The 72,089-nt window shown below is 43.9% G+C and overlaps 1 protein-coding gene across 3 annotated transcripts; it reads right to left on the reverse strand.

Annotated features, from left to right (window-relative positions):
* Positions 1–14,821: 14,821 nt before the first annotated feature.
* Positions 14,822–53,977, reverse strand: LOC136498369 (transcription factor bHLH129-like). 3 transcript variants are annotated; one of them, XM_066494311.1, is made up of 6 exons: positions 53,318–53,977; positions 16,671–17,014; positions 16,261–16,374; positions 15,915–15,980; positions 15,659–15,727; positions 14,822–15,187 (listed from the first exon to the last, which is right to left on the reverse strand). In XM_066494311.1, the coding sequence occupies exons 1-6, from the start codon at positions 53,739–53,741 to the stop codon at positions 15,128–15,130; spliced, it is 1,077 nt and encodes a 358-aa protein (XP_066350408.1). In that variant the 5' UTR covers positions 53,742–53,977; the 3' UTR covers positions 14,822–15,127. The 3 variants fall into 3 exon arrangements, with proteins under 3 accessions (XP_066350408.1, XP_066350407.1, XP_066350409.1); XM_066494310.1 differs by having other exon boundaries at positions 15,653–15,727; XM_066494312.1 differs by lacking the exon at positions 53,318–53,977 and adding an exon at positions 47,480–48,091 and having other exon boundaries at positions 15,653–15,727.
* Positions 53,978–72,089: the final 18,112 nt, after the last annotated feature.

Here is a 72,089-nt window from a genome sequence, read left to right on the forward strand (position 1 = left end):
ATCGGAGCCTCATGCTCACGTATTTAGGCTTAACCGTCTATAGAAAGATGTCTCACGGGGATGGACCTCCTCCTATCTTTGAGGGGGTGATTTTCCATATTGTAAAATTCACATGGAGGCGTACTTAGAAGCTCTAGATGTTGGAATACTTAGAGTCGCCCTTCCCAAAACCTCGGGATGCTACTAACCTACAAGGCGATGAGTTGAATTATGAAAAATGGAATGTAAAGGCTAGAAACACTATATTTAGAGGCCTTTGTATAGATGTGTTCAACTAGATGAGGAACCACAAAGATGCCCATGCACTATGGTCGGACATTTGTGCGCTCCATGAGGGAACAAAAAGTAAGTGTGAGGAACGCTATCATCTTATCATGAAAAAGCTTATGAGTGCCAAAGAAGTGTTTTGAGTGTGGACAAGAAGGCCACGTTGCTTATGAGTGCCAAACTCCACCACCACAACCCTTGCCGAAGCATGCTAGACCATTTGCCTTCAATGCTCACTACATGCTTAGAAAGGATTCTAGTGGAAAGATGAAAATCATGTTCTTAGGACCTCCCAACAAGAATATGCCTAAGAAAATTTAGGGTTGCTAAGTCACTTATTGAGAAGGTGAAGGGCACTCAACAAGTTTGAGTTCCTAAAGCTTGATCTCTTGTGTGTAGGTGAACTACAAGACCGATGGAAGTCATTGGGTTATTGATAGTGGTTGCACACAACATATGACTGGTGATCCTCGTATGTTCACCTCACTAGATGAAGAAGTAGATGGATAAGAAAGAATCACATTTTGAGATAACTCAAAGGGCAAGGTTAAAGGATTGGGCAAAGTGGCAATATTAAATGAATCATTCTATCTCAAATGTGCTATATGTTGCTTCATTGAGCTTCAACTTGCTATTCGTTGGACAATTGTGTGCTCTTGGCTTTCAATGCTTGTTCACCGAGAAGGAAGTTGTTGTATCTAAGAAGGATGATGATCAAGTGATATTCAAAGGATTTAGATACAACAACCTATATCTAGTGGACTTCACCTCCGAAGATGCAAATTTGAAGACTTGTCTATTCACCAAAACAACACTTGGGTGGCTATGGCATAGAAGACTTGCTTATGTTGGGATGAAGCTCACTCAAGAAACTAATGAAGAATGATTTGGTGAGAGGGTTGAAGGATGTGATGTTTGAGAAGGACAAGCTTTGTAGTGCATGTCAAGCCAGCAAGCAAGTTGTAAATACTCATCTAACCAAAGCTTTCATGTCAACCACAAGAGTGCTAGAACTTCTTTACATGGACTTATTTGGGCCAACAACATACAAGAGTTTGAGAGGAAATCTTTATTGTCTTATGATTGTTGATGACTATTCAAGATATACTATGGGTATTCTTCCTTCATGACAAATCTGAAGTTGCATCATGCTTCAAGAAGTTCGCCAAGAGAGCACAAAATGAATTTGAAGTGAAGCTCAAGAAGATAAGAAATGACAATAGGAAGGAATTTGACAACACAAACATAGAAGCCTATTGTGATGAAGTTAGAATCAAACATGAGGTCTCCACAACATATACTCCTCAACAAAATGGTGTGGTTAAGAGGAAGAACCGGACTATTAATCACTCTTACAAGAACAATGCTTGATGAGTATAACACCCCCAAAGCTCTATGGGCGGAAAGCTATCAACACCACATGCTATGCATCCAACCGTCTATTCTTCTAAAAGTTCCTTGACAAGACATCATATGAGTTGCTCAATGGAAAGAAGCCAGACGTCTCATTCTTTAGGGTGTTTGGATGCAAATGCTACATCTATAAGAAGCAGCAACACCTAGGGAAGTTTCAAAGATGTTGTAATATTAGTTTTCTTGTTGGTTACTCATCAAAGTCCAAAGCATATAGAGTATTTAATCATGCCACCTGGCTTGATTGAAGAAACATATGATGTGGAATTTGATGAATCTAACGGCTCCCAAGGAGCACATGAGAATCTTGATGATGTAGTTGATGAACCATTGAGGGAGGCTATGAAGAACATTCCGGTTGGAAACATCAAGCCTAAAGATGATGAAGATGATGTACAAGTGATTGATCTACCTTCTTCATCAAGTGTGCCACAAGATGATGATAAAGATAGGAGAGTAGAAAATGAAGACACCCATGTCTCCCATAATCAAATGGTGGTATAAGCACAAGATGTTGATGCTCCACAATCTCCTCCTCAAGTGGTCAATAGAAGAAATATACCTCTACTACAAGATCATCCATAAGATCTCATCATAGGGAGTCCATCAAAGAGTGTAATGACTCGCTCACAAAAACTTGCTTCATTTATTGCTCATCACTCTTTTGTCTCTTGCTATGAGTCTATCAAGGTAGAAGAAGCTCTTCAAGATCTGGATTGGATAAATACCATGCATGAAGAGTTGAACAACTTCAGCCACAATGAAGTTTGGACTCTTGAAGAGCGGCCAAAAGGTGCAAGAGTCATTGAAACAAAGTGTGTGTTCCACAACAAGCAAGATGATCAAGGCATAGTTGTGAGGAACAAGGCAAGACTAGTTGCAAAGGGGTTCTCTCAAGTTGAATGATTGGATTTTGGAGAGACCTTTGCACCGATTGCAAGATTAGAAGCCATCTGTATCCTCCTTGCATATACATCACATCATGAAATGAAACTATATCAAATGGATGTGAAAAATGTATTTTTTAAATGGCTTTATTAATGAACTAGTCTATGTTTATCAACCTCTCGGGTTTGAAGACCCTAGATATCCTAATCATGTTTATAGGTTGTTCAAGGCATATATGATCTTAAGCAAGCCCCAAGAGCTTGGTATGAGCGCCTTCGAGACTTCCTCATTGAGAAGGGCTTCACCATCAGGAAGGTCAACACGACACTATTCACCAAGAAACTTGATGGGCACATCTTCATTTGTCAAGTGTATGTTGATGATATCATCTTTTGATCATTAAATGAAGATTCTTGCAAAGAGTTTGGTGAATTGATGTCAAAGGAGTTCGAGATGTCAATGATTGGAGAGCTTACATTCTTTCTTGGTTTTCAAGTCAAACAAGTGAGAGAAGGGATTTTCATCTCTCAAGAGAAATATACAAATGATCTCCTTAAGAGATTCAAGATGGATGAATGTAAGGCAATCAAGACACCAATACCAACTAATGGACATCGAGACCTAGATGAGGGAGGTAATATGGTTGATCAAACTCTTTACCACTCTATGATTGGTAGCTTGCTATATTTAATCGCATCTAGGCCTGACATTATGTTTAGTGTGTGTATGTGTGCAAGATTTCAAGTTAATCCTAAGGAAACTCATTTAATTGCCGTAAAAAGAATCCTTAGGTATCTTAAGCACACACCAAGTATTGGCCTTTGTTATCCTAAAGGAGCTAGATTTGAGTTAGTTGGCTATTCCGATTCGGATTATGCCAGATGCAAAGTTGATAGAAAAAGCACATCCGGAGGGTGCCATTTGCTTGGTAGATCACTTGTGTCTTAGGTTCTCCAAGAAGCAAAATAGTGTGGCTTTGTCCATCGCTAAAGCAGAATACATTGCCGCGGATGCTTGTTGTGCACAAATACTTTACATAAAACAAACTTTGCTAGACTATGGTGTAGTTCTAGATAAAGTACCTCTTTTGTGCGACAATAAAAGTGTGGTAAAACTTATAAATAATCCAGGTTCAACACTCTCGCACCAAGCACATAGATATCCGTCACCACTTTCTTAGAGATCATGTTGCTAAAAATGATATATCATTAGAAGGTGTAAGAACCGAAGATCAATTGGTGGATATCTTCACTAAACCGCTAGATGAGGCAACTTTTTGTCAATTGTGGAATGAGCTCAATGTTCTTGATTTTAGTAACTTCACTAAAAAATGAGCTTGTGTTGTCCCTTGCATTACATTGTAATATACAACATGTTCAATTTTTTGAAATGCATATAGGGCTTGTCTAACATGGTTAAGATAACCGTCATAAAGCGTGTGAAGAAGCTTAAGCTTGGATCAAACTTGACAAGCAACTAGATTTATCTTCAAGTAATGCATTGCATATGCATGAATGTTGTTTTATCGTTTATCTTCAATTGCCCTCTTATTGCCTATTTTCATAAAAAGAATAATAGCCTAAGGAAAAATATTTTTAAAAAACATGAGGGTTTGAGAGAGGTCACTCATATCAATCCCAATTAGGTGTTTATTTGGATCTTATTGGAGTTGGGACTTGATTGGAAACAGGAAGCACGAAGGACTTTGAAGATTCGCTGGAAAAGGAGTGACCGGACGCTGCACCAGACTCTGATGTCCAGCAGTCCGGTCAGTTCACAGGTGGTGAACTGCTGCTATGAAGGAGTGACCAGGACGCTGAAACAGTGTTCTCCCAGCGTCCGGTCAGATGGTGATCCTGCTGTTCAGGTCGATCGAAGACGATGATGGCGGCTTGCACTGGACTCTGGCTACGTCTGGTCGGTGTCCTACTGGACGCATCCGGTCTCGATTCCAGGGGTTTTGGACCTTACTAGAATTGACCGGTCGCTAGGTGGCAGTGTCTGGTCACTGCCACCGGAGCGTCCGATCAATAGGAATTGTGCGTGATTCAATTTCTTTCCTGTTTCCTTTTCTATCATGGTTGGGGACCTAGATAACCATGCCGCGTAACCTACCTCGCATCCATCGTCGCTTTGCTCCTAGTGCCCTAGCCTTCGTAGCGCCGCCGCGACCTCTAGAGCTCGAGCGCCGTCGCACGCCCCACGTGTCGGACTTCTTTCGTGCCACCACGCTCACGCAGCCATGCCTCCTTGCTCCTTGCTCCAGCACCAGCCCACATCGTGCTCCATGCCCTTGCTTCGAGCCACCGCTCTCGCACTACCGCCCTAGCGCCGACGCACTAGCGGGTTTTAGCCACCCCAGCACCACCGTTGTGTCGTGCCAGCGCCGCCACATAGTCAGTAGAGCCGCCCATGCGCCCGCTAGTTCTCTAGCTGCCGCCAAGCAAGCCCATGGCCTAGCACCACCAAGTCCCTACCCTAACACCGTCTGTGCCCTAGCCACTACTCACCATGCCTCTTCATCGTAGTGCATCGCCAATCCATGCCACTGCAAAATCCTAGCCATCCCAGTGGTTCCCCGATTTGTTCCTTGTTCATCGGATCGTCGGTTCAGTCAGGTAGCAAGCCCTCGATTCAATTTGTACCTAATTGCTTGCTTTCTTAGGGTTTCGTATCTCTAGATGAATGATTAAGATTATCTGTATATCCTCTATTCTATCGTGCAGCGAGTCAGTGTCGTTGAGGTCCTATTTGATATTGTCAGTCAACTCGGGGCCAAGCTCACGAGTACGGATTGAGGCTAAGCCATGGAAGTGATAGTTGGCAGTTGTTTCTTGTCTACGGCAGTTGTTCTTTTCAGATCCAACCGATGGTTCGCGTCAAGAATGTTGGAGGTGGTCTCAGTGACGAGGATCCGAGACACCCACCTCACTTGCCTACAGATCCAAAAGGCAAGGCGACTGAAGAAACTTGCAACAAAGAAGCAGAAGTATCCAGATGTAGATATAGCTAGAGCAACCATAGTTGTAGAGGCCACAGAGCATGCCGAGAGAGGAGGTGCTCATAGTGGTGTTGTTATTGCAGATTAGCTCTCTCCATCTACGAGGGCCGCACTAGAGCAGGTTGAACGCCTGTCATGGTGGTCCAGCTGGGACCGTCATGGTTGCTGGATGGTGAGTTGTCTTGGATGAGAGTTAGCCGTAGGGGGAGTCACAGCAGGAGCCACTAGGCAGCAGAGCAGACTCAGGAGGGATAGTAGGCCTAGGAGACAAAGTAGGCACCTTAGCCATAGCTTCGCCGCTCTGGTCATACCCGTGCTCTAGTCACACCGAGGGCAGATACAAAGCAGAGGGGTTCTCGTCCACCGCCTAGACCACAGGGTCCGCCTACAGTGACTCATCTAGATCTGAGGGCCATCACAGCTAAGCAGGTGCAGCAACTCAAATTTATGGAGTTTGAGCAGTGGTTTCTACCAAGGCGAGATGAGCGTGCATTAGAGGGCTTCTACACACCACTACAGGAGGACTTCTACAATGCATATCTTAACAGTGGAGCTATTTTTAGATCTCAGAACGTGTGCAACATAGAGTCTATTCTTACAGCAGCTGGAGAGCACATTCACCTCTACCTTTCTTACCTACCAGGGCTAATAGATTTACTTGGATGGATAGGATTGTATGCTCCATCTTGGGTCCATCAGTTCTATGCTTCTCTCTAGATTGACTCGTAGAACAGATTCATACACTTTGCATTCAGTGGCAGAGATTATAGGCCTGACAAGCACTAGGGTCAGAGAGATACTCAGGCTTTAGGAGCAGCTAGTCTGGCTACATGAGGTTTGCTATGGACAGACAACGCCCCCCAGACGTCCTCATGATGGGATGGTGCCCCCTATAGATCTTGTCCGCCACTGCTTCACAGAGCCTTTCGATGAGGGGTCTAGCAGGACTCCTAGTGATCTTACTCCCACTGCTAGAGTGCTTAATGTCATTATGAGGAGGACACTGCTTCTGAGGATGGGGTATCATGAGGGCTTGACTCGCATACAGTTGTGGCTACTGAACTATCTGATGTAATAGATAGTGTTTGATATTTGGGATTTCCTTCTATCAGAGATGGAGGATACTATTGTTGAGGGTTTCAGAGGTCACCGATAGTTGCCCTATGCCCACTGAATCACTGTTTCTTATTCACAGGGCAGTTATAGTGAGGTTAGCCTGAGATGCTAGCTGAGTACAATGGTGCTACGACAGAGTTCTCTGCATATAACCTGACTCAGATGATCTACCATAGTACACCGACTGCACCTAGCCAGCCGCTGCTGTCGTCTAGAGGTGCTAGAGACTATAACCCAGCAGGATGATACTATCAGGGGCATAGTAGCTATAGAGGAGCAGCAGCTTGACACTCAAGCAAGAGGGGATCGTCGAGAGCGACCCCAGCAATAGCTCAGATGAGGACTAGCGTGATATCCCTCAGATGCCTCCTCGACGACATGATCATGAGGCTATAGCTCCAGTTTAGCTCCATCTGCACCGCAGACTAACTCCGCTATACTTACCATACTTGAGCAGATGAGGCAGGATCAGGCTCGCTAGGCTTAGGAGACCACTGCTACCTTTACACAGTTCCAGGCTTGACAGAATGGGTTTAAGTAGCAGCAGCAGCAGGCCATACAACAGCAGCAGTAGGCCATGCATCAGTAGCAGCTCCTTGGATTTATGCAGCATGTAGTGACAGCTATTGGGGTTCCACCGCCATAGCCTTCACCTTAGCTCGGTCAGCCTGTCACCACTTCTATGACTCTAGCGTTATAGCCTAGTGGGCTTCAGAGTCAGGGATAGCCACCAGCACAGTTTGCTTCACCTACAGTGTAGGTGTCCCAGTGGTTCGCTTCGCCCGTGTTAGCCCCACAGTTCACACCTCTCCAGACGGGCTTCACACCGCCTTAGACTTCCTCGCTACTAGTGTTAGACTACAGTGTCCAGGAGCCTTGGTGCCTCTTTCAGTGAGTTGATAGGGCAGCCTACTCTGCTATATTTGCATGTCCCAGGTCCTTCTATAGTTGCACCTATTACCAGGACTACTAAGACACTCCCTTCCTCAATGGCATCATTAGAGCCAGCTGCTCCAGTCATACCTGTATAGTCTATAGCAGCTCCAGTTGTTGATCCGACCTAGACCGCTTCAGCGTCGCTTCTAGCTATAGAGGGTCAGACAACTCAGAGCTCTGGTTCAGATGATGATGGCACTCAGTTCCAGCTTGCTTCTCATACCACAGTGCTCGACTCGTCCGCTGCAGCCCCACCGACCGACCCTTAGGTTTTGGTGTTTGACGCTAAAGGGGGAGAGGGATCGAGTATGCTAGACTTAGGGGGAACGACTTAGGGGGAGCTTAGTTTAGTTAGACTATCTATTATATTTGGTTTTATGTGTGATATACTATTATGCATTCGTCGTGTGTTTACTTTTATGCATTAATCTATTTATGTGATAGTGATATCTACATGATCGTGATATATGACATGTGTGCTCTCTACTTTAAATTATTTACATGTCATATCATTTGTGCTATGCTCATTTGCTTTGCTTCCACGTTTTACTCCGATGCAAATGAGCTTTATTACTTGTACTCATGCTTATTTCATATCTTTTGAGTACATCATGTTGGCTTGGGTCATATAAGCTTGCCTAACACTTTTGTTCTTATTACCAAAAGCTTATATGAACCAAGCATGTTAAAAACCTCATCTCTTTCACATACTCGAGGTGGTATTGTCATCAATCACCAAAAAGGGGGAGATTAAAAGCATCTAGGCCCTTAGTTGGGTTTCGGTGATTAATGACAATACGTGATTACTGTGACTAACATGTGTTTTGCAGAGACAACTAAGTTAGGTCATGGTAATGGAGATCAATTGGGCAATCATGGTGGTCATGCCCCTACGATGGAAATTGTTTCGGTTTTCAAAGGATGGATGATAAGGTTAAGGATGGACTAGTTCTAAGTGTCGTTTAGAGTTGAAGAGACACTTAGAGTAGTTTAGGACTTTGTTTTTTCCTTTGGTTATACTATTAAGGGGGGTATGGATAGGTAGCTTGACCTAGGTGAGTCTAGTGAGTTAGGTGTGGTGCACACTTGCTAAATCTAGCACTAGGTAGCTCCAAAATAACCCTTAGATCCAATGGAGCAAACTTCATTCATGTACGTTCAAAAGTTGGAAGTGGGTCAAATACTGACCGGACGTTGGCTCTGGTGTGACCGAACGTTGGCTCAGGATCTGGTCAGTTCATTTAACCAAGGTGTTTTCGCCTGGTGCGACCGGACACTGATAGGTCATGTGACCGGACGCTGAGGGCCAGCGTCCGGTCGACTCCAGTAAGGTTCTAGAGAGGGAAAATCTCGATCGGACGCGTCTGGTCAATGCTGACCGGACGCTGGCCAGCGTCTGGTCGCACTATAAACACTAGAGTTCGGGGTGAACTGACCGACGCATCTGGTCAACATGACCAGAGCGTCCGGTCACCCCGCAGAGGCACATAACAGTTCATTTTTCAGCCCATCTTATAAATATTTCCTCCATTCGTGTGTGGGGGTACTTTTGCTCATTCCAACAGCTGAGAAACACCTTTGAGAGTGCCAAGAAGAGCAAGGTCCTAGTGAGGTAATTGAGATTTGAGAATTCTAAAGAGAGCCCTCATTAGTGAGATCAAGGCGGAGGTTCGGCAGCGTCGACGGCGGGTGCTTGGGCCGGCGACGGTAGCTGGCGACGGCTTCGGCGTGCGGCAGGGTGACGCGCGTGGCAGGTAAAGTCCAGTTCTGCATGTTGCTCGATCGGAGGGGGTGGCGGCCGACACAGCTGTGCGGCTGCTGTGAGCAGCCGCGCGTCGATGCCCCTCTGGAGAAGCTTCTGCGGGATGGCAATGACGACGACGATGGCGACAGGCTACGGTCCAGCATCTTGGCTCGACGTATGTGCTAGGGGCACCTCGGGTGAAAGCCTTGGCGACGGCGACGCCTGTGGGCGCCGTTTTCCTGTTGGGGCGTCATGTTTTTGTGCCCCCAGCCATGTCTTCCACAGGTGAAAACCCGGTCCTTTCTGGACAAGCGACGGCGACGCATCCGGCGTCGTACCCTTCCTGAAGGCGTCGCTGTAGAGAAATTCGTCTCGGCCGTGATGTCTCCTTCGGCGGATGCCCTCCGCCTCTCGGCGCCCGGTTGATGCGAGACGGCGAGTTCTGCAGGCGAAGTCGGAGCTTGCTGCACTCAGGGATGTAGCTCGGCAACGATGACGCGTGTCCAACCCTCCTTCTCCAACGGTTGGGTTTTCAGCTTTAGAGGCTCGGCACCAATCGCCGCGGGCGGGGCGTGGGATCAATGGCAGGAAGTCGGAGCTTGCTCTTCACGGGGCGTTGAGCTCGGCACGATGACCTGCTGCGGCCTACTGCTTCAGGCCGTTGGTCTGACATCTTATGATGGGTTGTCGGTGTGTTTTGCCATGGAAAGTCGGAGCTGCTATGCCTCTGCAAACTATACTCAGCAACGATGACTCATGGTAGTGTGTACTCTGTCGCGTTGCGTGGGTGGTAACCTTTCGTGGTGTTTGGCACCACGCTTGGCTACCTTTTGCTTGTATATAAACTTCATTCGTCTTAATTGAAAGGCAGAGCTCCTGCCATTGTTTCAAAAAAAATTAACTGACAATATAACCAGGAAGTAGAACAAATCAGCAATTATACTCGGCTTGCTTCAAACATTAGCCCCAAGGCTCAAACTAACCGACCACCATCCATTAGGAAGCATTAGCATGAATAGAAGGCCCTGTTCGGCTTGCTGAACTTGGCTGAAACTGACTGAAAAATACTGTTCTAGCTGAATTGTTGTGAGAGAAAAATACTGTTCCGGTTGAAAAAACAAGCCGAACAAACCGAACGGGGCCTTGTATCCATGGCTTGTGAAGACAGGGTAATTGGTGACCACTACTAAAAGAAGCATAACAGAACTGCCAGCTACTAATGATGAACACAAAGTAAATGCACACTTCTCGTCCACCAATTAGCAACTAACGATGTAACAATGGCTACTATACTGTAGAGCAATGGCTTGTGAGGACAAGGTACCTTGGTAACCATCACAAAAGAGCATAAAAATAACCGCAGCTACTCTGCGAAATGACTAAATGCATGTGCAGTCCTACCAAGATCATCTAAACCTAGCAGTTTTTTGTTTATTACAAGCACACATATAGAAGCTGTTTTTTTAATAACTATACCATAACCTCTTTTATATATATATATATATATATATATATATATATATATATATATATATATAATATATATATATATAGAAACAACTACTCTATAGCTGGCTACAAATAACCTATTCTGTAGCCACCTTGAGTTACTATAATTACTATGTTAATTATGAGATTATAGTAACTCCTTACTAAAATGGTTTACTATAACGTATGGTAAATATCCCTATGTGTTATAGTAACCCAACTATAGTAAATATATATTGACATTATCGTAAATTAGTATATAAAATTATGGTAAATGGAGGTGGCTACAGAATAACTTATTCTGTAGCTGGCTACTGAATAGCCTCTCCCTATATATATATATATATATATATATATATATATATATATATATATATATATATATATATATATCATCCGTATTAAAGGTTTGTTCATTTTTTTCCATTTAACATCCCTATCAAATAATCAAAGGCTAGCTTTTGGACATTTTAGGTACTTTACCCACGTACTGAAGAAGCAAATACTAACACACAAGGAACAGAGCACTATGGTGTCGATTGGAAAAATCAAGGAGGCGTCGTCCATCTTGGTTTTGGCATGGGCAAAACATTTAGTGTCTCTAAGGCTCTTTCTAATTGGAGATCCGTTGCGGAACCCAAACTTAAAATGGATCTCCAACATAATATTTATAGCCTCCAACAGAGTACCTATATGAAAGACCAATTTTATGTGCCCGGAGAGACATAACCTAAATCTGAGTATCCTCTCTCCTGGAGACCCATTTATAGAAATGTTGTCTTTTGGGTCTTGTCGTTGGAGAAGACCAAAAATAGATATTGAACTCTTTGCCTGTAGCGCTACCCAAAGAACGAATAAGTCTTTATTTTGGATCGCAGTTGTTAGAGCACGAGAGTAGGTTTCTGTAAACCCGGTTAGTTGGAATGTAAAACTCCCTTCTCTATCAACGAAACTGACACAATCTCGTGCCGTTCGTTCAAAAAAAAAAAAGTAATGAATTTCAGAAAAAAAAATGATTGATGCATGCATGGATAAAGGTCCAAGAAGCATGAGGATGAAATCGTACCCGAGGCAATCCTGGCGCTGAAGGAGCAAGCCTTGAATCTGTCCATGACCACGGCAGCTTCTTCCATGTCCGTGCCCTTCCCCTACTCTTGCCCTGCTGTTTGGTTAGCACAAAACAGCGTTGAGCCACGAATGGCGGCCGGATGATTTGGGAGGCTGTCATTGCCATGCATTGTTGTTCGGGTCCAAAATTCTCGTACGCCGGTCCTGCTAAATTTGGGAAGTGGCTGCTTGGATTCAATGGGTGTGCTATGGCGCAGGCGATGAGGCATGCTGGTTCGCACTGTGTTGTGACCATACGCAGATTATATATAGGAAAAATTAAAATGTCTTTTATCAACTTCAGCTGGATTGTCCGAGTGGTTAAGGGGAAGGGTTAAGATCTCCTGCAATCAAGTTCCCATGGGTTCGAACCCCACAGATAGCATCTGTTTTTTTTGTCTCTTAATATATATTTTTTTGCAAGTTTTCTTTTACTGACTTTATTTTTTTGCCTTTTGCTGACTTTATTTTTTTTGCCTTTTGTATTTTGCAACTTTTCTTTATCTTTCTATACCATGTCTTTTTTGCCTCCAGCAATTTTTTTGTTAAATTCTTTTTTTTTGTCTCTTAATATATTTTGCAAGTTTTCTTTTACTGACTTTATTTTTTTGTCTTTTGTATTTTGCAACTTTTCTTTAGCTTTCTATACCATGTCTTTTTTGCCTCCCTATATTTGGTATTTTGCAACTTTAGGGTCTTATCAAGCATTTTATTTGAAAATATTTGCCTCTTAATACATTTTGCAACTTTTCTTTACTGGCCTTTTTTTTGCCTCTCTATATTCTGCAACCCATCTGGCCCAAGCCGCCAATAGACCTCTATCAACAAGAGTAACGACGACTTCCATCTGGCATCCCACCCCGTGTAATTGGTTATTGTTGATCGTGAGGTAAATTTGTCAATAATTGGACGATAGTCCATTCCATTGCTTTGCTTATTTGCTTAGCAGATATTCGGTTGTTATTATGATTCTAAATTTCTAACTCTAAGTATTTATTTTCTATATTAGATGTTGCCTAATAAGCATTTGTGAAGCACCATTGTCTTATTTGAGGTAATTATGATAGTTGTTTTACAACTTTTTTAGTTTCTTCTGTTATATCAATACAGGGTTTTATGAATATTATGAACTAATATGCAATAAAAAAAGAACTATATACATGCTGCCGTTAACTCTTACTAAGTTACTAGTACTACCATATGATTTCTCATATTACAGATTTAAAAAAAATGCTTAACCTAAAGGGTCTTTAGTTTCCTATTATTCGCCCTAAGGCCCTTAAAACTATGGAGTCAGCCCCTGGTGCAGTGGTGTGTGGAGGGCCTAAGCTAATGTTCTTCGATTGCAATGGTACCTTGGAACAAGAAGCTGAGTAGCTGATCTGATGACTGGATCGGAACTTCGGAAAGTAACCTAAAGTACGGAGGGTGAAAAATCCTTCAATATCATATCTAGCATCTACGGCAGCTCATGAGGCGCTAGTACTGGATAGCAAGTAGTAAGAATAAGACTTATTAGTACAAGGGAAATTCATGAAACTGCAATAGCCTAAGCCTTTCATTCCCCCCTTACTCCTGCTTGAAATAAAAATACGCTTCTGCTTTTCAATATGAACACAACAGCTACTTCTAGCTAAGCTAGCTTGCATTGAACCTAAACACTAGATTTGATGAGTACCAAATATCTCGCCCAATCTGGTGAGTGCTGAAGACAATATGCTACAGCAGCCATTTTTTTTCATGCTTTTGACAATGTGCAATGACATGTATGTTGCTGAGAACCCATTTACTAGCCCAGTTTTCGACATCCGATGTCATTTTTTATATTTGTCCATCCGATGTCATTTAAAAATTCAAATTTTAAATTTTTAGAAATTCAAACGTATTGACAAGATGATTTCAAATCAAAAAGTTGTCAACTACAAAGTTTCGTACTTTTTTTGGGATCTACAACTTTTATTTTGGTAGTTTCTCTATCTGAGATCGTTTACAAAATTTGAATTTCAAATTTTAGAAATTCAAACATAGTTTTCCTTGACTAGATAATTTCAAATAAAAAAGTTGTTAACTACAGAGTTTCATAACTTTTCGAGATCTACAACTTTTATTTTGGTCATTTGATTATTTATTCATCCGACATAGTAATAATAACATTATTCACAAATATAAAAATATCCCTCTTATAGTTTATGAAACTATAAGAGATACGTAAATTTTGTGAACAATGTCACTTCCACTTTATCGGAAGAAGAAATGACCAAAATAAAAGTTGTAGATCTTGATAAGTTCTACAACTTCTATGTTCATAACTTTTTCAGCTAAAATCATTTAGTATTCCAAAATGACGTTTGAAGTTGTATTTTTTGAAATTCAAAATTCAAATAGATAAAACACAGTCACATGAAAAGATGGATAAAATAATAGCCGTAAGAACACAGTAAATTGATAGAGGATTATTTTAGATTTTTTAGAAAAAAATCATCAAATTTGAAGTTAGTATGATGAAGAAAGAATAGTTATAAGTTTTAGCCAGAGATTAAAAAGAGAAATCAGAGTTCTTCGATAATTTTAAATTTTAATTTCAAATAACATTTTGAAGTAGTAAATGATTTCAAATGAAAAAGTTGTCAACTACAAAGTTGCATAACTTTTCGAGATCTACAACTTTTGTTTTGGGCGTTTCTCCATCGGAGGTCGTTTGAAAAATTCAAATTTTTAATTTAAGAAATCAAACATAATTTTCGTTAGATAGATGATTTCAAATAAAAATATTTGGACATCTAAACAATCTCAAATTAAAAAAGTTTAAACTACAAAGTTATAGATCTCGTCGAGTACTACAACTTTGATATAAAGTTCGTCTTAATTGAATATCATATGAGAAACTTATGCAGTTTTCTTACAGTATATCACTGTCGGTTCAAGCCACGAACCGATAGTATCAGTGTCGGTTCTTGGCTAAAACTGGCACTGTCGGTTCGTGGTTTGAACCGACAGTGATATGAGCCGACAGTAAAGACCCGAATATAAGTGTCGGTTGATCCTATTACTGTCGGTTTTAGCCAAAAAAACTGATAGTGATGGACTATCACTGTCGGTTTCTTAAAATCCGATAGTAATGAGGCCAGCAGTGATGTCCAATTCTGTAATAGTGATTGTAGCATATGTTATCTCCCTGGTGGACGATTGCCGCGGCAGGTGCACTTCTCCTTGTCTTCCTTGAGAGCCTGCAAGGGCATATAGTAAACCTCAGTGTTGCTGAGTTGCAGGATGTGTGCTGGTATGTGTATATGTATGAGTAGTGGATGAAACTAAAGAAGAATGTTGTACAGAATACTGATCGCTTCTTTAAGTTCATTCATGAAAGCATTGATTAAACAAAAAGATGTACTGACATAATTAATGGTAGATCGATCGAATGATAAGCTCATGGATGGCCAGATTATTGGAGGGCCTAATGTGATGCTGAAATCATCATGTATGGAAGTGCACCTCAGATCGACTGCTTCATGTGTGTTTGTGTTTTTGATGGAACAATGGCAGAAGTTGGGAAGCTGAAGCAGCCTCAGTTTTCTGACCATATATATATATATATATATATATATATATATATGTGTGTGTGTGTGTGTGTGGTGTGTTGTGTGTGTGTGTGTGTGTGTGTGTGTGTGGAAAACGTGTTAATTAATACGTACATATACCTGCAGCTCGCTCTGGAGTCCTCTGATGTGATCAACTGCTAAATCCAGCATGTCCGCTGTGCTAGTTTGCTGCCACATTTTAAAGAACAAAAGGATAAGAATGAACTGTGTGCCTGTAAAAACCTGCAGATTGTTGTCTGTTCGAAAAGATAGACTAAATAGCAACCATATGCACTGCAAATATAATTATATATATAGAAACAAATATATCATATATTCTGCAGCACGGAATCACGGATAATGTATAATGGATCACCTTGTCCATATTAGGCACAAGGGCCTGCAACTTTCTGAGCTTCTCGCTGATCCTCGTTCTTCGCTCCTACAACATCATTGATCACATGTCTGACATTAATCTTAAATAATCTCCAAAAACAAATTAAATTAAAAGGGGTGCAATCAAGTGCCAAGATGCAGAAAATATAATCATCTATCGATTATGACATATATTATGTACATTAATAATTTAAGATCGAGTTACTCATTATCAGACATATTTTCAGTGTTTGGTTATTAGCACAGTCACAGTGCATGAAAACTTGTTACTACTAAAGAGAACAGTATGCCATCAGGCATCATCAAGAAGATGATGTGGGAATTACCCGCTCTGCGATGCTCCTTGGATGCGTGGCACATCCACGCTTGGCTCGTACTCTGAAAGGAACTTGGTCTTGCTGCCTCTGCAGTAGGCCCGCCATTTCCTTCGCCACACCAAACTGCATCCACAGATCGATGGTAAACATGAAATCAGCAGGCATTACACATACAACTAATTAATTTTCTCTATGGCTGATTGCTTTGTAGTTTGTAGATTAGTATAGCCTTGTAACTAATGTTTCAAACAACCTTAGCATATCGTGATTGGAATAGGATCATGTAGTGTGTGTGTGTATACCAATTTATTTCGAGAAAATCCCTTTCAGCAAGGACATGCAAATATATGTAAAACAATAACTAACATTATAAATGGCAAGAAAATATCCATTTTATGATAATATAAGTAGTACCATACCTGTAATTCATAAGAGTTACTAATACTGGCTATGATGTCGTCATTGTTGTGTATTCCTGCTTTGCTTGCCGGGTTGGAAAACACAATAGAATTTGAATCCTCCCATGATCCAATTGAGAACCCACTTGAGAAGGAACGTGCCACATTGTTGGCGGTGATGTTCTCTTCAGAGTGTCCAATACCATGCACATTATTATTGGTGAGATCGTCCGGGATTCCATCCTCAGAGAATTGAGAGAGGGCTCCTTGTCTGGATAAGTTCATGGGGGACTTCATCTTCTTGTGATAGCCACTCATTGCATGGTGAACCTCACCACCGACTCCAGCCCTTGCACTTGGAAAACCTAATAGAAAAACACACAAGATAGATCCATCATTGTTAATTGTGTTCAGGATTGTATGGATGACATGTGTAGAGAATAATGAATGGATTTAATTTGTTGCTTGATGGATGGATTAATGGAGGAATCGATGTCATTGATGAAATGTGTCGGACTAGACATTTTGTATCATGGATTGAGGTATGCTACATGAATGCAGTGATGGAACGTGTAGGATTTAGATATTTTATTTTAACTTAGTGATGAATGGTTGGATGCTAGATGGATGTATTATTGCTCCACGTTATTTCAAAGGAGAGTTGCAAAACATTGTAAAATCACTAGGGAGTAATGCCTAAAAAGCCACATATGCTTGATGCTCCATACCCAGGGGCGCCTCCAGCGTGGGTGCTAGGGGTGCTCAACAAGCCCCCTACCACGCTGGGCTCCATGGAATGAGGAGAGAGGGAATGGAAAGAGTAAGAGGGAAGAAGAGGGAGAGAAAGAAGAAGAAGCAACGAGAGCAACCCTGGACTTAAGCTCTGCATGTGCCCCTGTCCACACCTGGTTCCCACATCTGAAGGATGTGTGTATTGCTCCGTACATGATTAACGTGAGATATTAGTATTACTTGTGGTTTATGCATTGGAGCATGGACGATCTGGTTATATAACTTAGGTCCTAGATGCCCACAAGACATTAACTTGCCTTTTTGTGGTGTCATAAATAAGCGAGAGTGCGAGACCATTGCTATCTAAACAATGTTGATATAACTTATCTAGAGTTGGAAACATAGGGGAGGGGGCTAATATCGATAATCAGGTTGCAATGGCCAAACCAGAGTCAGGGGGGTATTCGGGAGGGTCACCAATATGATCCTAAAACCTCTGACACATTGTGTCACGTAAATCTCCCAATACCCGGACGAGCTCGAAGTACCTTATTTCAGCGGATGTGTGCCCCTTTGTGGGAAACCGGAAAACTGGTTGGCAAGGGCTGCAACCAAAATACGAGCTCCTAGAATCTGGGAAAAGAGTTTCATGACGTGCCTATGCTAGTTAGGCTTAGTCCTGTCGCCCCTATTCATTAGGACGCGGACGCTCACTCGTTCTACCTGCTATCAGCTCGAAGAGTAACATACACAACTGCCGACAGCTGCTCACACGTTCGTTATTCGCCCACGGTGGCTCCTAACCCGGGACACTGCTATATTGACCTCAGGGCTTCGAGACAATGACCTCGCTTCTTCCACTAAAGAGGCATACAAAAATTTGAGATCACGTTGCTTAGCGGGTCTCGAAGAAAAACATGACGCCCTTAGTGTATGTTAACAAACAACCCGCATCAGGTCACGCGCAAATGCCAGCGATGCAATACCATGTCATGTTGATCCGTTCTTTAAACTAGGACTTAATGACACGCAACCACTATCAAACGCCAGAACACATTGGGAACCAGCTTCTCGTTTAAAGCGATGTCACCACCCGAATACGACATTGACAACATCGTGGAGGCCATGCTTCCGGTTAAGGGGTGTCACCACCCGAATACGACATTGACAACCTCCCGAGGGCTATGCCTAGGAAACCATGTTTACCTACACAAGGTGTTACCACCCAAGCCAGACACTCACAGCGTCCAAAGAACTATGTTCCTTGAAAAATGGTGAACCACCATGCTTCTTGGTACTCGAGAAAAGTTCTCGGCACCCGAGGAATGCTCTCGGCACCCGAGCAGCTACATATTGGCTCCTCAATACTTGAGAATATCAAGTTGCACTGCTCACAACCTTGGTACTCGACGGACAACTCACTAGTACTCATAGTACTCGGAGCTTACAGGGGTCTGTGACGTCCCGAGGGCTAATGCTACCAGCTAGCTTGTCATTAAGTCCTACGGGGGCTACTGTCGGATATATGGGCCAGGGGTATCCACACCGCTCGTATATGCGACCATGTCCAGGCTATCGACCCAGCAGCCGTCAATAAAGAGGCCCACGAAGGGCCAAGGTGATCGACCAATGTGGAGATCAAGGCAAGCCGAAGATATCCAAGATAGACGTATCCGAATACAAGAGCAGTAGCACCAACTGGAGTAGGGTTTAGCGTGCCACTGTGCCCCGACCAGTATAAATCCTTGTGTCTCGTGTGCTACCATATAATTCCGTCTTCGCGATCACGTTGCTAGACATTGTCGGAGCTAAATCATCCGACACTAACCCTCTTGAGCGCTCCTAATTGCTCCTTACAAGCCTTGGACGAGAACCTTGGTTGGATTATTTGATGCATAGGCCTCCATCTCCTTATTTATATAGTCCCCTTGAAGACCCTCACATATGTAAGTGGAGTCCTATTCCTAGTATGATTCTATATTCAAGTTCTAATAGAAGTAGAAGTCCTAATAGCACACCTATCTTGAGTCCTAGTCCAAGTAGAGGATTTGAGTCACCAGACAACATGGAGGATGCACATGCAGAGCCTTCTCACAAACTGAGGGTTCCTTCCCAGGGGTATTGAGGAGGAAGCCTGAGAATGGCTCGAGCAGATCTAGTATCATCGCAACAATGGTCGTTGGGGCTGATGCCATGCTACTCTTCGCCTTAGGCTTCACCGATGAGTCCTAATTATATAGGATTGTGGTGGAAGGTGGTCGGATCCAATCGTTGATGACTCATATACTCGGGGAATATAGGTGTATTAAATGGTTAGTTCAGTGGATGCAAGGATTAATACAAATTTTCTAGAAACCTAAAGGATCACTACCAGGTCAAGAACAACCCAGAAGTGATATACGTAAATCACTGCTAAGTCAAGGTCACCCTGGGAATGATGAATATAAATCACTATCGGATCAAGGACACTATAGCAGTGACGACCAAGGATCACTGTCGAGTCAAGGACAACCCAGCAGTGATAAGGTATCACTATCGAATATTGTTTTCACCTAACAATGAAACCATGTCGCTATATAACTGACGTGTCCCTTACAAAATTTCATCACCCCACCGTGATGCTCCTAAATTTTACTCTCCTCTAAGGAATACGGTCGTCGATGATCATCACTGCCCCCGAGGACTGCCACCGACACCCCTACCCCTGCACCGCATTCATCGCCCCTGTGAGCACCATTGACCCATGAACAATGCCTCTGTCCCATGAGCAACATTGCTGCCCCCATGAGCACCACCTCCGCACACCTCGACCAACATCCATGAGCTAGTGTCCCTCTTCTCCTTCACCCCATGGTGAGAAACCCCCACCTCTTTTTCTTCATCACCACCATTGCTTCCGTTATCCACTTAAGCAGTTAAGCTCAACACCGATACATAGGTCAATGCTCCCTCACTACTAATTAGAGATAGAAAAGAATACTACTGATTATTTGGTTAGTATTGTAAAATGTAAGAACAATTGGTTGTAGTATCCTTTGAGATCTTATAGTGATGAATTGATGAACAACCAAATCTTTTTATGGTTTATTCAAATCTCTAATGGTTGATGAACAACATATAAAAAATACTTCATTCTATTAAATTCGGTATGTAAGGACCTCCTCCACCTTCGCCAGCGACACCAGGATATTTTCTTAGATATATGCCATTTGAACCAACTTTGAAGTGTTCACAATTTCCGCATCCTTCAATAGTAAGGAATCTTATTTTCCACTCAATTTATTATAGTTTGTTACATAATCCTCCTTACATCCTTTTGAAATCTACCCTAGAAAATTGAGGTGCTAAACATATCACCAATGGACAATTACGACAATGCCATATTGATTCCTTAATCGGTATTAAGGGGAGCCTTGAAGAGGTTATACAAATTTCTGTTATGGGGAAGAGCGCACCCTATAAGAGAACTACTAAGAGGAATGTTGTGAAATCTTGTTTAAAGGCGCTTGTAGAGATTGATATTTTGTGCTTGATTTCTCGTCTATCCAATTACAAACTTTACATGAGGTCAATCCAGATGTGGTAGCAGTAAGTGAAAGGATTGCTCGACACAACAAAAATGATGTAGTGCAATCAAATTGGTGATTAGAATGTATGCTTATACTTATATGTTTCCATTTGTGGTTCTCATATTATGTTTGTCGACATCACTTATAGGTTCTGGATCATGGTTTCACCTATGCTGATTGTAGCTTCCAATCAATTCTACGTCAAGCCATAGAGCAATTTGGATACCACTAGTACTAAGCAATTGCAACACCCACTTCACATGGATGATAGAATCATTTGCATTTTGCTTTGGAACCTAACCCATTTTCATTTGGACTAATATGTTATATCGTTGGTACTCTATATGCTCAACCTTGTGAAGCAAGAGATAGTGCATTGATGCATGTGTCGATTTTTTGAAATGATGTGCTCAGTTTCACAATTGGAGATTCACTACACGGACTATGCCATGCAATGTAATATCCAATATTAGTGGGTGTGCTCCACTTAGTTTGTATTAATGACAGTGCATCTAGCCCTTTAGCGTGTTTTGGAGGATTGCATGCAAACATGATTAAAGGTCTAACATGTTTGCTAATTGTTGAGCAGGATCTTGATTTTATCATATGTATTTGAGATATTCTTTATTGAGCGAATCATTGTAAATCAAGGCTCAGTTAATTGGCCAAGCATAATATTCCATATGTGGTTGATATTGTGAAGAAATGGCAAGCCAATGTGTGGAAATGGAAAGAGACATGGTCTTATGCAAATATGTGGTCACATTTTGTTGGCATGCACATATGTATTATGGAGTATTATTGAATCAAATGAAGACAAGCCAAGTCATGTGTTGTGATGGATATTCTTGGAAACATGACTTGGACATTATCAATTATCAATTTGGAATTTCACATTAAATCAAAGGCAAGCACAATTATCAAATTAAGCAATTGACAAGCATAAGGTGGAAATATCAAAAGGGACATGTCTTTTATGGATATCAAAATTGGTCTCTCATGTGAAGCTTATTCATATTGCACATGGATGAAATAGATATTTCATATTTGATTAAAAAGATGAATAATGAAGCTCGATTGATCTCAAGATTGTTGATTCTAGAATATATTCAAGCAAGGATGATATTGTGGATTAAATGGATTTTGTGATGTGATTTAAGGATGGTTTGATAGATTGAAGATAGCAAGGAAAGGGCTATAGTGCTCTTTAGAAGATAATACGAGAAGAAATGGCATATGAGAAGGCATAAAGCTCAATTGAACTGAATTATGTTTTTCGTTTAATCCTGAATTCATATGAGAGGGGTGCAACATGATGTGAATGATAACTCTATAGTGCTCAAGAAAACCCATGTGATATTTGAGAGAGAGCAACCCAAAAACTAACTTTGAGTGTGCTAGAGGAAACATACTACATAATCGGGTATGCACTGCCATCACTGTTAAGGTTCAGAATTTCTGAGGAATTTTTTAGGGAATTTTTGATCATGGGTTCTCTATCTTGGTGGATCAAAAAATTCTAAGGACGATGATTGGAATTTCCAAGGACTAGAAAGTCAAGTTGTCTAATGACTAGTTGTCATATTCAGCATTGTCTTACTAACCCTAAGGGCTAGTAATGACTAGTTTTCATTGGTTGGGGTATTTATACTCCCAAGCCCTCCTATTGGGAGCAGATGATTCTGGTGCATACTAGTAGCATTCTAAGCCTTATGAGAGCACTCCCCAACCGCTGCTTGTGCGTTTGAGTGATTATTGCAAAATTCAAGTATTGGGTTGACTAAGATTGACTTAGTGGACAAAAGAGAGCAAGCTAAAACCTTGAGCACTTGTGGCAAGTCAAAGATCTCGTGAAGCATTTGTTAACCTTGAATGTCAAGCCTCCTAGAAGGCTAGGAGTTGCTCGGTGACCTTCTAGTCTTGTGGAAGGCTACAGGCATGTTTGTGAGGTCTTTGATCTTGCCTTTGATGGGAAAAGATCAACATAGTGTATCAAGAAAAGTGTTTGATTCCAACCCAGCAAGAGCTTGATCATGAGTGATTTCTCATGGCCTTCTCAGTAGAGACATAGGGTTCAAGTAGGAACCCGAACTTTGGTGAAACAAATCTTTGTCTCCTTTGCGCTTTACAATGCATATTTTGCATTTGTCGTGGTCTACTTGGGTTTGTGCTTGTTTGTGTGCAGAAAACTTCAGTGTGCAACTAGTGAGGCTTCTGCAACATAAAGGGTGAAGCGCAAGTTCAAAAAAAAGGAAATTTGGTGCTGTAAAATGCAACCCATGAATATCGGACGGTCCGGTATTGTATACCAGATAGTCTAGAATTAATAGGGTGCACAAACAAACTTCATATCTTTGTGTCTAATCACTTTGTGTTGCAGGAAACACGTCTATAGGCCTCACTAATACTCTTTATTTGTTGTGTCGACTTTCAGAGAGTGAGTTTTGTTGTGATTTAGTTTTCCGAGCAATCAGGAAACTTTTTTTTAAAACTAAATACAACCTTTAAGTTGTAACTTTTATAAATACCTATTCAACCCCACCCCCTCTAGGAAACAGTCTGGTCCGTTCACTTAATGAGATTACCATGTGTAGTTATGTGTATGGACTCTGGTTTGTACTTGATGACACTTGGTTTGTATTGACTCTATCTCTACCTATTATGTATGGTTTTCTAATTATGATATATACATTATCGAATCATGTGTTGGGGATTCAAACTCACTATAATTGTAGTATAATCTTGCAGTAAGATATATGTGATGAATTAATGATATTACTAAATGTAAAATATTAGATAGTAACATATATTTCAATGTAATAATTAAATATGTCAAAAAATGGAAAATAAAAACCATTGACCTAGCATTGAATATCATACTAAGCCGGTAGCGACCCTCATCATATCATTGAAAGGTCTAGCCTTGACCCGACAGTGACCCTCATCCTATCACTATTAATTACCTTTTGTCGGATCTGATTCTGGCGATGATGTCGGTTTTTGACTCGACAATGATCAGTGGACCTACTTGTACAGACAGGGTTCTGCAATAGCAGCCACCGTTACTTTTCTACTATAATAATCTAGAGTTTGTTACACTCTATATAGCACAGTGAGTTAAGTAACTGAGTTTCATAAGAAGACAGTTTGATCTTTTTTAGAAAAAGGGTGCTGCCGCTACTTGAATTATTAACATAAATTAGGTGAATATGATAAATTTGAACAGTATAAAACTTGTATTTCTCAAACTAATTGCTCATGCATGTGACTTAATTTCCTAAGGATATAGTCAACTCTATGTAACCAAGACCTAGGTGTCATATGTACTCATGCTAGAAAACGATATAGATAGTAGCGATACCAATACCTTCGTTGTACAAAATGATCTTTAGTGCCAGATCCGCTGGCGTTGGGGCTGTGCGTCTGCTTGGGGTCTCACCGCGTGGGTTGACCCAATGCTAGAGGAGATCGTTGCCTCGCTTGCCGTGTGGCCCCCCAGTAGGAGCAATGGTGCCTAGGTGCTCGACTACTCCGGCGGCTGCTTCTCAGGAAGTGGATGCATCGCTAGGGGACACCCATTCTCCGGTGGAGGCTACACAGTAGATGATGATGGACTCGCCTCCGTCGTCGCATGTGCAGGGGCCACCACAGGTCACACCGCCATGGGAGGGACAACCAAACGTCGTGGATGCCGAGGTGCGCCTTGACCCACCATTGGTCGGGGCTGCCACACAGGGGGACGCAACGGTCTTGGCTGCCACAGACGCCGTCAACTGCACTCCATCCCCTCAGATGACCTCTGCCGACATACGCCTCAAGTGCTTCACCGAGCGAGTCACAAAGGCGAGGCAGCCACCACTCTTGGAGCTGCCCGGAGTTGATACGGCCCATGGTGGACACGCACCGCCCGTGCTCCCCAAGAGGAGCAAGCAGATAGCGGTGCAGAGCCTAGTGTCGCATATCCCGACGTCCTAACGAGGTGAGCATCTTGTTTTGAAGCGTCTGGGTCTAACCAGCGGGATGTCGTCTCCGTCCACGTCGGCCATGAAGGCATACGAAGAAATCTACAGCGGTGACCCCGGTAACATTGCAGGCACTTCGGAGTTGTTCCCGCCCGACGGTGACGTGGGTGCATGCAAGTGGCGCCGCCGCCGCTCGGCAGCCCGGGCATAGGCCTCCTAGCCGGCGCCGATATTCAGATTGATCAGTGTTCAATGTAACAGTATAGATTTAAGTACACTAGGGTGAGTTTGAGCGTTCATGTAAAATTGTTCTGACCCTTAGGGCGCCGCTAAGGCGTGTTGTATTAAACTTTTTCTCTACCTTAATATAAAGACGTGCAGACCTTTTGTGTGATCACGAAAAAAATGATCTTTAGTTATTATTACTTTCTGAACTCCACAACTTCCACGGTTGCACATTCATATATAAGTTTATTTCATATTTGTTTCTGGTAAAAAAAACTATATGAGTAGTATGTAGGCTTTGAACCGTCGATATCAACATCTTACCTTTGTGATTATTAAGGCTTAATGCAGTTTAACTTGGTATTAATTTCCCCTTCCAGTAGCGATAACTGGAAAATCTACTATTTTAGCGTCCCAGCTCTAACTTTCTACAGGTACTCAGTTGACCTAATTTCATTGAAAAAATAAAGTTGAGCCCGTTTGTTCCTAAATGCAGCAGCAAGTTATTAAAATAATCAGCCTAATCATATCTCACATATATCACACTGTGATATATGTGAGATATAATCAGCCGATTCATATTGTTTATTTCCACACGTTTTGTCAAAGCAGAAAACAAGAAATAAAATTGTACCACTCGTATCTATAAGTGGGTTCTTTCAAATGTTGTGATATTTGTATAGTATTTTTCTATCACGCAGAATAAAGATTTTAGCCCTTCTCGGCTGCTCTTTTTTAGAGCAGTTACCGTTGTGACTTTATTACTAAGGTGGTGTTTGGATCTGAAAGCATCTAGGTCTCTAGTTGGGTTTCGGTAATTAATGGCAATACGTGATTACTGTGACTAACGTGTGTTTTACAGAGGCAATTAAGTTAGGTCACGGTAATGGAGATCGATTGGGCAATCATGGTGGTCATGCCCCTACGATGGAAATCGTTTTGGTTTTCAAAGGATGGACGACAAGGTTAAAGATGGACTAGTTTTAAGTGTCGTTTGGAGTTGAAAAGACACTTAGAGTAGTTTAGGACTTTGTTTTTTTTCTTTGGCCATACTATTAAAGGGGGTATGGACGGGTAGCTTGACCTATGTGAGTCTAGTGAGTTAGGTGTGGTGCACACTTGCTAAATCTAGCACTAGGTAGCTCCAAAATAACCCTTAGATCCAATGGAGCAAACTTCATTCACGTACGTTCGAAAGTTGGAAATGAATAGAGGATCAAATACTGATCGGACGCTGGCTCCGGTGTGACCGGACGCTGGCTCAGGGTCCGGTCAGTTCATTTAACCAAGGTGTATTCGTCTGGTGCGACCGGACGCTGAGAGGTCATGTGACCGGACGCTGAGGGTCAGCGTCCGGTCGACTCCAGTAAGGTTCCAGAGAGGGAAAATCTCGACCGGACGCATCCGGTCACACTATAAACACTAGAGTTCTGGGTGAACTGACCGGCACGTCCGGTCAACATGACCGAAGCATCCGATCACCCCGTAGAGGCACATAACGGTTCGATTTTCAGCCCATGTTATATATATTTCCTCCATTCGTGTGTGGGGGTACTTTTGCTCATTTCAACAGCTGAGAAACACCTTTGAGAGTGCTAAGAAGAGCAAGGTCCTAGTGAGATGATTGAGATTTGAGAATCCTAAAAAGAGCCCTCATTAGTGAGATCAAGAGTAGCAAAGTGTGCGTCCACCCTTCTCATTAGGCTTATCGTGGTCAAGTGAGAGTTTGTGCTTGTTACTCTTGGTGATCGCTATCACCTAGACGGCTTGGTGGTGATTGGAGAGCTTGGTGATCATCCAGCAGAGCTTGTGGATGACCCAACTTAAGTTGTGAGCGGTTGTGAGTGATTCACCACGACGGAGTGTCGTAGAATCAACCCGTAGAGAGCACTTGATCCTTGCGCGGATCAAGGGGGAGCTACACCCTTGCGTGGGTGCTCCAATAAGGATTAGTGGGGAGCGGCGACTCTCTGATACCTCGGCAAAACATCATCGTGTTCCTCCTTCTCTCTTTACTTTGAGCATTTACTTTGAATAATTCAATTTTTGTCTTTTACATTCCTAGAATTGCCATGCTAGAGTAGGATTGAAACTTAGAGTGCTAAACTTTTGTGCGTTAGATCAATAGAAACACTTTCTAGGCACAAGGGGTTAATTGGGCTAATCGTAGAGTTTAATTATTGCAAAGAAATTTAGAATTAGCCCAATTCCCCCCCCCCCTCTTGGGCATCTTGATCCTTTCAATTGGTATCGGAGCCTCATGCTCACGTATTTAGGCTTAACCGTCTATAGAAAGATGTCTCACGGGGATGGACCTCCTCCTATCTTTGAGGGGGTGATTTTCCATATTGGAAAATTCACATGGAGGCGTACTTAGAAGCTCTAGATGTTGGAATACTTAGAGTCGCCCTTCCCAAAACCTCGGGATGCTACTAACCTACAAGGCGATGAGTTGAATTATGAAAAATGGAATGTAAAGGCTAGAAACACCATATTTAGAGGCCTTTGTATAGATGTGTTCAACTGGATGAGGAACCACAAAGATGTCCATGCACTATGGTCGGACATTTGTGCGCTCCATGAGGGAACAAAAAGTAAGTGTGAGGAACGCTATCATCTTATCATGAAAAAGCTTATGAGTGCCAAAGAAGTGTTTTGAGTGTGAACAAGAAGGCCACGTTGCTTATGAGTGCCAAACTCCACCACCACAACCCTTACCGAAGCATGCTAGACCATTTGCCTTCAATGCTCACTACATGCTTAGAAAGGATTCTAGTGGAAAGATGAAAATCATGTTCTTAGGACCTCCCAACAAGAATATGCCTAAGAAAATTTGGGTTGCTAAGTCACTTGTTGAGAAGGTGAAGGGCACTCAACAAGTTTGAGTTCCTAAAGCTTGATCTCTTGTGTGTAGGTGAACTACAAGACCGATGGAAGTCATTGGGTTATTGATAGTGGTTGCACACAACATATGACTGGTGATCCTCGTATGTTCACCTCACTAGATGAAGAAGTAGATGGATAAGAAAGAATCACATTTTGAGATAACTCAAAGGGAAAGGTTAAAGGATTGGGCAAAGTGGCAATATTAAATGATCATTCTATCTCAAATGTGCTATATGTTGCTTCATTGAGTTTCAACTTGCTATCCGTTGGACAATTGTGTGCTCTTGGCTTTCAATGCTTGTTCACCGAGAAGGAAGTTGTTGTATCTAAGAAGGATGATGATCAAGTGATATTCAAAGGATTTAGATACAACAACCTATATCTAGTGGACTTCACCTCCGAAGATGCAAATTTGAAGACTTGTCTATTCACCAAAACAACACTTGGGTGGCTATGGCATAGAAGACTTGCTTATGTTGGGATGAGCTCACTCAAGAAACTAATGAAGAATGATTTGGTGAGAGGGTTGAAGGATGTGATGTTTGAGAAGGACAAGCTTTGTAGTGCATGTCAAGCCAGCAAGCAAGTTGTAAATACTCATCTAACCAAAGCTTTCATGTCAACCACAAGAGTGCTAGAACTTCTTTACATGGACTTATTTGGGCCAACAACATACAAGAGTTTGAGAGGAAATCTTTATTGTCTTATGATTGTTGATGACTATTCAAGATATATATGGGTATTCTTCCTTCATGACAAATCCGAAGTTGCATCATGCTTCAAGAAGTTCGCCAAGAGAGCACAAAATGAATTTAAAGTGAAGCTCAAGAAGATAAGAAATGACAATAGGAAGGAATTTGACAACACAAACATAGAAGCCTATTGTGATGAAGTTGGAATCAAACATGAGGTCTCCACAACATATACTCCTCAACAAAATGGTGTGGTTAAGAGGAAGAACCGGATATTAATCACTCTTACAAGAACAATGCTTGATGAGTATAACACCCCCAAAGCTCTATGGGCGGAAGCTATCAACACCACATGCTATGCATCCAACCGTCTATTCTTCTAAAAGTTCCTTGACAAGACATCATATGAGTTGCTCAATGAAAAGAAGCCAGACGTCTCATTCTTTAGGGTGTTTGGATGCAAATGCTACATCTATAAGAAGCAGCAACACTTAGGGAAGTTTCAAAGACGTTGTAATATTAGTTTTCTTGTTGGTTACTCATCAAAGTCCAAAGCATATAGAGTATTTAATCATACCACTGGCTTGATTGAAGAAACATATGATGTGAAATTTGATGAATCTAACGGCTCCCAAGGAGCACATGAGAATCTTGATGATGTAGTTGATGAACCATTGAGGGAGGCTATGAAGAACATTCCGGTTGGAAACATCAAGCCTAAAGATGATGAAGATGATGTACAAGTGATTGATCTACCTTCTTCATCAAGTGTGCCACAAGATGATGATAAAGATAGGAGAGTAGAAAATGAAGACACCCATGTCTCCCATAATCAAATGGTGGTATAAGCACAAGATGTTGATGCTCCACAATCTCCTCCTCAAGTGGTCAATAGAAGAAATATACCTCTACTACAAGATCATCCATAAGATCTCATCATAGGGAGTCCATCAAAGAGTGTAATGACTCGCTCACAAAAACTTGCTTCATTTATTGCTCATCACTCTTTTGTCTCTTGCTATGAGTCTATCAAGGTAGAAGAAGCTCTTCAAGATCTGGATTGGATAAATACCATGCATGAAGAGTTGAACAACTTCAGCCACAATGAAGTTTGGACTCTTGAAGAGCGGCCAAAAGGTGCAAGAGTCATTGAAACAAAGTGTGTGTTCCACAACAAGCAAGATGATCAAGGCATAGTTGTGAGGAACAAGGCAAGACTAGTTGCAAAGGGGTTCTCTCAAGTTGAATGATTGGATTTTGGAGAGACCTTTGCACCGATTGCAAGATTAGAAGCCATCTGTATCCTCCTTGCATATACATCACATCATGAAATGAAACTATATCAAATGGATGTGAAAAATGTATTTTTTAAATGGCTTTATTAATGAACTAGTCTATGTTTATCAACCTCTCGGGTTTGAAGACCCTAGATATCCTAATCATGTTTATAGGTTGTTCAAGGCATTATATGATCTTAAGCAAGCCCCAAGAGCTTGGTATGAGCGCCTTCGAGACTTCCTCATTGAGAAGGGCTTCACCATCAGGAAGGTCAACACGACACTATTCACCAAGAAACTTGATGGGCACATCTTCATTTGTCAAGTGTATGTTGATGATATCATCTTTTGATCATTAAATGAAGATTCTTGCAAAGAGTTTGGTGAATTGATGTCAAAGGAGTTCGAGATGTCAATGATTGGAGAGCTTACATTCTTTCTTGGTTTTCAAGTCAAACAAATGAGAGAAGGGATTTTCATCTCTCAAGAGAAATATACAAATGATCTCCTTAAGAGATTCAAGATGGATGAATGTAAGGCAATCAAGACACCAATGCCAACTAATGGACATCGAGACCTAGATGAGGGAGGTAACATGGTTGATCAAACTCTTTACCACTCTATGATTGGTAGCTTGCTATATTTAATCGCATCTAGGCCTGACATTATATTTAGTGTGTGTATGTGTGCAAGATTTCAAGTTAATCCTAAGGAAACTCATTTAATTGTCGTAAAAAGAATCCTTAGGTATCTTAAGCACACACCAAGTATTGGCCTTTGTTATCCTAAAGGAGCTAGATTTGAGTTAGTTGGCTATTCCGATTTGGATTATGCCAGATGCAAAGTTGATAGAAAAAGCACATCCGGAGGGTGCCATTTGCTTGGTAGATCACTTGTGTCTTAGTTCTCCAAGAAGCAAAATAGTGTGGTTTTGTCCATCGCTAAAGCAGAATACATTGCCGCGGATGCTTGTTGTGCACAAATACTTTACATAAAACAAACTTTGCTAGACTATGGTGTAGTTTTAGATAAAGTACCTCTTTTGTGCGACAATAAAAGTGTGGTAAAACTTATAAATAATCCGGTTCAACACTCTCGCACCAAGCACATAGATATCCGTCACCACTTTCTTAGAGATCATGTTGCTAAAAATGATATATCATTAGAAGGTGTAAGAACCGAAGATCAATTGGTGGATATCTTCACTAAACCGCTAGATGAGGCAACTTTTTGTCAATTGTGGAATGAGCTCAATGTTCTTGATTTTAGTAACTTCACTAAAAAATGAGCTTGTGTTGTCCCTTGCATTACATTGTAATATACAACATGTTCAATTTTTTGAAATGCATATAGGGCTTGTCTAACATGGTTAAGATAACCGTCATAAAGCGTGTGAAGAAGCTTAAGCTTGGATCAAACTTGACAAGCAACTAGATTTATCTTCAAGTAATGCATTGCATATGCATGAATGTTGTTTTATCGTTTATCTTCAATTGCCCTCTTATTGCCTATTTTCATAAAAAGAATAATAGCCTAAGGAAAAATATTTTTAAAAAACATGAGGGTTTGAGAGAGGTCACTCATATCAATCCCAATTAGTGTTTATTTGGATCTTATTGGAGTTGGGACTTGATTGGAAACAGGCAGCACGAAGGACTTTGAAGATTTGCTGGAAAAGGAGTGACCGGACGCTGCACCAGACTCTGATGTCCAGCATCCGGTCAGTTCACAGGTGGTGAACTGCTGCTATGAAGGAGTGCCCGGACGCTGAAACAGTGTTCTCCCAGCGTCCGGTCAGATGGTGATCCTGTGTTCAGTCGATCGAAGACGATGATGGCGGCTTGCACCGGACTCTGGCTACGTCTGGTCGGTGTCTACTGGACGCATCCGGTCTCGATTCCAGGGGTTTTGGACCTTACTAGAATTGACCGGTCGCTAGGTGGCAGTGTCTGGTCACTGCCACCGGAGCGTCCGATCAATAGGAATTGTGCGTGATTCAATTTCTTTCCTGTTTCCTTTTCTATCATGGTTGGGGACCTAGATAACCGTGCCGCGTAACCTACCTCGCATCCATCGTCGCTTTGCTCCTATGCCCTAGCCTTCGTAGCGCCGCCGTGACCTCTAGAGCTCGAGCGCCGTCGCACGCCCCACGTGTCGGACTTCTTTCGTGCCACCGCGCTCACGCAGCCATGCCTCCTTGCTCTTGCTCCAGCACCACCCGCATCGTGCTCCACGCCCTTGCTTCGAGCCACCGCTCTCGCACTACCGCCCTAGCGCCGACGCACTAGCGGGTTTTAGCCACCCCAGCACCACCGTTGTGTCGTGCCAGCGCCGCCGCATAGTCATAGAGCCGCCCATGCGCCCGTAGTTCTCCAGTGCCGCCAAGCAAGCCCGTGGCCTAGCACCACCAAGTCCCTACCCTAACACCGTCTGTGCCCTAGCCACTACTCACCATGCCTCTTCATCACAGTGCATCGCCAATCCATGCCACTGCAAAATCCTAGCCATCCTAGTGGTTCCCCGATTTGTTCCTTGTTCATCGGATCGTCGGTTCGTCAGGTACCAAGCCCTCGATTCAATTTGTACCTAATTGCTTGCTTTCTTAGGGTTTCGTATCTCTAGATGAATGATTAAGATTATCTGTATATCCTCTATTCTATCGTGCAGCGAGTCAGTGTCGTTGAGGTCCTATTTGATATTGTCAGTCAACTCGGGGCCAAGCTCACGAGTACGGATTGAGGCTAAGCCATGGAAGTGATAGTTGGCAGTTGTTTCTTGTCTACGGCAGTTGTTCTTTTCAGATCCAACCGATGGTTCGCGTCAAGAATGTTGGAGGTGGTCTCAGTGACGAGGATCCGAGACACCCACCTCACTTGCCTACAGATCCAAAAGGCAAGGCGACGAAGAAACTTGCAACAAAGAAGCAGAAGTATCCAGATGTAGATATAGCTAGAGCAACCATAGTTGTAGAGGCCACAGAGCATGCCGAGAGAGGAGGTGCTCATAGTGGTGTTGTTATTGCAGATTAGCTCTCTCCATCTACGAGGGCCGCACTAGAGCAGGTTGAACGCTGTCATGGTGGTCCAGCTGGGACCGTCATGGTTGCTGGATGGTGAGTTGTCTTGGATGAGAGTTAGCCGTAGGGGGAGTCACAGCAGGAGCCACAGGCAGCAGAGCAGACTCAGGAGGGATAGTAGGCCTAGGAGACAAAGTAGGCACCTTAGCCATAGCTTCGCCGCTCTGGTCATACCCGTGCTCTAGTCACACCGAGGGCAGATACAAAGCAGAGGGGTTCTCGTCCACCGCCTAGACCACAGGGTCCGCCTACAGTGACTCATCTAGATCTGAGGGCCATCACAGCTAAGCAGGTGTAGCAACTCAAATTTATGGAGTTTGAGCAGTGGTTTCTACCAAGGCGAGATGAGCGTGCATTAGAGGGCTTCTACACACCACTACAGGAGGACTTCTACAATGCATATCTTAACAGTGGAGCTATTTTTAGATCTCAGAACGTGTGCAACATAGAGTCTATTCTTACAGCAGCTGGAGAGCACATTCACCTCTACCTTTCTTACCTACCAGGGCTAATAGATTTACTTGGATGGATAGGATTGTATGCTCCATCTTGGGTCCATCAGTTCTATGCTTCTCTCTAGATTGACTCGTAGAACAGATTCATACACTTTGCATTCAGTGGCAGAGATTATAGGCCGACAAGCACTAGGGTCAGAGAGATACTCAGGCTTTAGGAGCAGCTAGTCTGGCTACATGAGGTTTGCTATGGACAGACAACGCCCCCCAGACGTCCTCATGATGGGATGGTGCCCCCTATAGATCTTGTCCGCCACTGCTTCACAGAGCCTTTCGATGAGGGGTCTAGCAGGACTCCTAGTGATCTTACTCCCACTGCTAGAGTGCTTAATGTCATTATGAGGAGGACACTGCTTCTGAGGATGGGGTATCATGAGGGCTTGACTCGCATACAGTTGTGGCTACTGAACTATCTGATGTAATAGATAGTGTTTGATATTTGGGATTTCCTTCTATCAGAGATGGAGGATACTATTGTTGAGGGTTTCAGAGGTCACCGATAGTTGCCCTATGCCCACTGAATCATGTTTCTTATTCACAGGGCAGTTATAGTGAGGTCGCCTGAGATGCTAGCTGAGTACAATGGTGCTACGACAGAGTTCTCTGCATATAACCTGACTCAGATGATCTGCCATAGTACACCGACTGCACCTAGCCAGCCATGCTGTCGTCTAGAGGTGCTAGAGACTATAACCCAGCAGGATGATACTATCAGGGGCATAGCAGCTATAGAGGAGCAGCAGCTTGACACTCAGCAAGAGGGGATGGTCGAGAGCGACCCCAGCAATAGCTCAGATGAGGACTAGCGCGATATCCCTCAGATGCCTCCTCGATGACATGATCATGAGGCTATAGCTCCAGTTTAGCTCCATCTGCACCGCAGACTAACTCCGCTATACTTACCATACTTGAGCAGATGAGGCAGGATCAGGCTCGCTAGGCTTAGGAGACCGCTGCTACCTTTGCACAGTTCCAGGCTTGACAGAATGGGTTTAAGTAGCAGCAGCAGCAGGCCATACAACAGCAGCAGTAGGCCATGCATCAGTAGCAGCTCCTTGGATTTATGCAGCATGTAGTGACAGCTATTGGGGTTCCACCGCCATAGCCTTCACCTTAGCTCGGTCAGCCTGTCACCACTTCTATGACTCTAGCGTTATAGCCTAGTGGGCTTCAGAGTCAGGGATAGCCACCAGCACAGTTTGCTTCACCTACAGTGTAGGTGTCCCAGTGGTTCGCTTCGCCCGTGTTAGCCCCACAGTTCACACCTCTCCAGACGGGCTTCACACCGCCTTAGACTTCCTCGCTACTAGTGTTAGACTACAGTGTCCAGGAGCCTTGGTGCCTCTTTCAGTGAGTTGATAGGGCAGCCTACTCTGCTATATTTGCATGTCCCAGGTCCTTCTATAGTTGCACCTATTACCAGGACTACTAAGACACTCCCTTCCTCAATGGCATCATTAGAGCCAGCTGCTCCAGTCATACCTGTATAGTCTATAGCAGCTCCAGTTGTTGATCCGACCTAGACCGCTTCAGCGTCGCTTCTAGCTATAGAGGGTCAGACAACTCAGAGCTCTGGTTCAGATGATGATGGCACTCAGTTCCAGCTTGCTTCTCATACCACAGTGCTCGACTCGTCCGCTGCAGCCCCACCGACCGACCCTTAGGTTTTGGTGTTTGACGCTAAAGGGGGAGAGGGATCGAGTATGCTAGACTTAGGGGGAACGACTTAGGGGGAGCTTAGTTTAGTTAGACTATCTATTATATTTGGTTTTATGTGTGATATACTATTATGCATTCGTCGTGTGTTTACTTTTATGCATTAATCTATTTATGTGATAGTGATATCTACATGATCGTGATATATGACATGTGTGCTCTCTACTTTAAATTATTTACATGTCATATCATTTGTGCTATGCTCATTTGCTTTGCTTCCACGTTTTACTCCGATGCAAATGAGCTTTATTACTTGTACTCATGCTTATTTCATATCTTTTGAGTACATCATGTTGGCTTGGGTCATATAAGCTTGCCTAACACTTTTGTTCTTATTACCAAAAGCTTATATGAACCAAGCATGTTAAAAACCTCATCTCTTTCACATACTCGAGGTGGTATTGTCATCAATCACCAAAAAGGGGGAGATTAAAAGCATCTAGGCCCTTAGTTGGGTTTCGGTGATTAATGACAATACGTGATTACTGTGACTAACATGTGTTTTGCAGAGACAACTAAGTTAGGTCATGGTAATGGAGATCAATTGGGCAATCATGGTGGTCATGCCCCTACGATGGAAATTGTTTCGGTTTTCAAAGGATGGATGATAAGGTTAAGGATGGACTAGTTCTAAGTGTCGTTTAGAGTTGAAGAGACACTTAGAGTAGTTTAGGACTTTGTTTTTTCCTTTGGTTATACTATTAAGGGGGGTATGGATAGGTAGCTTGACCTAGGTGAGTCTAGTGAGTTAGGTGTGGTGCACACTTGCTAAATCTAGCACTAGGTAGCTCCAAAATAACCCTTAGATCCAATGGAGCAAACTTCATTCATGTACGTTCAAAAGTTGGAAGTGGGTCAAATACTGACCGGACGTTGGCTCTGGTGTGACCGAACGTTGGCTCAGGATCTGGTCAGTTCATTTAACCAAGGTGTTTTCGCCTGGTGCGACCGGACACTGATAGGTCATGTGACCGGACGCTGAGGGCCAGCGTCCGGTCGACTCCAGTAAGGTTCTAGAGAGGGAAAATCTCGATCGGACGCGTCTGGTCAATGCTGACCGGACGCTGGCCAGCGTCTGGTCGCACTATAAACACTAGAGTTCGGGGTGAACTGACCGACGCATCTGGTCAACATGACCAGAGCGTCCGGTCACCCCGCAGAGGCACATAACAGTTCATTTTTCAGCCCATCTTATAAATATTTCCTCCATTCGTGTGTGGGGGTACTTTTGCTCATTCCAACAGCTGAGAAACACCTTTGAGAGTGCCAAGAAGAGCAAGGTCCTAGTGAGGTAATTGAGATTTGAGAATTCTAAAGAGAGCCCTCATTAGTGAGATCAAGAGTAGCAAAGTGTGCATCCACCCTTCTTATTAGGATTGACGTGGTTAAGTGAGAGTTCGTGCTTGTTACTCTTGGTGATGGCCATCACCTAGACGGCTTGATGGTGATTGGAGAGCTTGGTGATCATCCGGTGGAGCCTGTGGATGACCTAACTCAAGTTGTGAGCGGTTGTGGGTGATTCACCATGACAGAGTATCGAAGAATCAACCCGTAGAGAGCACTTGATCCTTATGTGGATCAAGGGGGAGCTACACCTTTGTACGGGGGCTCCAACGAGGACTAGTGGAGAGTGGCCACTCTTCGATACCTTGGCAAAATATCACCGCGTTCCTCCTTCTCTCTTTACTTTAAGCATTTACTTTGGGCAATTCAATTCTTGTCTTTTACATTCCTAGAATTGTCATGCTAGAGTAGGATTGGAACTTAGAGTGCTAAACTTTTTTGCGTTAGATCAATAGAAACACTTTCTAGGCACAAGAGGTTAATAGGGCTAATCGTAGAGTTTAATTGTTGCAAAGAAATTTAGAATTAGCCCAATTCACCCCCCCCCCCCTCTTGGGCATCTTGATCCTTTCAGGATCATTAGTCCAAGGACTAAAGTTTAGCCCCTAAACTTTAGTCTTGCTGGGCTGTTTGGATTCATGGGCTAAACTTTTGTCCTCTAATCTACAATGACTGATTTATCCTCATTTAATTATCCATGCACAGCCATGCATGTGAGCGGCAAGGGGTATGAGGCGTCCAACGCTCGCCCCGAGGGAGTTTAGCCTAGTTTAGGGCCTCTTTGGGAGCAAAAGATTTTAGCTAAAAGTGCAGGGCTAAAGTTTTGCCATGAGATTCAAACAAGACCTAAAATTGCCGCCGAGGGCTGTTGCTGCAGCAAGCACTTTCAGTTATGTTGTTTAAGTGCTAGAGCAATCTGAAAGATATACATGCTCGCAATACAAATGTAACTTTTGTCCTATACTCCATATGTCCCATTATATGTGTCGTTTTAGCTTTCTATCAGGTATAAACAAAAATTATGTAAACCTAGACATACAGTGTGTCCAGATGCAAGGAACATACTACGAATCTAGACACGTAAATACACTGCAATGACATATATATCTTTGGGACAGAGGGAATATGCTTCTAATAGTACTTCTTCTGTTCTAAATTATAATAAGATTATTTGATTTTTTTTAACTGTCATGGGGTGGGGTGGGAAATCCCGACCTGAATATATATTATATGAAATCAATAGCCTCGTTTTTTTTGGGAAAACGAGGCAAAACCCTATCGTTCGGTTAATTTTGGAAAACCGGACTAAAACCATACAACATCCCCGACACAGAGGCGAGGTTGTGGCATTTCCACGAGTAAGGAAAACAACAAAAACAAGAACACTCCCTCTTGGGATTTTAATCCGCCACCTTTGGATATGATTATTCAAGAGCCTTTGTGTGTTCCATCTTAAGAGAAATCATCATCACTGCTTGCTGGGTAATATGGACGACAAGAAATGGAGTCATTTTTGACAATGGGTAGGTAAATATAAATTTATGGAAGAGGTAATTTAAGGATGAATTTGGTCTAGTGTGCACAAAGGCCAAGGCAAGCAAGAAACCGTTAGTGATCGTTTGGACAGATAGCTATAGCTGATGTTTTTCCATTTTGTCTGTTTTGGGCCTAGTTGCTTTGTATTTTTGTTACCCCTATGTATAGTGTATTCTTTCATTTAATTGAAAAGAAAAAAAAAGGTAGGGGATTCCCCTACTATTTTGGTAAAAAAAAGAAGAACACTCCTAGCATTTGGAGCGAAAGGTGGCATAACCACAAATACATCAAAACAATGTGAAAAACTATAGTGCCATGGCATAGGAGCTCTTTGATGATGCCTCCAAGGAGGTGAATGCCGCCGGGACATAATCATCATTAGCTAGCAAGAGATTGGTGAGGCTTTCACCCGATTCTTAGGCCGAGGAGAACTGTAGTGACCTGGTCGGCCGAGGAGGAGGCAGTGAGAGGTTCTTCAGCAACGCCTCTAAGAAGGGCATTCATCGTCGCTGGCCTAGCCTAGAGCTGAGCTGAGCTTTCGCCTAGAACCTTCACCCCGACTTCACCTCGACGTTGTCATCGCACCGCACTGCTGAACCGGTGTTCTGCCCTACCCAAGAAGAGGCATAGGGGGGAGGGCACCCACGAACATGCAGCCCTACTATCGGCTCGCCCGTGGCCAAACTGCACGCACCACGCACGTATGCGAAGAAGAAACCACACCGCTGCCCAGGGCGCCACCTGTGCCTCGATCCCGATGGACCAACAATGGCTCCACCACATTCAGACTTACGATCACTGAACCAATGAAGGAGACACCCACATGCACGTAGCCCCACCGACGGCATGCTCGTGGCCAAACCATGCACCTAGGGTCCTTGCACACGCACATGAAGAAGAACATCGTACCAACAGAGTAGCACCACCAGATCGAGTCTGGTGATGGGGTGGCAAGCCGGGAGACACCCGTGCAGGGCTAGCACACCTAGGAGCACCACATAGGAATGCCACGTAGGAGGCTAACCAGCAAGCGTCCATGTCGCGCCAGCCGAAGGCACAGGGATGGCAGATTTGGGCCCATGGGGCCCAAATCCAACCGCCCGCCGCCCTAGTTTGCCGATGCCAACGGGGAGGGGGAAAAAGGTAGGGGGACGCGCCATCTCGATGAGGGCCCAGGCGACAGATCCAGGTCATGGGGGCTGGATCTACCTACCGGCTGCCCAAAGCCGCCAGAGTTGTAACACCCTGGTGTTACGATCTTATTTAGCGCCGCGATTTAGGCCTAAGAAAAAACTTTCGAAACGAGTTTCTCGAATTTCTGATTTAAAACATACATGAAATGATAAGGCGAATCTTACGGGGTTCGCTTTTGTGGTTGAAAGGAATCAAATGAATGTAGTGAGTTAGTTACTTAATGTAAAAATATGCTAATAAGATCCTAATAAGGAAAATAGAATAAGTGGTGTTAACTGTTTGGCATGAAAAGCAATTTTTGATAAACAAAGATAATAAACTTGTGCATGTTACTTAAGTTAAGTTGATGGGGAAGATATGTAGAGGAATAGGTCACTTTAATTTTATGAGGATAAATGTTGTTAGTTAGTTTTCTTGGAAGCTCAAAAATCAAAGTAGAAATTAAATCCACTCTTTTCGGCTAAGTCGGCATACATCGAGTTGTTGTTGATAATGCTATCTTTGGTATTTAAATTCTAACAAAAATGATAAATACCCGTGTCATGTTTTTGCACTATTGGTTGTCACTAAGTGAGCTCGTGAGCATGGTGTAGATTGAGGTGGTGTGTGAGGTCATGATGCACTCTCCAAATTTGCCCTAACCTCCGTAGGATGCGCTGGGAAACATATTTTGGAACCTAGTCCACTGATTTGGCACCCAGGTAACGAACTCAAGTTGGCAGTCCCTTATCTCCCTCTCCAGTTGCTCTCTGGTCACGAAGTTTACTTCGCTAGTTAGCTGTTAGTGCCAACTTTAGGCTGATGGCTTTGGTTGAACCTCGATCGAGATACTAAGTGGCTTTTGCTTCACTTTAAAAAGCGTGCATAGCACCAGTTTCTTGCTGCTCGGGCTCGGGACGTGGTCACCGCGTGCGCTCTACTACCTTGGTTGGCACTATGGCCGCAGCCGCTGCCCCGTCGGTCGACCCCACGGCTGCCGGTTCCGTGCCTGGCTAGGTTGGCCAGTCCCTCCCTGCCGTGCTGCCAACCCTATGAGCTCACATGTGTGCGCTGACCGCCGTATCATGTGGGGTCGAGCCCGACGCCGCGATCGCTGGCGCTTGGCCGACATGGCGCTGGCCCTCGCCGTCCGCTTCACCAACCGCGCTCAGTCCTAGGGCGTGCGTCAAGTTGTTGCAACTGTGTCATTGGCCCGGTCACTGTTGCGACGGGACTACTCCCGGCTCTACCCCACCTGTCCACCCTGTCCCGCTAGCCAAAGGCGGTGAGCTCTGTTCGAGCTTGGCCATTTTGCTTCAAGTGGTCCCGTCGAGTGGACGCCGTCTCCGCTGTTTCGTAGCACAGTCGCCCTATCGCCCTCACGCCACAGCATGTCAAATCGCCTGGTGACATGCACAGCTGCCCGCTATGCTCTGCCACGCCCTTGTGCTGCTGTCGACGGGCGTCGTTCAAATTCACGACGTAGGGGCCGTCTCAGGGCAATTGTTCACGTTAGTAGATAGGTCGCAGAGCTAGCCAACCGCCCAACCCTCATTGAGCCACAGTCGTGCGTTAGCGATGACCTATTCTAGAGTCCCATCATCACCGGTCAATTCATCGCTTGAGCAGAGCATGATTGGGGGTAGGGCCTTCACCGTTGGTAATGGTTCAATTGGTGGCATCAGTAGTTGTGATTTGACCTCCTCTATCTGGTGCCCATCTCAGCTTGGTTAGGGCCTTCACCGGCGATGAGCTGACACGGCCGCACCACGCTTAGAGCGTCGTCGCCCTTCACCGTGCACGTGGCCATCATAGCACGGGCCGTTTCCGCTCTAGTCGATACCGTAGCCGTGTCCAGGGTAAGGTCCTTCTGCTCTACCATCCTTTCGTTTCAGTCTCCGAGGTCATAGGACACCAGAATAGTCACGTTGCTGTAGCTTGTAGCCCGTCGGCGTGGTCAGTGCGTTAGAAATCACCGTTCGGTCCCTAATTGGCACCTAGGGTCTCGAATTGGCTCCACGATGCTCGTCGGCCTGCTCCTTTAGTCCATGCCTCACTCTATTGATCGGCGCCGCGGGGCAGTGCTAGCCGGAGCTACGCCACTGTGCCCAGTCACGATGGGGGGGGGCTCGTCTTTGCGAAGACGATGTTTTCGGGGTGGTCTGTGTGAAGACTGTCTCTGTTGTAATAGTGCGTGGAGTCGTCGTGTAATAACCACGTAGTACGGGGACCTTTCTGTGAAATCACTGGTGCTCACGCGGGCTTCGCATCATGGGCCACTCGTTGGTTCGGCCTGCTGCACGCGTGTCCTTTCCATGCGGGTTGTGGGAGCTACTGGGCCGCCTACCGCGTTGGGCCGTCGCCTGCCCCGCTGGGCTGGCTAGTGGCCACCGCGCCTGGGCTACCCATGCCTGCGTGCGCTCGATGCCTCATTGCTAGGCTAGCCTTGTGCCGTCAGCTGCTGGGCTTCACCGTGGGCTGGTCTGCCATGGCTGCCTAGGCCTCGTGCGACCCGTGGGTTGTTTTCCCTTTTCTACTGAGTTTACTATTTTGTTTAAAATGGCTAAAGTTTGTAAATCCGTAATAAATCAAATAAAAATCATAAAAATGTCAAACCAGTTTTGTTAGGCTTCTAAAATCATGACCTACCTGCTAGTGTAATTAGTTCACATAGTGGGATAATAATCTTAGGAGCTATATAATTAATTTGGGATACTTAATATTGTAAAAAGATAACTTGTAGGAATTATTCTGATAAATTAGCAATAGTGTTGAATCTGAAATTTGTACAGTAGGCTCCTAGCAATATAAAGTAACCGTTGTAATTCTTGTAGCTCTAGAATAATTAGGTTGCTAGAATGATAATGATGCTCTATTTCGAATAATGAGTAAATCAGTAGAATGAAATAAAGAAACAACCTTGGTTTATATAACTAAGATAATTGTTGGGAAATAACGTCTTATTCGATAGCGTGGATAGGTAGCCTAAGTACGGTCGTCATCAGAACTAGCCGTTAACTCGAGAGGCGTACGTCATATTTTATGAGTCACGATTGCAGTTGATTAATTACATCCTTGCATTGCATCGCATGCATATCATATAGGTATGATAATGGATCAGCGGATCGATCGAAGGATGATTGGGGATTTTGAAGATGGTGTAAGGGTATTCTCTCCAGGAGATGATGCAATGGGCTTTCTATCTAGTTGATGGTGGATGATCTGGAGATGCAGATACTAACTTTTTAATATATCTTACCCAGGTAAGCCCCGGTGCATAACCCCTACTTTCTGCAGTTTAAATTATATTTATGCATTAAGTTTTAAGGAGTTGGTTGAAACCCACTTGCATATATATCTTTATCCTATGAGTCTTACTAGTATGACAGGGTCGTGTAGATTGCTATACTACAGGACTCTGATAGAAGTCAAGTGATTGCATATCACTCGCGAGAGATAGGAAATATATTATTGTATTATTATCACTTGGAAAATATAAATGGTGGAAAGGAAAATAGTGACCGGGTAGGGATATGGTTTGGGTATTGGTGGGTATAAGAGGTTGTGTCATCATAGACGCGGGCATGGCTTGGTTACACTGCTTTCCCTGTCTGTGTCAATTAAGGACCGGTCATTGTATAAGGCTCTAGGTAAGTCACAGACTTATTATCCCGAGCACAAACTTGGGTATGGGCGCAGGGAAGACTTGTTGCTCTCTTGTCGCGGATCTAGCTCTTTCCAGACCGACTGATTGGAGGTGGGGATGGTGGAGGTCCTTGCACCACACTGAGTCTGGAACTCAAGGGTGGGGGCTTGGAGTCTAAGTTTGGACGGAGACCTGGACACCCGGGACAGGAGAGTGATGGGTTGGTCCTGCTTGTGCCTAGGGTACAAGCGGGGCGTGTGTTTTTAGGGTACTCAGCTGGTGGCATTGATTCGCGAATCGCCGAGAAATCCAGTACGGCTTGTCTACGGTTTAGCATCGTAGTAAAAACTGAAAGATGAAAGCTGGAATGGAAAAAGGAAATCTGATTGCTTACCACCTGCTTGAAAGTAGTACATGTGCTTACATAGAATGGTTAGTTAATGAACTAATGCGGCTATTAATAAAAACCGAATATAAGGACGCACGCCTAGTAATACTTCCTGCAAATACAATAACCCACAAGCCAAATAGACTTGCATATCCTTTGAGTCTTTTTCTTTTCTCCTGTCGGGTAAGTCTTGCTGAGTACAATTGAGTACTCAGGGTTTCATTCCCTCTGTTACAGGTAACAGGTGGATGCTAGAGCTGACCTTTGTATGTGGATACCTCCTAGTGGGCTCAGCGAGGATTCCTTTACGCTACGATCGTAGTTGTTATTTATAACTCTCACCAAATGTTTTTATAAATGAAAGTTTCATAATCTGTTGTCATAGTTTATTTATTAATACTTCATTATGTCATGATTAGATATTCAGTTCCGCTGTAATTCTGAGCACATGTTTATATTCCGCTGTTCAATTAAATTGTTTATAACTCTGATAATATGATTTCATTCCGCTGTTATATTAATAAATATTATACTCTGATGTTGTATTAAAAGTGAGGTAAGAAATGGTTCAGAATGATGTAAGCTTTATTCTCTTATTTGTGATCCTGATGGCAAAAATGTGGATTTTTGGGTTCTCCCCTGGGTTGTGCCCGACGGAACCGAGTAATTTAGTGTTTTCCCTCAAGTGCTTAGTGTCTAATGGAAGACTAGCACTCCTGTGAGGCATTAGATTAAGTGGTTCTGCCACAGGAGCTGGCCGCCCATGGATGCTGGTGAAGGAGAGGGCGGGGGACGCGCCAGCCCGGTGCAGAGGCGGCAGATCTAGGCCGTGGGGGAGCGGATCTGCCCGTCGTCCGCCCACAAATGCCGGAGAAGAGAGGGAAAGGGTGGGGGAGAACGGAGGTGCTTGGGGGAGGACGAGGGTGGGGGGACGACTGTCCTTCTGGAATATCCTTTGCTAATAGTTTTAGCTGATTTCGCATGGAACCTTTCTAGAACCTTGCCTATGCTTATCCCGAAGATTATTTGATTTTTCTTGATACATTATTTTTACTATAAATCTAGACATAATATATATATAAGATAAAACGTCTAATAATTTGATTTGAAATGGAGGGAGTTGATGTGATCAATTGCTTTTGTATGCATACGTCAGCAAGGGGAGGTCAACTGAACGGCTGAACCTAGACATGCGAGTACGCGATGCCAAGGTCGATCTGTGGGGCCTAGTATATTCAACCAAGTGGGAATTATTTTAGTTTGTCGCACTCACACTCAGCAAGTTGTTCTGGGTCGATTCGGTGCAGTCCTATCCTAAATGCGGCTGACTGAAACTAACGACTGAACCGGATCCCAAACGTCCGTTTCCACGGCGAGCGGCCGGCCTAGCGGTTTCGACGCTACAGCAACTTCTTCACAGGAACGGTACTCCACCCATGTCTCATATATTATAAATTGATAGAGCCGTTTGGGGCCCCGAGCAATAAGCATCCGTCCTGCGCCTGTTCTAATTTTATAATAAATTGCTTGCCCACTGATTTGTTACGATTCTGCCTCCTATTTCAAGGAAAAGTGATCAACATAGTTGTATCATTATTAGTGAACACATAATAATATCGTAGGTTTTGTACTTTTTGTGAGGAAAAGAGTTAAAAAATAAGGGTAAAGTACACTTTACAACCCTCAACTCGCGCCGAAGTTCGATTTTCAACCTTCAACTATGAAACCGGTCAAGAAACACCCTCCAACTATCAAAACCAGACAAATTTGGTCATCGGCCGGTTTCAAAAGCGGTTTTCTATTTTCGGGAGGCGCCGAAATTTTAAATTATTTTTTTGAGTATCTTAACGTCCTCAAATGAAAAACTCAAAACTACAAAGTTGTAGGTCTCATTGAGGTCTACAATTTACATATAAAAATTATCTTCATCCGACATCGTATTGAAGGGTTTTCTATTTTTTGAAATTTGAGTCTCATCACGAGATAAAATATGGTGCTAAAATTTTATATTATTTTTTCGAGCATCTTACTTTCCTCAAATGAAAAACCTCAAAACTATAAAATTGTAGATCTCATCGAGGTCTACAATTTACATATAAATATTATCTTCATCCGACATCGTATTGAAGGGTTTTCTATTTTTTAAAATTTGAGTTTCATCACGCGATAAAATTGTTTGTCGCGTGATGAGACTCAAATTTCAAAAAATAGAAAACCCTTCAATACGATGTCGGATTAAGATAATTTTTATATGTAAATTATATACCTCGATGAGATCTACAACTTTAAAGTTTTGAGTTTTTTCATTTGAGGACAGTAAGATGCTCGAAAAAATAATATAAAATTTCAGCACCATATTTTGTCGCGTGATGAGACTCAAATTTCAAAAAATAGAAAACCCTTCAATACGATGTCGGATGAAGATAATTTTTATATGTAAATTGTAGACCTCAATGAGATCTACAACTTTGTAGTTTTGAGTTTTTTCATTTGAGGACGTTAAGATGCTAAAAAAATAATTTAAAATTTCGGCGCCTCCCGAAAATAGAAAACCGCTTTTGAAACCGGCCGAGAACCAAATTTGTCCGGTTTTGATAGTTGGATGGTGTTTCTTGACCGGTTTCATAGTTGAAAGTTGAAAATCGAACTTCGGCGCGAGTTGAGGGTTGTAAAGTTTACTTTACCCAAAAAATAAATACTACAGTATGGTATTATGAAAAAGCAACAGTTATTTTGTAAAATAACTACAGATGAGCCAGAAACCTGGTGTTCCTACGATTCTACTAGCATGTGTTCTGCAACATAAGTTCACAAATGTGAATGAGATAATTAGAGCCGGCCGCGGCCAAGGTATAATAAAAATCACCCTGTTCGCTTATGCTGAAATTTAGCTTATGTTGATGCTTAGATTAAAATATTGTGAGAGAAAAATACTATTACATAGCTGAAAAGTAGCTCAAGCGAACAGGGCGATTGCCAGTTTGTTAGGTTATTCAATGATTGTTATTGCTTGCAAAGTCATCATTTAAAATAGTATCTGGAAAAATATGGTAGACGTGTCAAATTGTAATACTGACAAATAAATTCTGGCCTCGAGTATATGTCATTACTCTAGTATACCATATTATATCTAGTAGATGATAGTCGTTACACATCAATTGGTCCCACTTAGACTTATAGGAGTGGCTCGAGTTAGACAAAGCATAGGGCTTCAGCCCCTATGTGCAAATATAAAATATGTATATATTTTATTATTATATATGTTCAAGCAGGTACGGCCGTACGGGCAAGCAAATTCTGAATTTAGAAAAACGTACGCATGCATGAGATGCGCTGTTGCGTCGACAAACCCATTAGCCTCACGGTTCTCTATGTAAAAAAGATGGCCCTACCATGAAAAACCATGGTAACTATGCAGGCAAGCACCTAGTTTTTCCCCTGGCCGGTTTCAGGCAACCCAGTATGACACTCCATCCATGATCTAAAACAAAAAGAAGAAGAAGAAGAATCAAAAAAGAAGAAGATGAATCTGATCTAAAGCGTGAAATCAGCAAGTTGTCAATTCAAATTGGTACAACTAGCACATAACCGCAGCCCAAATATCTGCCTAAACACACGCGGTTGCTGTGTCGTACGTACTAATGGAATAAGCGACAAGAGAAGGAAGCAGCTAGCAGCTGCAAGCTAAATGCATGTATTAGCTAGATTGCTAGTACATACATTGCTCGGATCGATGCTGTGGGTTCGATATCGTGCGGGTTAGTGTTACCTCTGCAGAGGCAGAAACATTCCTCAGGACACTCGAATAATCGTTCTCGTGTTCAGAAAAATTAAATAAAGAATAAGAAAAGCAAAGGCAGACAGCCGAAAGAACGAATATGTCGAACAGAAATCTAGTTAGTTGAAAGGAAGCTCGATACTAATGACACAGCCGGGGATGATAGATTCAGTGTTGACAAGAGCGAGGTAGCTCGTCGTCAAGAATCATGTGAAGCTGAAGAGCAGTGGTTTTTTGGGTCGGAAGAAACATGCACAATTAAGAAGGGGAGATCGACCGGAGACGAGTATATAGCGCTGGCATTGGCGGGCTTACCGTTATCCACGACGGGGCTGGAGAAGAAGCCCGGCGGCGAGCTGCTGTGCCGCGGCAGCGACGCCGACGACGGGCTGCCGCCGTCCTGCCTCCCCTCCACGGCGAACTGATGGTATCGGTGATGATGAATCCCAAGGTGGCCTTGGCCTTGGCCGTGGCCGTGCGCCAGCGAGATCTCGGGGCCGCCGCCGCCGTAGTGGTGTCGTCCCTGCTGCATCGGCGGCGGCGGCGGCGGCGGCGGCTCCCCGGCCGCCCCACGCGCCGGGAAGAAATCCCTCACTGCCGCCCCCGCCGCCTCCGTGGGGTCGACGACGAACGCGTACTGCTGCTGCTGCGCGGGGCCATAGCGCGAGCGGGGCGGCGGGTTCATGCGGTGCGGCTCTCACGGCTTCACCACACCACAGCACACGGATGTAGGGCGGGCCGCGGGCGGCAGCTAGCTAGCTAGGTGGTGCCCGGTGGTCTCGAACCTCTCTCCGGTCGCCGCGCGCGCGCGCGCGCTCGTGGGCTACCTAGCTTATTAGCTGCTTTGCTTCGTTTTTGCCCGCCGCCGAGCGAGAGCGAGAGCGAGAGCCAAGGGAGCTGATGAGGGCAGCCAACCAGAAGCGCGCAGAGCCCTCCAAGTCCAAGCGACCAACCAACCTACCTGCAACATGCGAGTGAGGAAGCGGCCGGATTGGTGTGCAGTGTGCGAGTGGTGGGTCGCGACGACGTTGTGTGGCCTGTCACCTGTGGCGTGGCCGGGAGAGAAATGTATGGGGGTCGATCGGGTCACCTCGCGCTCGTCACGACTCGTGATACGGCCATTCCGCGGCCTCTGGTGTGCTACGGTGGGGTTCTCGCTCTCCGCTCGATCTCGGGGGCCGGGGCGTGTGGGGGGTGTGGCAGGGGGGAGCGAGAGACAAAGGCCGACAGGCGCCACGCCGGCGCTCCCCGTGCCTTCACCTGGTTAGCCTTGTTGCTCTCCGCCTATCACGTGGGGAGGAGGGAAAGGTGGCCCGCCTACATGGCACACAGCTGATGACGAGTGGGCCCGCTGCCACGGATGGAAACCCTATGGCGAGAGAGGGAGAGGCCCAAAGCCGAGACCGGGAAGGCATGCAAATGCAAACCGAGGCGCGACGCGACCGCGGGGAGCACTGGCGCAACGACGTCTGTGGCCGCCGGTTTCGCTGCACCTCACGAGTCACTGACACGGCGACAGTGCGAGAGCTCCACTCTATCGGTTGTGATGTGAGCGACGTCGTAACTTGCTCTGCACTTTCTGCAGTCGGTTGTAGTCTCTTCGTTCTCCCACTCCCACGCCCACACGCACACCCACTCTATCGACTGCATCCCTCACTCTCTTCTTCCCTACCACGTCCCTCCCTCTCTTCTTCCCAATTGAGCGGCGGTAGGGTTCCGGCGGCGGCGACAGGTTCATCGCCGGCGAGGTGTGTCCTCCTCCTCCTCTTCCTCCTCCTGCGTTCAAGCATCTAGGAGTTAGGGTTCCCACGGGCTTCTCCTCTCTCTCTCTCTCTCTCTCTCTCTCTCTCTCTCTCTCTCTCTCTCTCTCTCTCTCTCTCTCTCTCTCTCTCTCTCTCTCATCTTCCCCATCTCCGGAGGGCTTAGAAGAGAAAGGGCTCGGGGGAGGCAGGTCGGCCAGGCGGTGGGGACGGCGGGAGGGTGACTTTAGGGTTCTGGCAGCGGTGGAGGCGGATGAGCCAGGTCGGGGCGGGGGCGCCGATGGCCGGAGCTCACCACGGAAGAAGGAGGTCATGGCCAGAGCTCACGTCATGCGGGAGGGGGAAGGGGAAGGAGGAGGTCGCCACGGGCGGTGGCAATGGGCGGCGGGCGCACGAGGAGGGCGGGGTGGAGGAGGTGTGAGTTTCATGTGCTAAACACATGTACGGTCGTGTGTTAGCCACATCCACTGCTCCCATGTCTCATGCATGACTGTCCGTTCCACGGTTTGGACGGTCAGTAGCCTGTTTCTTTAGAATCATCTTATTGAGACAGCGGTTTGAGCCCCAAGCAATAAGATCTATCCTGCACCTGTTCTATTATACAGGGCGTAGTATAAATTGCTTGCCCAATGATTTGCGATTCTGCCTCTCCTATTTTAAGGAAAAGTGATCAACATCGTTGTAATGTCATAACTTTGTGCTTTTTTGAGGAAAAGAATTAACAAATACTGTATGAAAAGGCACCAGTTATTTTGTAAAATAACTGCAGATGAGCCAGAAATCTGGTGTTCCTACAATTCTATTAGCATGTTCTATCGGCAAACATAAGTTCACAAATGTGAATGAGAAAATTAGAGCCGGCTGCAGCCGAAGTATACCAACAAATATACCCTTGGCAGTTTGTTAGGTTATTCAACGATTATTACTGTTTGCAAAGTCATCATTTAAAATAGTATCTTGAAAATATGGTAGGTGCGCTCAATTGTAATACTGACAATAAATTATGGTATGAAGTACATGTCATTACTCTACTATATCATTTTATATCTAGTCGATGATAGACATTACACGTAAAATGATCCCACATAGACATATATATAAGGATGTGACTCGAGTTAGACAAAGCATAGGGCTTCAACCTGAAAATGTGTATGTTGTGTTGAATTTGCGGTCATACAAGAAGGGATCGAGTTCAGAACGATGATATATGTGATAGATTAGGGATAGCACCAATTGAAGAAAAGCTTGTCCAACACCGGTTGAGATGGTTTGGACATGTCCAACGGAGACATCCAGAGGCAACGGTGCGTAGTGGAATCCTAAGCCAGGAATAGTAACGTGAAGAGAGGATAGAGGAAGACTGAAGTTGACTTGGGTAGATGCAATAAAAGAAGACTTGAAAGGGATGGAATATACCCAAAGATTTAGCCTTAGATGGGAGTGCTTGAAAAACAACTATTTACGTGTCTAAACATTGATTGCTTCTGCTGGGTTTCAACTCTAGCTTACTCTAATTTATTTGGGACTTAAAGGTTTTGTCATTGTTGTTGTATATACGATCAAGTAGGTACGGCCCGGTCAAGCAAATCTGGATTTAGAGAAACTTACGCATGAGATGGCTGTTGCGTGACCCATTAGCCACGGTTCTCTAAGTGAAAAAGATGTGGCCCTACCATGGAAAAACATTCGGGAGTGTTCGGTTGGTATAGATTATTTACTGTTCATACTGAAAAAGTACTGTTTATACTGAAATATTGTGAGAGAAAAATATTGCTCCAGCTAGAAAAATAAGTCGAACAAGCCGGATTCTTTTCCAGCCAAACACAGCCAACTATGCAGGCATGCGTGCAGCACCTAGTTTTTTCCCCTGGTCGGTTTCAGGCAACCAAGTATGACACTCCATGATCAAAAAAAAGAAGAATCGGATATAAAGAGTGAAACCAGCGAGTTGTCAATTCAAATTGGCGCAACTAACACATATATGAACGTAGTATCCAATTGCATGGCTAGCGTCTCCAAGAGTACCTAATATTTTTTTCTTAAAAACATAAAGTTTTATAACTCCTAAAAAGTATTGGAAGGAATAAAGAAGACCTATCTCCAAAAATTTCTAATAATCCACTCCTAAAATATAGAAGATAATTTTACACCAGGACTATACTATTTCTAAATTATCCTAATCACTTTTATATCTTCTTTCTCTCTTATACATTTGCATCAGAAACCATTTCTTACTTTTTATTCTTTCCATGCCCTTCCACCTTTTTAGATTGCCCGATAAACACGCGTGGGAGCCCGAGTTCTAAAAGATTAGCAGGATGGATTATGAGTTGTTGGAGAGAGATTTTTTTCCATCTTGCTAAAAACTAAGGATTATGAAGGGATTTAGGGAACTCTTGGACATGGTCTAATATTCTTTTTCTAAAAAAAAAACAGGACTTGTAAATTTCAGATGAACTACGTACTATATAGAAATTGTGAGTTTAGAAAAATAATAAAATAGCAGTATATTTAATTTATAGGCTTAGGGCCTCTTTGAAACATAGGAACACGAAACCCTATACTGGAGTTAAGAGCGCATTAGAAAGTTTCTAATTGAGTGTTTGGATGCAACATGAAAACAAGAATGAAAAGACATATAGACACAAAGAAAAATTTCCAAGATGTTTGACCTTAATATTAGATTTACTAAAACTCCCTATGATTAAACAATCATGTAGAAATTTTACTTGTAGGAACGCCGGGTGGGCAATCCTTTGTTCCAATGTCTACATGGGAAAAATTCCCATAAGATTCCACTACCGCAGAACTCCCCTGTGATCCTATGTAACGGGGTTCTTAAATTTGGTTTGCCTAAGACAAGTGTCAAGAAAACGTTGGCATCATATATACGAGGATCAAAAGAAGACATATACTAGCTCCATTCTGAAATATAAGTGATTCTGCCTATACACTCTAGCTAGAAACCCTTATGTTGGGTAGTACTAGTACATATAGGATACTGTGAAAAAAAAAAACATAGCTATATTGGTATGTCTACAGGGCACTCAAGTGTTCCCACACTCGATTTCATTGTCCATCTTCCTCCTCTTGATCTCACTGTTCATCTTACTCTTCGCCCCCACCGCAGCCCACCGCGGCCGCGCTGGGGTTTCGCTGGAGCTCGGCCATGGCTGCGGAGCTCCGGCGAAACACTAGCGCGACCGTGGCGGCCTCCTTCTTCCCTCCGATCTCCGGCTCCTGCGGCAACCCCCACCCCGACCTGCCCCGGCCACCTACACTACCACCAGGGCCCCTAACGGCCTAACCGCCCTACCGCCGTCCCCATCGCCTGGCCAGCCTGCCTCCCTTCGAGCTCCTTCTAAGACCACCGGACTTGGAGAAGAAGAGGGGAGAGGCTAGATTCACAGTACAAATCGAATCAAGTGTTGCGTGCTCGAGAAACACTCGAGCACGAGATAGCTTTCTCGTATATTTGTCAAGACAGGGTTTAGAATGAGCATCTAGAGTAAAATATACCTAAGTTATGCCGGCCAATTGATATAATCTTGAGAGGGTAAAGCATGCATGCCCAATTGGCATAACAAAAGTCTGAAATAAAGTAACAGGTCTGCCTGTCTTGTACATATATATAGTAAAAATTATTTCAACAAAACGGGCACAGAAATATATAGTAAAATTTGTTTTTACCAAATTGGGCAAAGAAAAGTCTGTGTCCATCATGCGCTAACAGCACTCTTTTGCCCACTAGTAAATCGGAGCAGGAATACAGGATGCTAGGGCCCCGAATTAAAGAGCGTTTGCTGCAATTGCTGCCGCTACTTCTACCCGGAAGAAGGAATTAATAGCAGAAGAACTGCAGCTCAAATCTGTGCCTAGCTAAACACACATGCGGTGTACTAAGATCGAATAAGAGAGAAGGATCGGAAGCAGCTGCTGCTGCAAGCTAAATGTATTAGCTAGATTGCTAGTACATATATACATTGCTCGGATCGATGCTGTGGTTTCGATCGTGCGTGTTACCTATGCAGAGGCAGAAACATTCCTCAGGAAATCGATCTCGTGTTCAGAAATTAAACAAAGAATAGGAAAAACAAGGGCAGACAGACGAAAGAAAAGAGATATGTCGAACAGAAATCAAGCTAGCTAAGCTAGGAGAGAATTCAGAGGCAAAGATTAGTTAGTTCAAAGGAAGCTCGATCGGTACTAATATGACACAGCTAGGGATGATTGATTCAGTTGACAAGAGCGAGGTAATAGCTCTCGTCAAGAATCATGTGAAGCTGAAGAGCAGCGCGCGGTTAGGAATGGAGTTTGGACAAGTTTTGGGTCAGAAGAAACATGCATCAATTAAGAAGGGAGACGAGTATAGCGCTAGCATTGGCGGGCTTACCGTTATCCACGACGGGGCTGGAGAAGAAGCCCGGCGGCGAGCTGCTGTGCCGCGGCAGCGACACCGACGACGACGGGCCGCCGCCGTCCTGCCTCCCCTCCACGCCGAACTGATGGTATCGGTGATGATGAATCCCGTGGTGGCCTTGGCCATGGCCGTGCGCCGCCAGCGAGATCTCGGGGGCGCCGCCGCCGTAGTGGTGGTGTCCGTGCTGCATCGTCGACCGCGCCCGCTCCGCGGCGGACGATGACGGCGGCGGCGGCGGCTCCCCGGCCCCCGGAGCCGGGAAGAAGGCCCTCACTGCCGCCCCCGCTGCCTCCGTCGGGTCAACGATGAACGGGTACTGCTGCTGCTGCTGCTGGCCCGCCTGCTGCGCCGCCGGGCCATAGCGCGAGCGGCCGCCGCGCTGCGGCGGCGGGTTCATACGGTTTGGCGCCCACCCTCACCACACAGCACAGCAGCACAGTGCACACGTAGCTAGGGCGGCGCGGGCGCGGCAGCTACCAGCTACCTAGCCTCTTGCTGGATGCTTTTCCGCGTGCCGCCGAGCGAGCGAGAGCCGAGAGCTGATGAGAGCAAGCAGCTCTCCAACTCCAAAGCCTCCCTCCAACCCAAGCGACCAAACCAAACAAACAACACGCGAGTGGGTCGCGACGTTGCGTGGCCGGATTGGTGTGCGGTGCTGCGAGTGGGTCGCGACGTTGCGTGGCCGGAAGGGGAAAATATATGGGCGGTCGCGGGGTCGATCGGCTCGCCTCGCGCTCCGGCGCTCGTGACGACTGACTCGTGATCCATTCGGGCCTCTGGTGTGGTGGGGCTCTCGGGGGCCGGGGGCGTGTGGTGGCCGCGTGTGGGGGTTGAGGCAAGGAGCGAGACCCCGACAGGCGCCAGGCCGGCGCTCCCCGTGCCATTCTCCTGGTTGGCCTTGCTCTCCGCGTCCGCCTAGCTTGCTCGCTCAAAGCGTCAAGTGGGGCGCGTGGGGAGGAGGGAAAGGTGGCCGCCTCCCAGGCACCGCGGCAGCCGATGACGGGTGGACCCCGCTGCCGCGGATGGAAACAAACGACGGCGAAAGGCCAAACCGAGGCGCTGCGTCCGCGGGCGGGGAGCACTGGCGCAGCGGCGGGCTGGCGGGTTCACTGCACCTCACGACAAGCGATGCGTCGACGCGCGCGGGCTCCATGCCTCCATCAGCTCGGCAACCGTCGAGCGCAACTTGTTCTGCATTTTCTGCAGTCGGTGGTGGTCTCCGCGTTCTCACACTCCCACCCATCGGCAGTCGGCACCAACTTGTCGTCGTCGTACTAGGTGTGGGCGCGCTGGTCTGAATTTTGGTTGAAACTGGCTGAAAAATACTGTTCCGGCCGAATTGTTGTGAGAAAAAAACACTGTTTCAGCTAAAAAAAAACAAGCCAAATTTAAGACAAGCGAACAGGACCGTATGCCTCGCTCGCTCGTACAGTAGGCCGTAGCGATCGGCGGCGGCAACTTGTTCCGTGCGATTGATGGCGCCACCAGGGTTACTGGCCGGCTGCTCGACCAAAAGTGTGGGGTTGACTCCCAGTGGATGTGTACATGCGCGATGCAGCATGCATGCACCAAATCAGCCCCTTGAGACTTCTAATTCGTGTGCGCTTGGTGTGTTTGATCCGTTATTAGCACATGTGTTACTGTAACACAACATTGTTAAATTATAGACTGATTAGGTTTAAAAGATTCGTCTCGTAAATTAGTCGCAAACTGTATAATTAGTATGCATGTGTCTAGACATTCGATATGATAGAAAGTAAATTTTAGGGAAGGAACTAAACGAGGTCTACGCAACAGTGCAGTACCACTGTACTATCTATGCTTGATCGGCAGTGTAGTACCACTGTACTACAGCCCCCTTTGGCACGGCTCATCCAAAACGGCTTCACTGGTGAAGCCAAAACCGGTGAAGCCAGAAAAACTGGCTTTTCTCGGCTTCTAGTTCATTTTAACCCCGGTTTACAAAACGGCTTTACGCTACAGTGCATCGATTTACGTAAAATAGATGAAACCGAAGTCGACATAAACCGTGTCAAAAGGACCCTACCTTTACGTGTACTACTACTCATCAGTCCGATGATCGGCCACGAGCAAACACATGCACAGTACTGGAAGGACCCCCTGAAACGAACTACACAAGCAAAAACCTAAACCTGGGCCGCACACAACCGGAAATCAGATTGCGGCGCGCGGAGTGACGAGAGGGCTATTTTGGCTATACATAAACGTGTGACAGGACGTGGTGCTGCCATTTCAGCAAGCGAGAAAAGAGATCGAGAAAGAGAAGAAGCACGCCTAGCTTCGTTCTTCCATCCCGGTGTCTCCTGCGTTCATCCCCCCTGGATGAAGATGCAGATGCGCCCCAGCGGCCGCAAATGGCCAACTGGCCGTTTGTTTATTGCCAACTTGGAAGATACTTTTACTGGCCATGGCGTTATACGGAACATTTTCAGCATGCATAAAGAAACCGCCAAACCGGCCGGTACGGTGACAGGAGGTGGTGGTCATCGATCCGTGGCAATGAGCAACGACTAATATCAAGGGGTGTTTGGTTTTCCTAAAATTTATGTCATATCGAATATTTAGATATTAATAAAGAGCATTAAATATAGATTAATTATAAAACCAATTACATATATAGAGGCTAATTTGCAAGATGATTTTTTAAGTCTAATTAATATATCATTAGCACATGTTACTGTAGCACCATGTTGTCAAATCATGGACTAGTTAGGCTTAAAAGATTTGTCTCGCAAATTAGTCACAAATTGTGTAATTAGTTTCGTAATTAGTCTATATATAATACTCTATGCATGTGCCTAAATATTCAATGTGACAGAAATTTTAGACGCTCTTGTAGAAACCAAACATGGCCTAAGCCTGTGATACGATGATGGTGGTTGTATACGTCGGGGAGACATGTTTCTTCAACGGGACGGGTCTGGTACTGTAACGAGTAGTATATCCTACTGGAGAGATCTGATTCGGTTTCACTTGCACATAATTCTTATTAAGGGTCTGTTTGGTTCAGCTATATATATATGAGCCATGGATGAAATGTTGTTACGAGTTATTGTGGAAAAGCTGATTCGGATATGTGTTGCAAAAAATTTGTAAGAGGTTTGGTTGAAACAACTATGAAGCATACACCCTCTCTCTTTATTTCCCTTTAAACAACTGCAAAATCTTTATCTATTTTCACTCATTTGAAAAGGCTGAAAGGTGGTGTGAGATATGTGTTGCGAAAAAATTGTAAGAGGTTTGGTTGAAACAACTAATATGAAATATACTCCCTCTCTTTGTTTCCTTTTAAACAACTGTAAAATGTTTCTATATTAGGTCTAGGTCCTCCGAAAATTATACTACGCGAAAGAAGCTTCAAATTCCATCCTTTTGGTTGGTGTTTTGCTTTTTGCTAGCAGCAGAAGCACTTTTTTAGAAGCCGAACCAAACACGGCCTAAAGCTTTGTGGCCTCTTTGTGTTGCTTTGTTGCACACTTGCACTATTCCTGCAGATGCTCTAGTGGTTGTATATTAGAGCAAAGGGGTGGGTGATCATGCTCCATACAGTATATAGAAAGCTTAAGAGTGTTGAGGACTTGAGGTTATTATTAGTTTAAGCTTCCTCATCAGTAATCTCAAGGGTTATTGGGGAAGGGGCATGGATAGAACATGGGACTAAGGATCCTTGGGGTACCATTGTTGGAGATGCTCTAATTTATATTGCGCAAACTAGCTAAGATTTACTTCTGTTAGTAATATTCCTTGCTCAGTATATATCATGGTTTTATGAAAGTACTTCCTCCGTTCCAAATTATAAGTTGTTTTAACTTTTTTTGGTACATCCATTTTGCTATGCATCTAGATATAATTTTATGTCTACATAGTAAAATGGATGAATAAAAAGGTAAAAAACGACTTATAATTTGGAACGGAGGGTGCCAAGACTAATTGGTTTTCTAGCCTCTGTATTTTTTATTTTATTTTTGAAACATATGATGCTCTAATTTATATTGCGCAAACTAGCTAAGATTTACTTCTGTTAGTAATATTCCTTGCTCAGTGTATATCATGGTTTTATGAAAGTACTTCTCCGTTCCAAATTATAAGTCGTTTTAACTTTTTTAGTACATCCATTTTGCTATGCATCTAGATATAATTTTATGTCTACATAGTAAAATAGATGAATAAAAAAGTCAAAAACGACTTATAATTTGGAACGGACGGTGCCAAGACTAATTGGTTTTCTAGTCTCTGTATATATTTTTTCTTTTTCAAACATACAAATAGCTAAAAGTTTTTTAAAATTTTGATTGGAAGCGTCCAGAACTTCACGTTGCTCGATGAGAAGAAACAACCTTGGCTTTGAAAAACGAAGTCACATTAATTTCTCGACAGCGACACTGTCCATTTCATCAAGTTGCTCCAACCGGATCAGAATTAGCAGCAATAATCTATTGGTTTCATCAGCAGTACTCATGCAGTGTACGTGGAGCAAGTTGCTTCCAGCCAGATCAGCAGTGACCTACAGTAGTTATGGAGCTAGCTAGCTGTCATTGTTACGAGAAGAATGCATGTGCTAGCTAGCAAACTTCCGCGCTGACAACACCACCAGGTGCACTTCATGTAGTGCAATGATTAGGGAGAAAAGACCTGAGGCGATTCGTTTCATCGTATTTGGCTTATAAGTCATGATTTATTAGTCAACGAATATTTTTTTTTAACACTAAATCAGTCAACAATACTTCTAGCATGACTTATTATAAGTCAAACAAGCCTAACCAAACAGGGCGCTGGCTGTTTGTCATCATCATACTCCTCCTATATCACATTCATTCCCTGCTGGACAAGACGACTACACCTACAGCCCTACTTGCTTGCTTGCACGTTTCATGTGTGTCCAGGCAGCTTTTTGGGCATCATCTGGCGGCGGCGTCCTCGATCGTCCTAGGATATGTGAGAGGGATGAAATGATGCCTCTACCATCGGTGCCATAAGCATGCGCTGATGAGCATGGCTAGCTCAGCGGAAAGATGCCATCCTTGAACCTTAATCTTCGCAAACTAAGGGCGCGTTTAGTTTCTAAATTTATTTGGGTTTGGCTACTGTAGCACTTTCGTTTGTATTTGGTAATTAGTATCTAATTATGGACTAATTAGGTTCGAAAGTTTCGTCTCGCGATTTCTCACTCAACTATGTAATTAGTTTTTTTCGTCTATATTTAGTACTCCATACATGTGCCACAAGATTCGATATGACACTTTAGGGTGAAAATTTTTTGGAACTAAACAGGCCCTAAAGCTCCAGCTAGCCGCAGACACGGCGGCCGGTGGCCCGTGCATGTCGTCCTTGGGAAAGGGAAATAATGAAGGCGGGGCAGCAAAGACCAAAGAGCAGCAGGTGTACACTGGAGACCCGACGCTGATCGACATTCAGCCTGTTCGGTTGGCTGGTTCGTATCGTTGCTGGTTCGTGAAGAAGTACTGCTGGCTGGTTTGTGTGAGAGAAAAATACTGTTCTGGCTGAAAATTTATGATCGTTTACGACAAGCCACAGCCAAACAAACAGGCTGATTATGGCGACATGCATGTGTAGACCAAGCAAACCAAAGCACGCAATTATAGGACATATAAATTCATCGTCTTAAAAATAATCTGTGCAAATCATCAGTCTGTTCGTTTGCTCGTATTTAGCTTATAAGTCATGGCTTTGTTGGATACAATAGTGCCTCTAATCCATAGATTAGGGGTAGACTTTTCTCTTAGATGTGAAAACTGTTGATGTACCTTGGTCTAGGTCACCATTCGGTCCATGGCGCCACAGCGGCTTGGATGACGGTGATACGGTAGCTCGGTGCAGTGGTTCCAGCGTAGTGGAGTCGAGGTCCAGTGGCGACGGCAGAGTCGGTGGGGCTTCCCGTCGCTGGCAGCACTTACTGTAGATCGGATTAGGTTTTCGGTTGGTGGATCACGACGGCTCAGACCAACCTCGTAGTTAGAGCCGTGATCTCCACATCTTTTTTATATGTGCTGTGCGATAGGGGCCCACCAACCATATTAGGGTTTGACGCCCCCGATCAGGGCGCAGAGACAAGGGCCTAATAGACCGTTGGGTCTATTGGTGGAGATCAACTAACATTCTCCCACTTGATCTCACTACCATCTTTAAATTTTATATTATTTACTTTTGTTCATTCCATTACAGATTAGCACATAGAGCATGTTTCATCGTCACGGTTAATTGTCGATAGATTTAACAGCTACAACACACCACTCTGTTCTGAAATAGATACTTAACTTTGGGCTTTCTTTTATCCAGGAATTTTAGGCTTTTCTTAAACGCATGCTAGCTGCATATTCTCTGAACATGTTAGGTGGCAAGCCTTTTGTAAACGGATCCGCGAGCATCTTTTCTGTACTTATATGCTCAAGACTTATGACATGATCCTAGACTTTATCTTTCACAGCATAATACTTTATGTCAATATGTTTGGCAGCACCACTTGACTTATTGTTATGAGCATACTATACTGCCGAATTATCATCGCGGTATTACTAGTGGTCTATAAATGTCGTCAACCACCTTCAAACCAGATATAAACTTCTTTAGCCAGTTCACCTGCCCCGTTGTCTCATAACACGCTACAAACCGGCATACATTGTGGACGATGTAGTGACGGTTTGCTTTGAGCTTTTCCATGAAATAGCTCCCCCTACGAGAGTGAATACATATCCAGACATGGATTTTCTATCATCTCCCGCGTAATCAGAATCTAAATATCCCACTATATGGAGTGAATCAGATCTTCTATACATCATCTTGAGGCCTTTCGTTCCTTGCAAAAAACGCAAGACTTTCTTTACCAATTTCTAGTGTTCTGTTCCACGATTCCTCTAAAATCTGCCAAGTAGCCCGGTAACAAATGCCAAGTCAGGACGCGTGCATACTTGAGCATATTGCAAGCTTCCGACAGCTGAAGCATATGGAACCATTTTCATTTGATCGATCTCATATTGGTTCCTAGGGCATTGAAAATTCCCATATCTGTCGCCCTTGACTATAGGAGCAGGTGAGAGACTACATTTGTGCATACTGAATTTCTTCAAGATCTTTTCTATGTATGCCTTTTGTGATAGTCCTAATACCCCTTTACTTCTGTCTCAGTGAATCTCGATCCCTAGAACGAACAAAGCTTCACCAAGATATTTTATATCAAATTTTGAGAACAAAAACTTCTTTGTCTCTAGTAGTAGACTGACATCACTACTAGCAAGTAAGATATCATCCACATACAGGACAAGGAAGATAAACTTTCCATTCTTAAACTTTGTATAGACACAATTGTCCTCTACATTCTCTTTAAACCCAAAATTCCTTATTGCCTGATCAAACTTTAAGTACCACTGTCTTGAAGCTTGTTTAATCCATAAATGGATTTCTTTAGGCAGCATCTGAAAGATCCTTGTTTGGTTTTGGTAATTGAGTGACAACTTAGGTGGACTAATTGTGTTTATGTGAGATACACAGGTGATTAGTCCATAGATACATGTGTGTGAGCAACATATGCCATGAAGGTGAAAATGGCTTGGAGATGTTGCAAAGCTCACACATGTGATGATGAAAGAGCTTAAATGCACATGAGACATGACATTGAGTCATGTGATCAAGGTGGAGAAGATCAAGATAAGACTTGGCTTGATGGACTGGTTGCAAGCGTGAAGGGCAAGTCGAAGGCTTTGGAGTGATGGACTGCGTGGCGGTGAAGCTTGAGCAAGACTTGGCGCCGATGAACGATGGCAATGGTGAAGAGCAAGTAAAGTCAAGATCGATGAACCAATATGATCACGTGATGATATGAAGTGGATCATATCATTGTTGATCGTGTTGGTGCATATGTTGCATTGACGTTGAAGGAAATGGAATGGAAATGCGCAAGGCAAAGGTATAACCTAGGGCATTTCATTTCACCGGTCATAGATGTGTAGAGAAGTTTATGATCGGGTTTAGGATAGATGGCCGTACTATAAAGAGGGGCAAACTTGTTTGCATATCGGTCATCTAGTGCCACTCGAGTGATCTAACTTTGCATCGTCGCTAGGATCGAGTGGCGTGGCAAGTTGAGTGGCTAACATCCTTTGGGAAATAATTGTGAAAATGCTAACACACATACACATGGTGGTGTACACTCGGCGCTTTCAGAAAAATGGAATGCCTATTTTCTAGATGCAAATTCTTGTGGTTAGCACATTGGAGCAAGGGTGAAGAAGTTAGAAGTGAAAACGAGTTGATCGCGAAGACGCTAACGTCGGTCAACTGACCGGACGTTGGGTCTGAAAGCACCGGACTCTGGTAGCGTGCGTCCAGTCAAACTGACGAGTCTACACAGTACCGAGGGTATTGCACCGGACGCTGGTCTGTGTCCAGTCAAGGTGGATCGGACGCGTCCGATCGAAGAAATACGCCTCGGGGACCTTACTGGAAACGACCGGACGCTGAGGTCCAGCGTCCGGTCAGTTGTAGCTGCTGTGTTCGGTCAGGTCAAGTGACCGTTGGAATCGGGACACGTGGCCATCTGCGGGCGACCAGACGCTGAGGTCCAGCGTCCGGTCAACACGACCGGAGCGTTCGGTCAGCCCGACTTTTGCCTAGTGAAGGGGTAACGGCTAGTTTAGCCCTTGGGGCTATAAATAGAAGTGGCTCTCGGCCATGTCAAATGCTGAGCACCTAAGGGGACTTAGTGTCCATGCTTGTGAGTGCTTGGGAGCCCTCCATCACACATATACTTGATCGTGATCATTCGATTGTGTGAGTGAGCGATTCTAGTGCGATTGCATCGTGAGGTTGCATCAAGTGGCACTAGGTGATTGAGTTGCAAGCCAATGGTGCTTGTTACTCTTGGAGGTTGCCACCTCCTAGACAGCTTGGTGGTGGTCTCCGTCGAAGCCTACAAGAAGCTAGTGCGGTGCTCCGGAGAAGTGCTTGTGAGGAACATTGTGCTCGCCCCGCGGGAGCCACGAAGAGCAACTCTAGTAAAGCATGTCATTGAGATACCCTCACTCAAGGGGTAGGTTCTTGTAGCGCCTGACGTGCGGGCTTAGCGGGTGATGCTAATTAGCCACCGAACCACCAAGTGAGCGGTCGACACAATGGGGACTAGCGTGTTGGCAAACACGTGAACCTCGGGAGAAAAATCATCGTGTCAACCTTGTTCTTCCCATTGGTTTGTATTCCCGTTACACAAGCTTGCAATTACTTTTATATACATTCAGCTTGTGTTGTTGCTTTACTAATTAGTTAGCTTACATAGCTTGCTAATTATCTTCTTGCTTGTGTAGCATAGAAGTAGCTCCCTTACATAGCTAATTTGGTTTATATAACCTTGTTAGTCATATTGCTTAGTTTGTGTAGCTAAGTAATTGTGCTCTCTAATTTGGCACTGGTTGCCTTATTATTGAGCATTGCTAGTGAGCTTAGTTGGCTTTGTACTTTTGCTTACTAGCATATGTAGGAGCTCTCTTGTTGCTTAAAGTACTAGTGGCATAGGTTTATGTGACCTTGCTCCTAGAATTGGTTAGGTGAGCTCTAGCTAGCCCGGCACTTTTGTTGCTTGATTAGTATATGTGCAAGGTGCTAGTGAACATAGATAGAGAGGTGTAGTCTTGGCTAGACCGATAGTTTTAATTCCACACTTGTCTTGGTTAGCCAACATAATTAAGTTTTAAAAAGGACTATTCACCCCTCCTCTAGTCACCATCTCGACCCTTTCAGCATCCCATTCGTTATTTTCCTTCCATGACAAAACCTTTCGGTTGTGCCATGTAAACATTTTTCTTCAAGTCCTCGTTGAGAAATATCGTCTTTACATCCATCTGATGTAATTCTAAATCGTAATGTGCCACTAATGCCATTATGATTCTGAAGGAATCCTTACATGAGACTAGAGAAAATGTCTCATTGTAATCAATCTTTTCTCTTTGCGTAAAGCCTTTTGCCACAAGTCATGCTTTATATCTCTCTATATTTTCTTGAGAGTCAAGTTTGTTTTGTAGACCCATTTACAGCCTACTGTTTTGACTTCTTTAGGAATTATTTCCAAGTCCCAAACCTTATTGGCATTCATTGATTCTATTTCATCTTCCATGGCCTCAAGTCACTTTGATGAATGATCACTTCTCATGGCTTCTTCAAATGAGGTGGGATCATCCTCCATTTGAAATTTCTCAGTGTTGTACACTTCATAGCCAGCAGAAATAGCTGATTTTCTAACTCTTTGAGACCTTCTAGAGGCCTCCATATTTGACACATCTTCTGTTTGAGGCTGTTTTTTGCTCCCCTTATGTGTGGCAATAGGTTCTACAGGATCCTAAAGAATAGGTTCCTTATGGTCATTCATTGTTGCCACAGGCGGAATAACAACATGTGCTGATACCATAGTATTTTGCACTGTCGGTGCAGCGACAGCAGGTAGTCAGAAAATTGACCCATGAAACATTGGAGTGGGCGCATACACCTGCTTCTCTTCAAGGTCAATTTCTTGAGCTACCATGCTCCCCCTCATCAATTCATCCTCTAGGAAGACAGTGTGTCTCGTTTTCACAAACTTTGTATGTCTCTCTGGACAGTAGAAATGAAAACCTCACTACTAGAAATCCTTTCATCTATGACGTTTTGGGTATGACGATCCCAAATTTGGTCACTGAACAAGGTTCATCAATGACGAAATTTCATTATTCGTCATGCATGACCGGTTTGGGCGTCAACCCCTTTGTTCAACTATGACAAAGTAGAAGAAATCGTCATAGAAATGTTGTGAACTTTGTCATAGAAGTGAAGCTCAGTAGTTTCACCGTTGAGGTCCCACCTGTCAGCCGAAATTTTTGTCATAAAAGTGAAATTAAAAAAATGTGCGGTGCCTAGGAATCGAACCCAGGACCTGCACTTTCCAAGCAAGATGGCTTACCATCACACTACGAATTCATACATGTTACAGAGTGGGAACATTAATTTATTATCTGTTTGAATAATTCATATATTAAAAAAATGTGCGGTGCCTGGGAATCGAACGTAGAACCCTTCGCTCAGAGTCAAGCTGCCTTACCATCAGAACACGACTTTGGTCATGCTCAGAGATGAATTTTTTTTCTTATTCGTTTATTGAATCAGTTCTATGACTCAAACCCAATCCAATCGTCCTACCCCCAGATCCAAACCCAACCCAAATCCAGCAAAGGGCGGGAGTAGGTTCTCCGCTGGCGGTGAGCCTCTCCGACGGCCAGCTTTAGCGAACCGCTCTAGCAGCCTAGCTGGTACGGAATGCGCTGGCGGGCAACTGCTCTGGCGGTGTAGCGGACTGCTCTGGTGGGCACCTACTGTAGAGTAGGTTCTTCGTCGGTGGCATGCCTCTCAGGCATCTACGGCGAGCCTCTCCGGTAGACAACTCCAGCGAACCGCTCTAGCAGCCTAGCTGGTACGGGATGCACTGGCGGGCAGCTCCTCTAGCGGCGTAGTGGGCTGCTCCGGCGGGCACCTGCTGCAGCATAGCTACTTCGGTGTGCACTGGCGGCGTGCTAGGGTGGCTACTTCAGCTACTTAGAGGTATTGTCCCCTCCCATTGCTTGCAATTTGTAGAGCAGTAGATGTTTAGACAAGGATTGGTAGAGCAGTTCATGGCTTTTATTCAGCTACTTAGGCCTAATTTTTTTTGCATTCAGAAGATGGACAAAACATGGATTCGTGCTACTCGGTTCAGCGATGAGTTCACTATAGGTGTTGATCAGTTTATGTCTTTTGTTCGAGATAGATTCAGTCCGAATGATGCTATGCGTTGCCCATGTCGCAATTGTCTGAATCAGTCTTCACGGAGTCTGAAAGATGTGCATGACCATGTTTATCTCCATGGATGGTTAGCTACATATACTCAGTGGGTACACCATGGAGAAGATTTTGATGTTGACATTGTGGAATTTGGAGAGGATGAAAATGTACCTGCCTATCTAGGTGATGTGGTAGATGTGGAGGAGCCCGACAATGAAGATGATCATGATTCGGTAGAGATGATTGCAGACTTGTACACAGCTGTACAATAAGATGGAGAACAACCTATGTTTGTGAAAGTTCTTGAAGATGCAAAACATGCTCTTTGCTCGGGTTCAGTTCAGTCTAGGTTCTCTTTTCTAGTAAGATTGCTACATATCAAGTCATACTACAGGGTCAGCAACACAGCATTCAGTGCATTTTTGAAGTTATTGTCAGGGTCATTCCCTAATTGTTGTCTTCAGATTCATATGACAAAGCAAAGAAGTATCTCAAAGAGTTGGGCCTTGGATATGAGTTAATCGATGTCTGTGATAATATCTGTGTGTTGTTTCGCAAAGGACTTGAAAAACATGACATCTGCCCAAAATGCAAGGAATCTAGGTGGGTAGATGGAGATGCTGCCAAACGGATTCCTAAAAAGATTTTGAGATATTTTCCTCTTATACTAAGGCTGAAGAGGATGTTTGCAAACAAAGCAACATCGGAGGAGACCCAGAGGCACAAGGATAAAAGGGTTGCTGTGGAGAATGAAATGACCCATCCAGCTGATGGCTTAGCCTAGAAAGATTTTGATACTATGTTTCCAAGCTTTGCTAGAGATGCTAGAAACCTAAGGCTTGGTTTAGCAATAGATGGGTTTAATCCATTTGGAAACATGAACACAACTTATAGCATGTGGCATGTACTTGTAAAGGTATACAATCTACCTCCATGGTCATGCACTGCTGCATCCAACTGCATAATGGCATTGCTCATCCTAGGACCAAAGTCTCTAGGCAAGGACTTTGACGTATTCTTACAGCCTCTCATTGAGGAATTGTTAAAACTCTGGGAGGGAGTCAGTACATATGATGCATTCACTGGTGGGAAGTTTGACCTTCGTGCTGCAGTACTATGGTGCATCCATGATTATCTAGCTTTGGGTGTATTGTCAGGGTGAATCACTAAAGGTTACTATGCATGTATCTATTGCAACAAAGATCCATTATCAAGGAGTCTTAGGAAGAAGATATGTTACATTGGACACCGTCGCTATCTTGATAAAACCCACAAGTGGAGAAGAAGCTTGGCCTTTGATGGACACCAAGAGAACTAGGGTGAGCCAGGAAAGTTGAGTATGCATGAGACATCGGAGTGTCTAGAGAAATTAAAAGATGTTACTCCTGGTAAGGCTAATGGTACCAAGAAAAGGAAGTGAGGACAGAAGGACAAGGAGCCAGAATTATTTAGCCGAAGGTCCGCTCTATGGGACCTTCCTTATTGGAAATACTTGAAGCTACCACATAATCTTGATGTGATGCATATAGAGAAGAATATATGTGATGCCCTTCTAGGCATAATACTCTGTCTTATGAAGAATAAGGATACAGTTAATGTGAGACTTGATTTGCAGGATATGGGCATACATCCTGATTTGCATTTAGAAGAAGATGAAGACAATTCAGTTTCCATGCCAGCAGCATGGTATTCCATGGAAAAAGAAGAAAGGGTTGCATTTTATGTATTTCTAAAAAGTATTCGGTTTCCATATGGATATGCTTCCAACCTGACAAGATGCATTACTTCAGATGGTTCCAAGGTGCAGGGCCTCAAAACCCATGATTGCCACATCCTTCTTCAAAGAATTTTAGCTATTGGTCTCTGGGGACTAGTGCACAAGGACATATATGTAGCAGTTGCTAGAGTTGGGTAAATTTTTCTAGGAGCTTTGCAGTAGGAAACTAAAGGTTGATAGATTCGAAACGTCTAAAAGCAGAAATCCCTGTGATACTTTGCAAGTTAGAGAAAATATTTCCTCCTGCTTTTTTTGATGTGATGGTCCACTTAGCTGTCCACCTTCCTGATGAAGCACTCCTAAGAGGTCCTAGTCCAATATGGATGGATGTACCCAATCGAACGGCAAATGGGCACTTTGAAGGGGTATGTGAGGAACAGGGCTAGACCTGAAGGGTCCATCGTTGAGGCATACATAGCTAATGAGGCCTTGACCTTTTGTTCAAGTTACATGGAAGATATTGTCACTAGATTTAATCAAGATGATGAAAAATGGCATCATAGAGCAACTGATGGTGACCTCCCTATATTCCAGCATGGTGTTAAACTCTTGGGGGCCAACAGGCAGACATATCTTGATGATAAAGAATTTCACAAGATTTGTTGGTATGTGCTAAACAATAGTGAGGAGGTAGAGCCATATTTGAGGTGAGTTTTGTTTCTAAATTATGTAAGTGTGCAGCAAACTATGTGTGCACCTAACAAAGAAAGTTTAGGAGTGCAACAAACTATTTCTCAAGACATATTGTAAACTGTGTGTGCAGCAAGTTTAGAGGAGAGTTAGACAAAGAAGGTGGCCATGGTGTTGAGAAGAGGTTGGAAAAGGAATTCCCTGCTTGGTTTAGGAGTCATGTAAGTGGTTCCAGATTTATTTTTGACTTGCTTGGTTTAAGATTCATATTGCAGCAAGATGCATATTAGATTCATACTTAATTTGACTTATTTTGCAGCAAGATTCATATTGTAGCAAGTTTCACTCAATTATGTGTGCTGGTAATCATAGTTGCTTTGACTTATTTTGTTGTCTTTTTAGATCAAGACTAAGTGGAAGGATAATCGAGAAGAAGTTAGTGAAGGGCTATATGCAATATCATGTCCTCCTGACCTAAGAGTGAACTTATGGGCATCATGCAGTGTCAATGGTGTTCGATACAACACTGTCGACCATGAAAGACAAAGGTAGACACAAAACAATGGTGTGCTGGTGGATGGAACACATAATGGATTGGCGATAGAATTTTATGGTCAGCTCAGAGAGATAGTTGAGTTGAGCTACAACTCCAGTTTGGAATGCATTTGAACGGTCGTACTTTTTCGGTGTGACTGGTTCAGTCAAGATGGCAAAGCTAGAACCATTAGAGATGATGGCCTTTTTAGATCCATCAATGTAGAGAGGCTTTGGTACAAGACGGACCCATTCATATTAGCAACTCAGTCAAAAAAGGTCTTCTATGTGCAGGACACACAATTTGGCGAAAATTGGCGTGTTGTCCAAAAATTTGAGCATAGAAGCATGTATGATGTCAATGAAGTAGAATTGAGCACTGTTCACCAAGATGAAAATGGTTCTGATAATGAGCTTGGGGTACAAGATGGTGTTGATGATGGCTTGGATGAGCCTACACCAGTGCACCGACATGTGGGTGGCCAAAAATCTAGTGTTCCTGGTAACTTACAAGTTCTTATCAATAGAAGGGAAGAAGACATGGTTGAGGACAGTGACTCTGAAGGCTGTGAAGATGATACTATCTTTGAGTATTTTAGTGACAATGATAGGGATCCCATGGAATATAATGATGATGATTAGATTAGCTGTCATTTGTAGCTATCTAAATCTAGGATGTTGATTGAGCACAAACAATTGTAACTGTGACTCTTTTTTTAGTACCTGTCTTTTCTGGGATGTTGATTGAGCACAAACATTTGTACCTGTCTACTTCTAGATGTAGATGTATCTGACTTTTTCTGGGATGTTGATGTTCCTGTCAACTTCATTGTATTTTTTTGGGATCATAATTGCAATTCACTGTATTTTTCTGGGATCACAATTGCAATTCACTGTATCAGACAAGTCATAAACAATTGGAACAGGTAGATCTTTAGTTGGCAATTCACAAACAATTCTCACACAATTGATACCATGAAGTCATTGATACATTGATACCAGGAAGTCATTGATACATTGATACCAGGAACTCATTCATACACTTCTCAAAATCCAACTCAGTCAGACTAAGCTAATGGATACAGTTCTCCAAAGCTACGACATACAGTTCTAAGACTTAGCTAATACATAAAACTCATTCAAACTAATCTAATTCAAACATTGATACAACTCTTTCACAGCAGCTGAAGCATCATAGGCCTTGGCTAAGGACCTTTACTGCATGTGGCCACCAGGAGTGCCAAACAGACAGCAAGTGCCACAGCAAGGACCTTCATAGAATGACAACAAACCTTGACAAGTGCCTTAGCCTCCTCCTTCTCCTTGACAAGTGCCTTGGCCTCCTCCTTCTCCTTGACAACCTCCTCCGTCTCCTTCACCAGTACAACATACTTGGCATGTGCTTCATCCACCAAATATGCTAGTTCACTGTTCTCCACTTCAAGAGATTTGTTCTTCTTACGAAGGGCCTTGACTGCATCTTGCAGATCAACAAGTATTTCGATCTGATGCTCAGTTGGCTTTGGATCCAGCCACTCCCAGAAATTACAACCACCATCCTTGCATCCACAAGAAAATTGCACTTTGTTAGATAGACTCTATATAAATGAACTCATTGCAAATTGAACTCAATGTAAATTGAACTCACCTGATATTTGTAGCAGCAGTGATACCTCCTTCCTAGATTTGCATCACTCCATGGTACCCACCTAGGTGCCCTCTCATCGTAGAAGCAATTAACTGCTGGCGTGTACGAGTAGGGCAGATGGTGATATGGAATTGGGGAGGTGTTCGGGGACAACTCTTCATAGCATGCAATGGAGTTTTGGGATGAGCTTGACCCAGAGTTGGTTGCCATGGCGCTCGAAACCTAACCAAGGTGGTTTGGAGAACGACGGTGGAGCTGAACGGTGGGTGGGAGCACAGCGGTGGGGCTGACCGTTGGGTGGGAGCATGGCGGTGGGGATGGACGGTGGTGTGGACCCACAGTGGTGGGGGCTCGCTAATGGAGTGGATGCGCGTCGGCAGGGGCTCATCGGTGGAGTGGACGCACGACGGCGGGTGCAGCAGATTTGGGGGATTTGGGTGGATTGTGTTCGATTTGGGGGATTTGGGCTGCGGCCGTTGGGTGGCTGACGGGTAGGCTAGCCTAATTAGCTCTTGAACTGGTTGGACTCGGTTCACCTCGGGTAAAAGGCTGATGGGTGGGCCCATGATGGTCAAATCATGGTCAAATCCACGATTTCAGTGTATTTTGATGTAGATTTGAACCTAATTTTTTATTGTAATGTTAAGTGCAACATTCAAGTAAAGTAATTGTACCTTGATCACTAAAGTTCAAAACGGTTCATATATATCAATGGATAAGATATGCGTGTTCATGCATAAGCTATGCGTGTTCATATATCAAGTGAAGTGTGTTCATATCAAGTGAAGTGTGTTCATTTAATATTATGTGATCTTATGTAATGCCTACCTATTTTTTGTGTGTTTCTATATCAAATCATGTATACTATCTTAAGTAGTGCATAGTTTAAGTGCATATAGCTATGATAGGAGACATATAGATCTTATGTGTATAACCAAGCACACATACATGGATCTATGTATATGATCTTATGAAGTAAACAAATGCCACATACATGTGTGTTGTTAGAACATTGTTAAGTGTTTGAATTCATTAATGCACTCACTAAATAAGTAGTGTAGTGCACATAGTACTTGGATATATATCATCCTATAATGTATATAGTGCACACAAAATAAGACCTACATGTCTCTATAATTTTAGAGCCCACAGATTATCATCTTTCACATTTACTTTGAAAAATCAAAGAATGTTTTCATATATATTATATAATGACTATATAATTTGTAATTTTGATGTATCAAAGAAGGTTACAAAGACTAAAAAATATCATTTTGGATTACTATGGTACATAAAACATCATTATAAACATAAAAGTCTGAATCACAGGCAAATGGGAATTGATATCAATTTTAGAGAAACAAATATCATTTTCAACACAAAAATAGTCCCCAAAAGCAAAAGAAAGAACCATTTTTTCCTGACAAAAAAAAGAAAATTCTTTTCACTCCTCCTGCCCAAACGCCCCGGTGGTCGACGCGAATCCCCCGCCCAAACTTTGGTAGCTGAGAAAATCCCCTAACTGCCCTCAAGCACGTCGACTCTTGATTGACTATAGCAGGGGTAAAATAGTAAATATACAATGGACTATATATTCGTGAATCCACTCCACTCGGTCTCATTTCACTCCTCCCGCATCCACTCCGCCGCCACCCTAGTTTGCCTCCACCGCCGCCCTCCAAGATCCCCTACGCCGCTGCCCACCTAGAGCCCACCCACCGCCACCCTCTTACCGCCCAGATCTGCCACTGCCCATTTCGCCCCGCCCAAATCCACCATAGAGACATGACCTATGACCCAGAGACGGAGGAGCCACATGACTACATCATCAAAGATCATCCACCCCAGCGGAGATACAACTCTCATCAACAATGCCTAAACGAACCGCAACATTCCTCTGCCCCCTGAGCCCAGGTTCTGCCAAATACTTCCCCTTTTAGGTGTATGGTTTTGTTCACTAGGTAGGGTTTAGGTTTTACGGATTACTATGTTCACTAGGCATGTGTTCACTAGGCAGGGTTTAGGTTTTACGGATGACGGGTAAGATGTTAGGGTTTATTGTTTAGGTTTTATGGTGTAGGGATCAATTGGACTAAAATTCATTTACAAATAAATAGGGTACTATGAAAGGCTGAGGGACTTGCAAGTCGTAGAGAACAAAAGGTTCATGGAATCCTTAGGTATTCGTACCTTGGCAAATGCAAGTTCTCAGAACCCGGACAAGCCAAGAAACAAGAATGGTCATGGGGAGGGGTCAGATTCATCGGAGTATCTTCCTAGAGCTAAGGGCGGCCAGGAAGAGGAAGATGAAACAGTTGTGGTGGGGTTTTTTTTACATTACA

The sequence above is a fragment of the Miscanthus floridulus genome, chromosome 12 (assembly GCF_019320115.1).
Source record: "Miscanthus floridulus cultivar M001 chromosome 12, ASM1932011v1, whole genome shotgun sequence".
Classification (NCBI taxonomy): Eukaryota; Viridiplantae; Streptophyta; class Magnoliopsida; order Poales; family Poaceae; genus Miscanthus; species Miscanthus floridulus.

Excerpts from the sequence above, each read along its gene's own strand:
- LOC136498369 (XM_066494310.1), bottom strand. The coding sequence starts at position 53,741 with ATGAACCCGCCGCCGCAGCGCGGCGGCCGCTCGCGCTATGGCCCGGCG. Across the intron at positions 15,981-16,260 it reads CAAGGAGCATCGCAGAGCGG|GAGCGAAGAACGAGGATCAG; the intron begins GTAATTCCCACA and ends ATGATGTTGTAG. Across the intron at positions 15,728-15,914 it reads TTGTGCCTAATATGGACAAG|CAAACTAGCACAGCGGACAT; the intron begins GTGATCCATTAT and ends AAAATGTGGCAG.